Source organism: Dermochelys coriacea, chromosome 9 (assembly GCF_009764565.3).
Source record: "Dermochelys coriacea isolate rDerCor1 chromosome 9, rDerCor1.pri.v4, whole genome shotgun sequence".
Taxonomy (NCBI): domain Eukaryota; kingdom Metazoa; phylum Chordata; order Testudines; family Dermochelyidae; genus Dermochelys; species Dermochelys coriacea.
Genome location: NC_050076.1, coordinates 52,835,444 through 52,907,532, shown reverse-complemented (window position 1 = coordinate 52,907,532; position 72,089 = coordinate 52,835,444). Strand labels below are relative to the sequence as shown.

Below are 72,089 nucleotides of genomic sequence, written 5' to 3'. Positions count from 1 at the left end.
AGGCTTCAGTCCTTCCTCCTGGGGTCATATAGCATTTTTGTTGTCAGAAGGGGGTCACAGTGCAATGAAGTTTGAGAACCCCTGGTCTAGGCATTTATTCTACCCTCATCAGCATGGTATCTGAATGGGGTAGAGGTTTCTGAAGCGGAGAATTTTTTTTGTACCTGTGCTAGGGACATCTGGATAGCAGCGGAAGGTGACTCAGTCTTCCAGTCCCAACACATAAACATGCTGCTGAAAGAGCAACTTCAAAGTCTGTGTAAGGAAGGAAACAACATCAAAACTAGCATTGGAGATGTAGAGAAAGCCATGAGCAGCATGGAAGCCGAGCTCAGCAGGTAAAGGCAAACAGCCTGGGGTTTTAGATGAACATCCCATCCATTGATGACATGTCTGAGGATGCCAACAACTCAAACACTCTTGAGCAAGACCAGATCTGCACTTTCCCTGTTGAGCTAAGATAAGAGGAAAGATTTGGGAATATAGCTGTCTAAGTTAACCAGCCCATCATTGCCCCCTGCTTTTCATTTCTTTGTATTCATTTGCAGAGTATTTCTTAGTAACTCTCATTTCCCTAAGTAAATGTTTCACTAATCTGTACAACAAGAATTCCAGGCCATCAGCCCATCAATTCCAAGCAACACACCAGAGCACCCAGGGGTTGCATGTGTAGCATGCAGGAGATCAGCTCTGGTAGGGCACAGATTTCGGAGTTAAGCTTCTAAGTGATTACTGGAAATCACAGGAAAGGGAAAATGAAATGACACAATGGTTGGACTGCAGTTTCCCCCGCCCCTGACATTAGCCATCAGTATTGTGCTGTGCCATGGACAAGCCTCTGCCAGTGATTTACTTACCACGCTGCATCAGACTAGGGCTCCTTCTCATGCCCAGTACCAAGTGCTTCAGAGAAAGGAGGAATGAGCCATGGGCAGCAAGGGGAAAGTTTCTTCCTAACCCCTGTAATTTACAGGTTATTGACAAGTTGCCAAAATGACATATGGACTTAATTCACCTCTGTGGAGGCAGAACAATCCCATTGCCACCTTCCTGAACCAGTGGGATCAGCACTGGATACCTGCTGTGGCTCTAAGGATACTTTCCCCTTCACATTCCTAGGGTCCCCTGGCCTCAGCCCCTGCCCTCTGGCCTACAGGCAGAGCAGCCTGTCTGTAGACTCCCCAGCAGAACTGGTGACCTGAGTACACATGATGCTGCAACTTCACTCAGTGTCAGCACATAAAAAGACCCCAGAGGGTCCTGGGGCAAGAATAGGTTAGGAGCCCCCTTTCCAATTCCCAAATCAGAAATTTTACTTAACCCCAACATCATAGCCCCACAATGTCCCCCGGTCCCCCAACTCACCCCACATCCCAACATCCCACACAACTCTCCTGACTGCACCGATCTCTTCCCCCCATTGTCCCCCCACACTCCCTACTCACCCACAGACCCCCAACAACTCACTCGCAACCCTTCACCCAGCACCCCCAGGCTCCTCCTGGCCACTCACTGGCACCTGCCCCCTTCCCTCCCGCTCCAGCTCAGTGGTCTGCTCCAATATGGGCTGGGCTTCTCCCAATCCTGGCTCACCAAAGGCTCTATTTGCTGTCAGTGCCCACTTTGCACCTGCCCAGCACAGCCTGAATTTGAGTGATGAGTGGCATTGTGAGCTGGTGCATGGGCCTGCAGTGCCACTCAGGTTTAGCCTGGCCTCCCATGTCATGATGGAGAGGTGAGCAGGCCAATCTAAGTGGCGTTGCAACCCCTATGCACCTGGTCTGAATACCGCTGAAATTTGGACCAGCTACCCCGCCGTTCAACAGTGGTATGGTGGAGCCAAATTTGAGTGAGTGGCATTGCGACTCTGTGCACCAGGTGAAGTGCTGGAGTGCCACTCCATCTAGTTGGGCCCCATAATTTTGTGGGTCCTGTTGCAAACATATGCAGCTATGCCATGTGACATGGATTTTGCTACCAAAGGCTGCTGGCAGATCCTGGATTGTGTGTGGAAAGACTTTGAATGCACAAGCTAGCATACCTCAGCACTAGGGCATTTTCTTTCATAGAATCATAGAAGATTAGGGTTGGAAGAGATCTCAGGAGGTCATCTAGTCCAACCCCCTGCTCAAAGCAGGACCAACCTCAATTAAATCATCCCAGCCAGGGCTTTGTCAAGCTGGGCCTTAAAAACGTCTAAGGATGGAGATTCCACCATTTCCCTAGGTAACCCAGGGAATGCTTCCAATGCTTTATCACCCTTCTTTCATTTCATGCACAACACAAACATCTCCATCCATTACCTGTGCAATAGTCACAGGTTATACAGTTAGAGACCAGTTGCTAGAGGGAGATACATTCACACCAGCCATCTATTACACTTGTTCTCCTTCTGTGTACATACATGTTCATGACTTCAATTTAGGTTAGCAATACACCATCTTGACAGTCTATGATCGGGGGAGAATTTCACCAAAATTCCAGGAGTGGGCAAAGCTGTGTCAGAACATTCTCAATCCCAAATAGCATCACAAAAAAGAAAAGCTAGACAATTATTGTTTCCTAATGACCACGGTGAAAGTCTGGATGAGAGAGAGTGCAAAAAGTGGAAGGTATAATGGAGCAGACAGACCTATGAAAAGTTTTGTGTGGGGGCAACTGCCTGCCTTTCCCCATAGTACATGATAACCCTGCCATGACTGGTTGATTCCTTTTTTTCCCCTCTTGTTCATTGTGTATGCCCAATGCTGATTAACAGGAGTTCTCAAACTTTTTGCTGGCTCAACCCCATTTTAACGAACTATTTCCTCCGGGGACCCCAGACAGCAGAGGGGATGCCATTTTGTAGGCAAAATGGCATCCTCGATACATCATGACCTCTCATGCAGCATGTATGCAAGGTCATGCTGTATGAAGCAAAATGGGGTCCTCTACACACAACCCCATCTGCTGATGGCACCACATCCTTTGGGGGTCATGACCCACCGTTTGGGAACTGCTGCTTCATAGGCTTACATTTGAGGCTGAAAGTCAATGGCACTAGTTCTCCTAAATCACATGGGTACTTCTGAAAACCCCACCTTTAAAGTATGCTAAAAGAGTCAGAAGCACCAATGATAAACTGAGCTGAATAAATGTCAGCCAGGGATTCACAATTTAGCTCAGCCTTTGAGAATCTGTAGTAAACAGCTCCATTGCTACATTAGCAATTTTTGGATTATAATTTTATTGTCTTGAGTTTATTTCTCATCTCTGATGCATACAGGATAAAACAGGCAGAAACCATGAAAATGCTTTTAGAAGCAGAGATCCAAACAGCCAAGAAAACTCTGGAGGAAGAGCGTGTGTCAGCCTCACAAAAGGAACTTTACCTCAGGAAGCTGGTAGTGTTACATTGTACCTAATAATGGAATTATTCCACATTTCTTATTTCAATAAGATTAACAACAACAACTATTTTATTATTGTGTAGATTACTCTTTTAGGACACTATGCTATTATTAACATCAACAATAATAAATGTTACCTAATAGAAGAATGTGTCCCAATAATTATTGTTGCTGTCGTTTTTGAAATAAAGTCTCAGAGATTAATTTTATTAGAACATATGGATATGAGATGTCCTGGAAAATGAGAACGAAAGCAAGTAAAATAATCAGGTGGATTTCAGTGCAAAATTCCAATGCAGTGATTCTAAAGGAGAAGGAAAATGGATTTCTCTCAAAAAGTGTGTATTTTGCTATTAAAATCTCTATACAAAGTTTCTGATTCTCCTGTCCCAGACCAGAGAGGTGTGGTCCCCTCCTTACTTTCACATCAGAGTGATGATGTCTTTTTGTCCCATCCCACAAGTTGTATCTATATGTGTTAGTTTGGAAACTTAGAGGAATCCAACTGAAAGCAACAAACTAACTGGTTAGTTCAACATTGGCAAGCAACATAACAATAGGCCCAATAGTGTCTAGCACCAGATGCTTCAGAGGAAGGTGCAAGGAACTCCACCTTAGGCAGATGCAGCTCAGATCAATACCTGTATGGTACAATTAACAAAATACCACACTGTATAGAAGGGTTGACTCACCATTGGCATGCTCCCTTGTGGCATGGCATGGCAAAACAGCTCTTCTCTAGCACCCTCAGCAGACAGCTGCTCTGGTCCTGCGGTGGTCCCTGCTCTTCTCACAACTCAGCCATCCAGCCAAGTTATGCTTTAGTTCCACCAATTCTGGGGTAACAGAACCACAAATAAGAATCTAATGTCCCTACCAATGGTCTTCAGCCATGCAGCCCTTACACCTTTCTCTCAGGCTTTTAATCATCCACCGCCCCTTACATCAGGGACCTTATCCCACCTTCCCCTGTGCCAGGTAGAGGACCCAGACCCTCCCACAACACTTGGTTCCAGCCCATGGTATGAGCAGCCACGAGCTGCTCTAACAGACTCCTTACTGCAACCTCCCTGGACATCTTCCTAGCTTAGCCCATCAGCAGGTCTCTCCCGGAGACATCCTGGGTTCATCTTTCTTTCAGGGCCAGAACTCACAGGGCTGCTACCTGGATAATCCCAAAAGTACAACTTAACCTAACTTCTGCCCTCCTCGATCTTGACCTGTCATCCCTCATAAGTTTCCCTTGTTCTTTTCCTCCACTGAACACCTCCCAGGGCTCCCTCCCTGGAAATCTAGATTTTGCCCTTTTATCAGGGTTCACCACCAGAGCCCACTGCACTCCAGAGGCTACTCTGTGTCTCTCCTGGCCTCCTGCCAGAATTCTCTACTCCAGTGAGGATGCCAAGGATCAGCTAACTCTTCCCGAGCTTCCTCCTTGCCCCTCCTAGTCTCTCCCCTTTATAGTGCCAAGAGAGGAACTATAATGTTCTTCCAACCCTCCCTGCAACCCCCTTCTGCTCTGGGTTTCCTCTTTTTATAGCACCACCCAGCTTTTCCTTATCTGGGCTTCACCTTCAGCCTGGCCCTCCCACATGGTGCAAGCAGGTGGGTTAATTGGGCTCAGGCTCCTGTTAACCAATGTGGGGTTTATACACCCCATCACACCTACCCAGTCAACAGCATCACCATTGATATTTGGAATGTCAGCTTGCACAGCCACCATACCCAGTCCACAGAGCCAGCGGCAAGCCCTTTGCATTTCAACCAAGGAATCTTTGTTCTTCCCACAGGAAAAGGACAATGAAGATTTAAATTTGAGGATTCTCATGCTCTCAGAGGAGGTATGTAGGAAAAGCGGATCATGCCCCTTGGGACTGTTTCCTTTTCACTCTAGCACAAAAGATAAACAACTTGTCAGCATGTATGTATAAAACCATGAGATGTAACACAATCCAGTAACGCACCTAAGAGGTTTGAAAGAAATCATGCACAGCAATATGCTGAGCTGTGTTTGCAAATGAAATGGGTTACCAGTCCTCTCTGCCTTGTACCATTCATTCTATAGCACCTTCCATTCCCCAGATATAGGCAACTAACCCCACCCCACAACACTCCCCAAGGGTGTGCAGGCTGATTAGCTTTATTGTATTAGCTTGTCTTGCCACAAATGTGGCTGCTGATCACACAGTTATTAAGTCCTTTTTGAGATCCAGCCATAGTATTCAGGACAGAGTCTGATCTCACTTACTTTGGATTTGCACAGTGTAACTTCACTGAAGTCAGTGGAGATATCCCAGTATAAAGCTAGGGATCTGTCTAGCTATTTATATGGCCTGCATCACCATGGTATCTGAGACCCTTACAAGCATTAATGGATTTTATCTTCACCACACCATCTTACTAATGCACAGAGATTCTGTAACTTCCCCAAGGTGACACAGCACATCTGCAGCCTAGGTGGGAATCAAACCTAGTTTTCTTGACTCCCATTCCAACTCCCTAGGTACCAAACTACCTGGCCTTGCCCTTCTGTGAATATTCTTCCCTGGTGTCAATGGGATCTGAGGTAGACGCTTGTTATACTTTTATTTAATCAAGTCAGGGATTGGTAAAAAGGAGGATTAGAACGGTGTTCCTGATGCCCTTCATAATTCGGAATACCCAGTTTGCTGCTCTTCTTTCAGTCCCCATGGTTGATTCCATCATGGCTTACACCTTAGGTCATCCCTGATACCTCCGAGTGGGTTTAAAACACCATCAGATCAGAACAGGTGCATTTTACATCTACATTGCACAAGTGTCAAGGATGGCATGAGGTGCAAGGCAGGGGGGAATCAGGCACCATATTAGATCAGATCCTGCTGTCCTGAATCATTCCTTTCTGTGTTGACATCAAAGTGAATTTGACCTCAAGGGAAGCTTGGTCTGATGAATCCTGGCTTAGTCTTTGCAAGAGCTTGCATATGTTAAGCTTGCTGGGAATTATTGCTGTCCTTCAGCCTCTGCCCTACAGGACATGGTCCTCCAGAACAGGGTGTGCTATTGTTCACTATGACGTGGCTATATCCTGAGTATTACCAAAGCCTGCTCTCTTCACTAGGATGGATTTTGATAGAAAACATGCTAATAGCTTTTGGCTACCCAACCTCTCCTCCTAAGGGAAGAAGGATGGACTTTTGATTAAGGCAGAGACCTGACAACCTGGGGTCAATTCCCCAGCTCTTTTATAGACTCCCAATGTGACTTTGAAACAGTCACCTGATCTTTCTTGCCCTCAAGACCCTAGTTATTCAATGGGGTAATAATCCTTCCGCTCTTCCACTCTTTGTCTTGTTGCTTTAGATCATAAGGGACTTAGACTTAGCTTTGCAACACCTAATTTTTAGGCACTCTATCACCTAGTGGACTCCACAGCCCTGAGTTAGGTGCCCAGGCTCCCTGTATAATGCCTGGGGGGAGCTGGGCACCTGAGAATGGGATACACCAAGGCTCACACGCTGAGTGGAGAGCCCCCTAAGATAGCCATTATGAAGTGCCAAGGGGAGGGTTGGAGCCTAAGCCACACCTTTTCAAAGAACTTAGATGCTTAAGCCCAGTTTGAAGGGAGGTGCTTATCTCTGCATGGGGTTCACAGTATGAACCCTGTCCTGCAGTGAGGTGCCTAAAACCTTCCCAATGAAAAACTGAGACCGTTTCCCCCTTTATTCCCTTTAGCCCAGGGGTTAGTGCACTCATCCAGGATTTGGGAGACACATGTGCGCTTGATGTAAGGGTTTGAACCCGAGGTCTTAGGAGAGTGACCAAACCAATGGGCCATGAGGTATTCGGGGTGGGGAGGGGGACTTTAAAAAAATCTCTTAATTGAAGCTGTTTTACTCTTTAGAAATAATTAAATATTCATTGGGACTGGGACTTGTGTCTGCCATATCTGAGGGGAGTGCCCTAACCACTGGGTAGTACCGTCATTCTTAGGCTATGTGGTCACTAGAAACAGTTGTGGTGCTTCAGTGTAGATACTCGCTCACAGTTGTGGTGCTTCAGTGTAGATGCTCGCTACATTAAAGGGAGGATTCTCCCGTCACTTTAGTTAATCCACCTCCCTGAGCGGAGGCAGCTGGGTCAAGTTAAGGGGTTAGGTCAGCTGAACTACATCGCTTATGGGTGTGGATTTTTCATGCTCCTGAGCAACGGAGCTGGATTGACTTAATTTTTTAGTGTAAACCTGGCCTCAGTTTTTCTCTTGCCCAATGAATATTTACATGTCTTTTACATTCATTTGTTTATTGCAATTAATTATTGTATCCTTTTAATTAAAAGGGAAAAATTTTCAAAAGCTACTTTTTTAAAAGCCACTTAGGCACTTGAAAGTCCGTTCAAATAAGTCAGTAAAGTGCCTAAGTCACTTTTTAAAAAGAGATGTTGGCTTCTAAGTCACTTAGGTGCTTTTGAAACATTTACCCCCAAGCATATGTCCATAGTATGTGCATCTGCAGAGACATGTGTTTTGCATTCCACCTCAGCTACCTGGAATGGATCAGAACAGTGGAAGTAATTTGGCTTCACCTTCAGACAGTACCTACAAATAGCAATGGAGACCACAGGGCATTACCACATATTGTAGATCATGCATATTGACAATTACATACCAGTCTGAGTGTCAGGTGCAGGTCATTTACACTGCAAGCAAAGCGTCCATGGATCTCTGCTTTCCCTTCTGACAGCTGAGAAATTGGAGAAAAATTCCATGCTGGGATGGTCTGAATTACTCCAGTGTCTCACCTGGCCTGGCACTCGCAGAGATAATGAACCTGATTTGCTTCTCATCAGCACCTGTTGCCGTTCTGGTGAAATCAGTGAAATTACTCCTGATTCAGACCAGTGTAAGTGGGAGGAGAATCATGGCCAAATTCTGATCTCACATCCCTTATACACCAGTGACTTCCCTGGAGTTACACTTAGATAAGGATCAGGCCCATAACAAATACGTTTGTTGGAAGAGTAATGACTTTCCTTGCATGCAAGATATTTGGCCCTACAGGAAATAAAATACAATGGCACCATCTGATTTCAGAACTCATCATTGACCGTATCGAGAAGAGCCAGCCAGCGCAGCCACATGCAGCTTTGGGCTGATGTCCACAAACTAGGGGTGAGTAGAGCTGCATCAAGCAAAGAGGAATGCTTGAAACACAGAAAGATTCATGTAAAGGAATTGAGGGCCTGACCCACAACCCACTGAAATCAGTAGGAATCTTTCTGTTGACCTCAGTGTGGTTTGGGGTCAGGTACTTAGGGATGCCTATAAATGTCATTTTTGTCAAACCAAATGAGTTAGGTGCCCAATTCCCCCTGAAATCCAGAGGGAATTGAGAACCTCATTCCCCTAGGACCTCTATAAATCTTAGCCTGTGCCCCAGCTCCTCAATTGCCATAAAAATTGTCACAGCTTCATTGATTTCAACTGAGCTTTGATGCCACACAAGTTCAGGATCTGACCCTATATGTCTTTGTTAGATGTAAATCAAGGAAGCGTGTGAAACCACTCACTATAATCAGTCAAACTTTTTTTTTTTTACCCTTGTTCGGTTACTCAAGAATATTGCAATTGATGCCAGAGTTGAAGAGAGGCATTAGCCATGTGAATATTCTTTTGGAGACAATTGGATAGTTTTTCTGAACCAGCCTGAATATGAACTTTGTGGGAAAAGCATAAAGATATCTAACGCTGTGTCTAGGTCAGCTAGCATTCAGGTAGCAACACTGTACTCATACCAGTGCCACAAATTCAAGAGAGGGCTTAAGACTTCCCTTCCTTGGCTAGCAGAAACAACAGTGGTGCATGGAAGTATATGTTTTGGGGGGTCAGGGGAGGGACTGTTGGCCAAGAAGTTGTATTATCAGAACATATTTATGGAATGTTTGTCTCCTATTAGAAAAAGATACAGAAATGCAAACTGACTTCTGGTGTCGAAGATGAGATTTTCAGAAAGGTACAGTAAACCCATTTATCTAGGCATTATTTATTTAGGCTAGGGAGGGATGTTAGTGCATAGACAGCTCAATATCACTAGCTGAATATGATTTAGGGTATATATGCAGGTAGATCAGGGTCTTAGCTGGGCCTTCAATACAAGCTACTACTGCTGGTACGCAATATGAAGGATATTTTTGGAAAGTGGGTAAAGCTGAAGGAGACCTAGAGAAAATAATCAACAGCATTTGTCATAAATATAAAGGGAAGGGTAAACACCTTTAAAATCCCTCCTGGCCAGAGGAAAAACCCTTTCACCTGTAAAGGGTTAAGAAGCTAGGATAACCTCACTGGCACCTGACCACAATGACCAATGAGGAGACAAGATACTTTCAAAGCTGGAGGGAGGGAGAAACAAAGGGTCTGTCTGTCTGTGTGATGCTTTTGCCAGGGACAGCACAGGAATGGAGTCTTAGAATTTAATAAGTAATCTAGCTAGAGATGCGTTCGATTCTGATTTCTTTAAATGGCTGAGGAAATAGGCTGTGCTGAATGGAATGAATATTCCCTGTTTTTGTGTCTTTTTGTAACTTAAGGTTTTACCCAGAGGGATTCTCTATGTTTTGAATCAAATTACCCTGTCAGGTATTTACCATCCTGATTTTACAGAGGTGATTCTTTTTATTTTTTCTTATATTAAAATTCTTCTTGTAAGAAATTGAATGCTTTTTCATTGTTCTTAAGAGCCAAAGGTTTGGGTCTGTGGTCACCTATGCAAATTGGTGAGGATTTTTTATCAAGCCTTCCCCAGGCAGGGGGGTGCAAGGTTTTGGTGAGGATTTTGGGGGGAAAGATGTTTCCAAACAACGCTTTCTCAAAAATAAACCTGGTGAAACGTTTGGTGGTGGCAGTGGAAGTCCGAGGGCAAAGGATAAAATAGTTTGTACCTTGAGGAAGTTTTAACCTAAGCTGTTAACCTAAGCTCCTAAACTTAGGAGGTTTTTATGCAGGTCTCCACATCTGTACCCTAGAGTTCAGAGTGGGGAAGGAACCTTGACAGCATTGTTTGTCATTTAGCATAAAAACTCAGTGCAACTTTGGGCTGCAAACTCAGAGGCATCACTTCAGAGAACTGGAGGGTCCCTTTCTAAATGGTACGAAGGGGCCATATCTCACAGTACAACCAGAAAGCTTTTGATTAACCGAAAGGAATTCAGAGACTAGCAAAAACAACTATTTATGGGCTCGAGGGAATGGACTGTTTACATATTCATAGCTAGACTCAACGAGGACTGGGGGGGAAGGTATAATAATAATGTATCGGAAGGATGTGACACCACAGAAGAAGAGGAATGTTTGGGTGCTCTGAAAAGCATAACTGGGGAGATGGGAATGAAATCAAGCATTAGAAACATGAATATAAAAACATTTAATCAAAAGTTTGCACAGAGATTTTTTCACATTTGAGTCCCTACAGCACCAGCTGTTGGCTAGTTGATATGTTGATTTTTCCTTGAAGGTTGGGAGAATAGAAATTTCCACCAGAGGAGTTCTGCCCAGTTTGAATCACCTCTGTTGTGGAGGGAACAAAATGGGCTTAAATAATTTCTCGTTCTGTATAGATATTTTCATTACTGAGAAGTGATTTAATAATTCCCAAGTAATATTTATTGCTTTTCAATCACAAGTAACAAGTCATTACTTTACTATTCACCTGTAATTGAAAATCACTGATTCATTTTGCAAAAAAAGTAATTTTAAGCAACAATGGGTGAGTAAGTAGCAATTATTGCACTTGTTATTAGCATTTAATAATGCCCAAGTATTTTGAATTTCTTTGTGTGTGTGAATATGCAGAAGGCTACAGTCTTCAGGGCTATCAAATTAGCACCTTTCACAAACAATAAATTCACCCATATTTCTTTCTATATGAGGTTAGGCACAACCCTCCCGTCTATATAATTTAGAACTTTAGGGCCTGTTCCAAAGCCCACTGAAGTCAGCGCAATACCCATTCAGTGGGCTTTGGAGCAGACACTTACGTAGTAAAAATCAGGGGCGGCTCTACCAATTCTGCCGCCCCAAGCAGTCACTGAATTACTGCCACCCTCAGAACAATGGGGGAGCTGCTGCCATATTGCCGCCACGGGACATGCACTGCCACCCCATTACGAATATTGCCCCAAACACCTGCTTGGAAAGCTGGTGCCTGGAGCCAGCCCTGGTAAAAATAAACTCTGGAGCCCCAATCCTGCAATGAACTGCATGCAGGCAAAGCTCATTGGACAGTAGTAACCTTGGACAAGAACACTTGCTGCCACACGGGCAACATAAAGGGAAAATTGGTTCTCACCAGCGTTCCTGGGTAAAGAACCTTGAATTCTTGCTGTCACACTGGGTGCTGTTTCCTATCTGTAGCACTGTTCAGTGGTAACCCGAGACAAAGGACATTGGAGTAATGTAGCCTATGAGCCACATGAAATTATACCTCAACTTGAATTTTTTTTAGATGAAACACCAAGCCCGAGAATTGGAGGAATCCATAAAAGAATATGAGGCAGTAATCCAGGTAAAGCTTCTACATGCTAAATTGGCTAAAGGTAGCATGTCCTACATAATTCAACCTGTAATACAGAAGAAGGATCTTGTAACTAAGGCACTGGATTAGCACTCCAGAAACCTGGGTTTGTTTTTTGGCTCTGTCATTGTGTCCCTTGAGTTTCTGTCTGTACGGTGAGGGTGCAGTGCTTCCTTTGTCTACTGTCCTCCTGTCTATTGATATTGTTAAGTTCAGTGGGGTAAGGGTTGTCTCTTGTTGTGTGTCTGAACCATACTTAGCAAGATTAGGCTGCCATATCAACTGGGGCCTTTAATCATATTAAAGACATAATCATAGCTCTCCCCAACACTTGTCTTTGGGTTAAAATTTTTGAGCCTTGCTGTCCATCCAAAGAGACTTTGGAAAGTGGGGATAGGGTCTCTTCAGCAGCTTCTGCAGTTCTAGGACAGTAACTGAATGCACCTTTTCCCACTGTAAACAACTGTTTCGATTTTGGGAGGTGTGGTGGGAAGAGTGGGAGTGACAGAATAGCACCATAATGGCTGAACCTATAAACTTTACAGTAGCCATTGTCACAGGGTGCATCACTCAACACTGGACTGGCGCCTCCTCCTGGTACTCTGGGGATTAGCTCGAGGCCAATGCTCCCCTATCCACAGTTCACACAGTTTCACGCCATCTCTGCTGTCCACCTGCAGTCCTTCTCACAGCCTCAGGAACCCCAGCAGCCTCTTCAGGACTCGGCTGTCCAGCCGGGTCACTGTCCATGTTCCCCCCTTCTGGGGGTGGGATTTAGCTCCTCATTAGTCTTAGGCAGTCTTCTCATTCACTGCCTCAGTGCCACTCGCCAAGTAGCTGATAGGGGAACCCGGGCCCACACTCTTCTCCAGGTTCCAGCCCAGGGGCCCTCAGGTCTTTCTCTGGCCTCACTGCTCTATCCCTGGGCTACTTCCTACTACTGGTTCCCCTTATCTTCCTGGGTCTATCAGCTCCCAGAGCCTCCACCCTCTTCCCAGGGAGTGACTACAGCCTGCATTCCCCACTTGTTCTTCCTTTTCTCCTGGGAGCATCTGCCTTTTCCCAGCAGCTTCTGTTTTCAACTCCTGGGCTTTGTAGGCCTCACCTATTCCTGCCCAGGTGAGCCTCCTTAATCAGCTGCCTAATTTGTTAATTGGCCCACCTGGCCTTGTCATAAATATAAAGCGAAGAGTAACCACCTTTCTGTATACAGAACTATAAAATCCCTTCTGGCCAGAGGCAAAACCCTTTCACCTGTAAAGGGTTAAGAAACTAAGATAACCTCGCTGGCACCTGACCAAAATGACCAATGAGGAGACAAGTTACTTTCAAAGCTGGAGGGTGGGGGGGAACAAAGGGTCTGTCTGTCTGTGTGATGCTTTTGCTGGGAACAGATCAGGAATGCCCTTCAGAACTCCTGTAAAAAGTTAGTACGCAATCTAGCTAGAAATGTGTTTTGCCTAGAGGGATTCTCTATGTTTTGAATCTGATTACCCTGTAAGGTATTTACCATCCTGATTTTACAGAGGTGATTCTTTTACTTTTTCTTTCATTAAAATTCTTCTTTTAAGAACCTGATTGCTTTTTTCATTGTTCTTAAGATCCAAGGTTTTGGGTCTGTGTTCACCTATGCAAATTGGTGAGGATTTTTATGAAGCCTTCTCCAGGAAAGGAGGTGTAGGGCTTGGGGGGATATTTTGAGGGGAAGACGTCTCCAAGAGGGCTCTTTCCCTGTTCTTGGTTTAACACGCTTGGTGGTGGCAGCATAGGGTTCAAGGACAAGGCAAAGTTTGTACCTTGAGGAAGTTTTTAACCTAAGCTGGTAAGAATAAGCTTAGGGGGGTCTTTCATGCAGGTCCCCACATCTGTGCCCTAGAGTTCAGAGTGGGAAAGGAACCTTGACAGGCCTGCATAAAACCCTGCAGGGTGAGTGTGGGGTAGACACCCCATCACAGTTATGTGCACAGTCGAGTCCTGAGTGTGTAGAACATTAGTGCCTGCAGTGGTGCACCTTATGTACAGTCCTTACCATTCGCAGTAGCAAGGAGAAGCAGCGCTCTCCACCCTAATGCCCATTCAGGTTTGTCCCACTGGCCCATCATGACGTAGGTGCCATGGAACCAAAACTGAGTGGGTGGCATTGCAACCTGATGCTTGGGGTCACAGCACCACTCAGGGAGGGGCAGCAGGGCCTCTCTGAGTGTCGGCAAAATCCCCGGGGACCAGGTCACAACATCACTCACTCAATTTTGGCCATGCCACCCTCCTATCATAATGAAGGGCCATGGTGCCAAACCTGAGTGGACAGTGGGGGAGCCAGTGCTGCTACTCTTCACTGCTGCTGTGGAGCTGACTCCTGCACCTGGATGATTCCCCCCAGTGATCTGCCCAGCCTTCCCGCTTCTAGCAGCCTGGGTCCCCTTTCTGGGATGGGGAGTGACACTGCACCTGCATGGGCAGGGCTGGAAGGTTGGGGATGAGCATGGCCCAGACTGGGTGGGCAAGGCACTAGAGCCAGCAGCAGCAGCAGGGATGGCTCCACAGGAACAGACAGAACATACCACAGGAAAAATTTCTCAGCGCACCAGTGGTTTAGGACATACTTTGGTACATTTTGGCAAATAGGTGGTGAAATGACAATTATGGCCATTTTGAAGGTCTGTGTGAGTGCACCTGCACTCAGAAATAATACTATATTTGAAGCTACAATACTGAACCCAGGAGCAGCCTGCAGCCATGGGATGCTGATTTCGTTTCACAAAGAACTGCCTTGGCAGAGTTCTGGGTACCACACTGTCATATATTGAACAACTGCTACTTGTTGCCAAATCCAAATTGTAGTGATGTGGGTTCACTGAATTTAGTCTTTTGTCTGATTCATTTGCTTACCCTCACTTTGGCAGCCAATGCAACCAACTTGTTCTTGAAGCAGATCTGTAGGGAAAATACCCTCAGCATCTTATGGAACAAAATCAAACTGCTGAGATATAAAACACATGAAACAGAAACCCAAGCAAAGGTGATTTAATGGGTTTGCTATTTCTAAGGTTCTTCAGAATAAAGAGAAGTCTCTTCAGGATCAGCTCTCAGCTGCTGAGGAGAAGGCTCGGTAAGTCTCCTGGGTGCAAAGCAAAGCTTTTTATGGCCAATGTCTTAGTGATAAGCATTACCTGAGGAAAAGTAGTATTGTATGCAAAGTTGAGAGGAAGTCAGTGTAAGGAATTTAAATTATAAGTACTCAATACTGCAAAGGCTCAAGAAAGTGACTGGTTAAGAGCCTGGTCTGAGTCAAGCGTAACCTGGTAGTTCTTGCACAAGCGCCTACCAGAGCTCTTTCAGTTCACCACAGTCGTAATCTGAGTTATGCTTCCTGTACGGATACTGGGCCTCTCTCAAACAGACTTCTTAACTGCAGGGTGATTTCGTGATGTGCTCTAACGGGAGATAGGATAAGACTATCAAACGCCTATTCAGTTGTGTTCTATCCAGGATTGTTGCCCGGACTCTCACACTGGCAGGTGAGACTACAACTCCACTGCACTATTAAAGAGACCATATCACTTGGTGTACCAGAGACTTTTAGATATCAGCACAGGTAGCTCTGCAGTCCATCACGATAAATGGCTGGGGTTGTCAAAGAAACATAGGCTCATTTCCATCAGCCACATTTCTCAACTCAGCCTATTTCTTGATAATGTTAGGAGAACCTCCTCAGCTTCTACTTGAGTTCTCCTGAGCTCTTTCTCTCTTCTCCCCAAGCTACCCTCCTTGGTGACTTTTGCAGGCCTAGGACTGTACCATGGTAGCATGTATTTGTCTCCTCTTCCTCTTACATCACTTGTTATCTTTTTAGTTTGTTGACACTTGTAATCACATGGGGCCTAAGCTTCATTAACCCCATCCTCCTGGCTTTCTGTTTTGATGGCTGGATGGGGTGGGGTCGCAGAAGGCCTGCTTGGTACCTCTGCTTATTACACCTGCAGATAAATGTCCTGCAGCATGGACAAATCCCTCCACCAGTTATGGCTAACCCATTTGTACTGGTGTCTTGGAATGTACAAGGCCTAAATAGTCCCACTACATGTACAAATATTCTGTCTCATTAGAAAAAGACTGAGCTCAGACATTACTTTTCTAACCCATGTAAACACCGTGTGGCTCACTCTCCCTCTAGTGGTTAGACCATGTATAGAGGTTGATGAGTCCATGGCTGTGTTTGAGCTAAACAATCTGGGTTCCATAAAGACTCATGCTTTTAGATATTAGGTTCAATTCCCCCTGCTGCCAGACCATCCGGGGTGTCATGTCAGCATTACAAGAAATGTATCTACTTGATCCTGAAACCACTAAGATAAAGAAAAAGAGAGGCTGTGTGTGTATGTGGGAAGTACTATCCAATACTTTCTCCTCCAACTGCAGCAGGGTGTCACAAGAAGCACTGAGTCAGTATTTCCTAACTGTGTTTGGCTATAGTCGTAGCCAAATGGTTTATCTTGCCAAGGTGGAAATCCGGTTCGTTTTCCAAGATTGATGTAAAGATTTATCAGAAATGGCAGCCTGTGAGATAACTCACATATAAACAATAGCAAGAATTTTAAAAATGTCATGACCGAGGTCTTTATATTTCTTAGCTGAAAACTAATCATTGCCTTTCTTTGTGTAACATTGAAAAACTGTACTTAACATACAAGCATGGCTGATAAGCAATACACTGGCTGGCTTGTTATAATCGTCTAACCTCTTCCTCTTTGTTCTTTTAATTTTCTTTTGTTTTCCACTCACTTTTGCTTCTGTGCTGAAGTCTCTGTGGTAGATACATGGCACTTTCTTGTTCTCTTCTAGACCTTTGTCTTTCTATCCATCTTTTTTCCTATAACAGGGAGACACAGGAAAGATATAGCAACTTAGGACACAGGACTGGAAGGTATCTCCTGGGTCATTGAGTTCAACCTCCTATTGCAGGCAACCCCTAAATTTGCTCTGTCTCTTTGATTGTCTTGTGTGACTTTATACCCTATAAAAACATTAAAAATGTAATATAGAAAATCCGCAACTAAAGATAGGTTGGTCGTGAGCTGTGAAGGTGCAGTCTGAGCATTTGCTGAGAAATTCGGAGTCGGAGAAAGCTTTACAGATCTGCCAAGTCTCTGGACAGGCAATCTTACAGATGTAAAGATGGTAGCCGAGATGCTCTGTGTGAGGTTATTACTCAGCAAGATGTGGAAAAAAAACCTCCCTAATGAGAAGAGTCAGTGCAAGGAACGGCACCAAAACCTTATAAAAGGGCAGGAATCTAGACATGTATGTGAATCGCAGAAGTGAATGTGCAGATAGTTGCTGACTGGCAATGGGGAAAAACAGCAGCAGGAGGTATCATTGCCAAGGGTTTAAAGCAGAGGGGCTGAGAGAGAGAGGAGACTTGACATTCTCTTAGGCAAAGTAGGTCTATATGTACTATCAGGTGGGTGCACAACTGTTGAAAGACTGTATTCAAAGAATAGGTACCAATGGTTTGCAGTCAAACTGACAGGGCATACCTAGTGGAGTCTCACAGGGGTCAGTGCTGGGTCTGGTACTATTCAATATTTTCATTAATGACTTGGATAATGGAGTGAAGAGTATGCTTATAAAATGTGCAGACGACACCAAGCTGGGAGGGGTTGCAAATACGTTGGAGGACAGGATTAGAAGTCGAAGGACCTTGATTAATTGCAAAACAGGTCTGAATTCAACAAAATGAAACTTAAAGCAAATAAGTATAAAGTATTTCACTTAAAAAGGACAAATCAAGTGTACATCTACAAAATGGAGAGTAACTAGCTAGGTGGTAGTACTGCTGAAAGGGATCTGGGGGTGACAGAGGAGTATGTGTCCAACTCTGGGGACCACATTTTAGAAAAGATGTAGTCAAATTGGAACGAGTGAAGAGGAGAGCAACAGAAAGATCAAAGCTTTGAACTAAGAGGAAAGGTTAAAAAAAAACAAAAAACCTGGGCATGTTTAGTCTTGAGAAACAAAGACTGAGGGGGGACCTGATAACAGCAGTGATGAGCTGCTAAAATCTTAACAACCGGTTCCCTCCTCACCCCACGAGGGGGTCGTGGCCCACCTCCGTCCCCCGGGGACTCCTTCCCCATCCAACTCCCTGCGTTCCTTGAAGCCCCCCCCCCGGGAGATTTAGGTAGACATTATGAAAAACTTTCTAACTCTAAGGGTACTTAAGCTCTGGAACAGGCTTCCAAGGGAGGTTATGGAATCCCTGTCATTCCAGGTTTTTAAGGACAGGCTGAACAAACAACTATGGGGGATCATTTACTTTTATTTGGTCCTGTCACAGTGCAGGGGGCTGGACTTGATGATTTTCTCAAGGCCCCTTCCAGCCCTACATTTTTATGATTCTATTCCCAATACTGCCCTTTATTTGCAATATAATGAGGGCAGTTTACTTAATCTCTCTGGGGCTCAGTTCCCTATCTAAACAGTGGGGATTAAAACACATATCGCTAATGACCCACAAAATGCATATAAAGGGTTCACCAGTGTTAAAATCAGCACCCTGAATAGCTGTGGTGCATCACGGCAAAAGTAACCTCCATTAGTGAAAAAGACCAATATCCCACTACTGTGCTGTACAACAGCCTCAGTTTAAGGCATAAGGAATGGAAAGTAAATATGCCTTGTGACTGTGCTAGGGGACAGAACACCTTTCGTTACAACTGGAATCAAGCCATTAGGACTGAAATATACATTCTTATACCAGGAGACTTGACAGAAAACATCACAGCCTTTGTGGCAAAACACATGGCAGTGTTTACAAGAGGAAAGATATTAATAATAGATAAAATAACTGGAAAGAAAGAAGTATAATCTGTCATAAATGTCTTCTGGAAAGTAAGCGTGTCTCTCAGAGCAGACTACAAAGAGAACAGCATATCTATGGATGAAAATGACAGGGCTAAGGAACCTGCAAATGAGTGCCTGGGTACCCTACCCAACAGTAACACACTCAGGGTGCAAGTTTCAAACATATTCAGCAATGGCTATACTCTGCGGTCAGGGGCAAAACTCCCATTAACTTCAATGGGAACAATGTTAGATCAAGGCTGGGAGCTTTTGGAAATCCCACCCTGCATCGTGATAGGAGAAAACCAGTGAGATATCTGCGCTTGTGCTAGGATCCCAAGGAACCAGATGCCAGCATTATAAGGGAATGTCGTCATATGCCAACTAGATATGGACACCTAGAAGAGATGGCAGGTACCACATTTTTCTCCATTCTGGATGCATTGGGTGTTTATTTATTTATTTATCTATTATTTATTGTTGGTGAATTTCCTCTGCTAAGCAGAACACAGGAACATTCACTCCTATTTTATGAATTAGCTTCACACAATATATTCCCTACAACCCTGCATGAACTCTTGGGTGATATTGGAAATGTCTGATAATCCAGAGAGGATACTCTCATCTGTGAGAAGAGGAAGATGATATATTTGTCATGGACTGACCACTGCCTCCCTCAGTTTGATGTTTGTGCGCATGTCTCCCACTGGGATACGAGACCCATTTTACTGGCCCATCCTCAGACGCTGATGAATACAGATAGCTTTCAGAGGCTCAGAAAAGGATTACTGTACACAGGATACTATGTGGTTAAATTCCTGAGCTGAAACTGATCAGTTACAACATGAAGAGTGTTTGAAATCTTCTTCCATGGCTGTGCTAGACATAAAGGAGAGGCTCTTTGCTTCTTCTGTAACATCCATGACTTCCCAGGCTGTGACCTGCTCAAGCTGGCAAAGCTTCACTCCATTGTGTAGCCAATATGAGTGCTCACTTCTGTGAACTCATTTTTATTTTTTTGGTTGAGGTAATTCAGACTTGAATGAAGCTCTCAGCATCTGTGGGTTCAGAGCAGTTCTAGAGGCAGCGAATGCAGGGTCTTCTCTGCTAGTATTTTGGGCAGCGAGATTCTGCAATGGGGAACTTCAGGTTTCCACATACAAGCCAGAGCCCTGTTGCTGTAGCTGACCAGGTCATGGGCAGTCAGGTCTAGTGATGGCAGTGAGAGTGTGACTTACCAGTTAGAGCTGGATCCAGGGTGGGGCAGAGTCTAGGAAATGAGCTGAGGATTAGTACCGGAGGGACCCAGAAGCCAAATGCCAGAGCTGGAAGGTAAACCAGAGTCATAAGCCAGAGGCAGAACCAGAGATTGAAGCTAGAAGTCTGAAGATGGAGGGGAGCAAGGACTGGAACAAGGGCAAGCACAGCTGCCGGCATGCTGTGCATAGAACAGCCGCTGATCTGCTGTGGTGGCCAGGCTTGTAGGCAGGGCTGCTAAACCAGAAGACGATCAGGCGCTGTGGCCACTCCGTCAGTCCCAAGGCCTTGCAGCTGGGCTCATTGGTTGCCTAGAAGCAAAATTAGTCAGGGAGCAGGCCAGCAGCTGGTCCTAGCTAGTCTGGTCCCTGTCAGCACTCCTTTCAGGGTCATCTCCCAGAAGACCTCAGGCTGGGTTTCTCAGGGTAGGCCCAGTGGAAGGCATACAGGAGGTCTGGGACCTGGGCATGTTCCACAAGTTTCCACTAATGCTCCTCTGAGCTGAATCCCTCCCAGCCAATCAGATATCAGAGTCTTCCCCAGACTCAGCAATAGTCCAGAATGTGCTGGACCAGGTACTCCTCTTGGTCCTGCATGGTTAAAATGTTCCTGAAATTATATGAGCTCAAAATAGAAAGAGGACTTTATCATCTCTAGCCTGTGATAACAGATTAATCTGCCTTCTTGGGGCCCTGAAGAATTTATCTGTGAACTCACTTGTATGACAAACTATGGACGTAGCTGTGATCATGGCAGTGTATTAGATAGAATTCAATCTGCTGTGACCACAAAGGATTTGGCTTTACTTGTCACAGGACCAGTGGACTCTGTCTCATCCAAAATCCACTGAAATCAGCAAGAGTCTTTCCACTGTCTGCAGTGGGCTATGGATGTAGTTGACTTTGGCTATAGAGGTCTCTAGTCCTTCTGATTGATTGAGTCCATAACAACGCTGAAATTCTACAAACACACAATCCATGAGTGTGAGTGAGCAAAATGAAAGGGATAACACCTTTTTCAGGCATGATATTCTGCAAACTTTGCAAATAATTTCACCTACAGCTTGAGACCAAACATTCGAATTTCTAGTCAGATAGGGAAGAGTTTCCTTAGAATCATATATTATCAGGGTTGGAAAGGAACTCAGGAGATCATCTAGTCCAACACCCTGCTCAAAGCAGGACCAATCCCCAACTAAATCATCCCATCTAGGGCTTTGTCAAGCCTGGCCTTAAAAACCTCTAAGGAAGGAGATTCCATCACCTCCCAAGGTAACCCATTCCAGTGCTTCACCACCCTCCCAGTGAAAAAGTTTTTCCTAATATCCAACCTAAACCTCCCCCACTGCAACTCCTTGTTCTGTCATCTGGTACCACTGAGAACAGTCTAGATCCATCCTCTTTGGAACCCCCTTTCAGGTAGTTGAAAGCAGCTATCAAATCCCCCCTCATTCTTCTCTTCTGCAGACTAAAGAATCCCAGTTCCCTCAGCCTCTCCTCATAAGTCATGTGCTCCAGCCCCCTAATCATTTTTGTTGCCCTCCGCTGGACTCTTTCCAATTTTTCCACCTCCTTCTTGTGGTATGGGGCCCAAAACTGGACACAGTACTCCAGATGAAGCCTCACCAATGCCAAATAGAGGGGAATGATCACGTCCCTCCATCTGCTGGCAATGCTTCTACTTATACAGCCCAAAATATTGTTAGCCTTCTTGGCAACAAAGGCACACTGTTGTATGTAAGAAAGGGAATGTAAGAAATTTCAGAAAGATAATGTAAGAATGTAAGAAAGGGATGGGAAAATGTATGAAAGAATGTAAGAAAGGGATGGGAAAAAGGGCATAGAAAGAGATTCCATCTGCAGGCTTTGCTATAAGAAAAGGAGTACTTGTGGCACCTTAGAGACTAACAAGTTTATTTGAGCATAAGCTTTCGTGAGCTACAGCTCACTTCATCGGATGCATTTGGTGGAAAATACAGTGTGGAGATTTATATACACACACAGAGAACATGAAACAATGGGTTTTATCATACACACTATAAGGAGAGTGATCACTTAAGATGAGCCATCACCAGCAGCGGGGGGGGGGGGGGGAGGAAAACCTTTAATGGTGACAAGCAAGGTAGGCCATTTCCAGCAGTTAATAAGAACATCTGAGGAACAGTGGGGGGATGGGGTGGGGAGGAGAAATAACATGGGGAAATAGTTTTACTTTGTGTAATGACTCATCCATTCCCAGTCTCTATTCAAGCCTAAGTTAATTGTATCCAGTTTGCAAATTAATTCCAATTCCGCAGTCTTTCGTTGGAGTCAGTTTTTGAAGTTTTTTTGTTGAAAGATAGCCACCCTCAGGTCTGTAATCAAGTGACCGGAGAGATTGAAGTGTTCTCCAACTGGTTTTTGAATGTTATAATTCTTGACGTCTGATTTGTGTCCATTTATTCTTTTACGTAGAGACTGTCCAGTTTGACCAATGTACATGGCAGAGGGGCATTGCTGGCACATGATGGCATATATCACATTGGTAGATGCGCAGGTGAACGAGCCTCTGATAGTGTGGCTGATGTGATTAGGCTCTATGATGGTATCCCCTGAATAGATATGTGGACAGAGTTGGCAACGGGCTTTGTTGCAAGGATAGGTTCCTGGGTTAGTGGTTCTGTTGTGTGGTGTGTGGTTGCTGGTGAGTATTTGCTTCAGGTTGGGGGGCTGTCTGTAAGTAAGGACTGGCCTGTCTCCCAAGATCTGTGAGAGTGATGGGTCGTCCTTCAGGATTGGTTGTAGATCCTTGCTGATGCGTTGGAGAGGTTTTAGTTGGGGGCTGAAGGTGATGGCTAGTGGCGTTCTGTTATTTTCTTTTTTGGGCCTGTCCTGTAGTAGGTGTTAGTTGTTCTAAGTCAGCCATAAAAATGTTGGCATACTGTGGGGCCATGCGGGTACCCATTGCAGTGCCGCTGATTTGATTTGTTCTTGTGCTTTTTCAGGGAGTTTCTTGAGCAAATGCTGTAGTTTCTTTTGGTAACTCTCAGTGGGATCAGAGGGTAAGAACAAATCCACACAGACACAACCCTAGAACCCCGAACTGGGGTAGTCTATCTGCTACCCAAGATCCATAAACCTGGAAATCCTGGACGTCCCATCATCTCAGGCATTGGCACCCTGACAGCAGGATTGTCTGGCTATGTAGACTCCCTCCTCAGGCCCTACGTTACCAGCACTCCCAGCTATCTTCGAGACACCACTCACTTCCTTAGGAAACTACAGTCCATTGGTGATCTTCCTAAAAACACCATCCTAGCCACTATGGATGTAGAAGCCCTCTACACCAACATTCCACACAAGGATGGACTACAAGCCGTCAGCAACAGTATTCCCGATAATGTCACGGCTAACCTGGTGGCTGAACTTTGTGACTTTGTCCTCACCCATAACTATTTCACATTTGGGGACAATCTATACCTTCAAATCAGCGGCACTGCAATGGGTACCCGCATGGCCCCACAGTATGCCAACATTTTTATGGATGACTTAGAACAACGCTTCCTCAGCTCTCGTCCCCTAATGCCCCTACTCTACTTGCGCTACATTAATGACATCTTCATCATCTGGACCCATGGAAAAGAAGCCCTTGAGGAATTCCACCATGATTTCAACAATTTCCATCCCACCATCAACCTCAGCCTGGACCAGTCCACACAAGAGATCCACTTCCTGGACACTACGGTGCTAATACGCGATGGTCACATAAACACCACCCTATATCGGAAACCTACTGACCGCTATTCCTACCTACATGCCTCTAGCTTTCATCTAGATCATACCACACGATCCATTGTCTACAGCCAAGTTCTACGATATAACTGCATTTGCTCCAACCCCTCAGACAGAGACAAACACCTACAAGATCTCTATCATGCATTCTTACAACTACAATACCCACCTGCTGAAGTGAAGAAACAGATTGACAGAGCCAGAAGAGTACCCAGAAGTCACCTACTACAGGACAGGCCCAACAAAGAAAATAACAGAACACCACTAGCCATCACCTTCAGCCCCCAACTAAAACCTCTCCAACTCATCATCAAGGATCTACAACCTATCCTGAAGGATGACCCATCACTCTCACAGATCTTGGGAGACAGGCCAGTCCTTGCTTACAGACAGCCCCCCAACCTGAAGCAAATACTCACCAGCAACCACACACCACACAACAGAACCACTAACCCAGGAACCTATCCTTGCAACAAAGCCCGTTGCCAACTCTGTCCACATATCTATTCAGGGGATACCATCATAGGGCCTAATCACATCAGCTACACTATCAGAGGCTCGTTCACCTGCGCATCTACCAATGTGATATATGCCATCATGTGCCAGCAATGCCCCTCTGCCATGAACATTGGTCAAACTGGACAGTCTCTACGTAAAAGAATAAATGGACACAAATCAGATGTCAAGAATTATAACATTCAAAAACCAGTTGGAGAACACTTCAATCTCTCTGGTCACTTGATTACAGACCTGAGGGTGGCTATCCTTCAACAAAAAAACTTCAAAAACTGACTCCAACCAGAGACTGCGGAATTGGAATTAATTTGCAAACTGGATACAATTAACTTAGGCTTGAATAGAGACTGGGAATGGATGAGTCATTACACAAAGTAAAACTATTTCCCCATGTTATTTCTCCCCCCCACCCCACCTCCCACTGTTCCTCAGATGTTCTTGTTAACTGCTGGAAATGGCCTACCTTGCTTGTTACCGTGAAAGGTTTTCCTCCTTTCCCCCCCCCCCCCGCTGCTGGTGATGGCTCATCTTAAGTGATCACTCTCCTTACAGTGTGTATGATAAAACCCATTGTTTCATGTTCTCTGTATGTGTATATAAATCTCCACACTGTATTTTCCACCAAATGCATCCGATGAAGTGAGCTGTAGCTCATGAAAGCTTATGCTCAAATAAACTTGTTAGTCTCTAAGGTGCCACAAGTACTCCTTTTCTTTTTGTGAATACAGACTAACATGGCTGTTACTCTGAAGCCAGGCTTTGCTATGGCACTGCATTGCATGGCTGGCTTGGTACCCATGCTGATAGAAGGGTTTTAACATCTGGTCCCTTCTTATGGTCCTTTCTTCCATTTTCCAGTGCTCATAAAGTGGTTGAAATGCATCGTCTTTAGAAAAGAATATGATGCTCTTCAGATCCATATGTTCACAGAGAACAAATCGGACAACTGAATGTTATGATAATTATTGAAATCTTCAAACAAATCAAGTTCCTTTTATTTTTACAGAACTCTCCCAAGGATACCCAGTAACATCCTGAACATCAACCCAAAGAGCCTGATGTTTGAAATTGTCAAAGCTGAGTTGGTAAGTACTTTTATCTTAACCTGTAGAAGAGGAACTGTAAATGAATCTACCCTTTCTTTAGTTTCTTGTTTTTACTTTAGGAATGGACGCATTATTGTATTACTGCAGGTGCCACAAGTACTCCTTTTCTTTTTGCGAATACAGACTAATACGGCTGCTACTCGGAAACCTGCATTACTAATGTATCCCGTACGTCAGTGGTTTTCAACCTTTTTTGATTTGCTGACCCCTAAAAAATTTCAAATGGAGGTGTGGACCCCTTTGGAAATCTTAAACATAGTCTGCAGACCACATATTGAAAACTACTGCTGTAGATGCATGCGGAGACCTGATTTAAAATACTTTTTAAACAGTTTACATTACATTACTCCCTACTTACTCCCACTGTAACCTAGAGGACATACCATGGAGGTGACAGATTCATGTTTATATGGCTTATTCATGTTTATATATCAGGATGCTCCTTCCATGTTCATATTGGAGCTAGACATGCCTGTTTTAGGGCCAGCTGTAAGTAAAACAGGTCAAAATTCCAAATTTCAAGTCTGTAGGAAATTTTGACATTTCAAAATTTGCTTTCATTCCAAATTGGAATGAAAACATATAGTTTCTAAATGTCCCATGAATCAGAAATTTTTAAAAAATTCATTATTGGAAAATTTTAATCTCAAAATTCTAAAATGTTATTTTGAATTTTATTTGTTCTATGTTCTTTCATAACATTTCACTTCCACCACAGAAAGCCATAATATGACATGATTTAGTAGTTGAAAGATATTATTTTTATTTTGTAAGTCATTAAGGGCAGCTGTTACTTAGTACTGATTGAAATATTTTATCTTCTTTTTTATTTTTATTCCCTTTTGTGTTGTATGAAACAAATTGACACTATATTACACACTACCATCTCTACTGACATGTTGTGAAATAATGTAAAAATAGTAAAATATGAAATAAAAGTTTGGAATTCCATGAAATGAAAATTTTCTGAAATGAACTTTTATTCTTCATTTTGCAATATATTTTTTCCACAGGAACGATCATCAAAGTTGACACATTTTTCAGAATGTTTAGATTTTGACAAAAATAGTATTATTGGTCATAAAAGAAATCCCAAACAACTCTAGCTATGAGTCTCAACTCTAAAGGCCTTCATGAGGACAGATAACGAGTTCTTTTCAGCCATGCCTGTTACTGTGAGTGGCTTTCATAGCACACTTACCTCTCAGGAGACTGGATCATAAGGCTATATATCTGTATCTGAGTAAATAGCTGAATGTGCAGTCACACGGAAAGATGACTTTGTGTTTAGGGCACTGAACTGGGACTTGGAACTTCTGGGATCAGGTCCTTGTTCTTTATGATAGGCTGAGTTTTTACCAGGTCCCATGTGGACATTTTCAGAGTCTCTCTTCCCCTTCCAAAGTCCTTTCCCACTTGGGAACATCACTTCAGTCTGTCTGGAGTCACAAGCTGGGGGTTCTTCCAATTAAAGGTGGTGTTCAGTCTCTAGGTTTTCCTTTAAAAGAATGAATGGAGATGTGTCTTGTATATGGTGGTTAGATATGGCTAAACTCTGACTCAGAGTTTATCTTCAACCCTTACCAGCAGTGATCAGCTTGTAACTGGTCTGGTGAGTCCTTATGGGTGGCGGAGGTTTACAAGCTATCTTCTTCCTGGTGACTCAGTTGCAAGAGTTGGCTAATCCTGGGGTGCAGTAGTTTTCCTCCTGGTTTCTTCCCCTTCCTGTTACAACTTCTCCATTTTAAGCTTGCTTCCTCCAGTGGAGCAGGCTCTTCAGGTGTACTTATTTAATACCTGATGAGCCTAGAGAAGTGCTTAGTCTTCTCCTGATTAGGATGGAGATGTACCTCATCAGTTTGCTACAGACGTGTGTGACATTGCATCCCTGAGTCTCTCTGGGCTTCAGTTCCCCATCTGTAAAATGGGTATGATAACATCATTCCTTATCTGTTAAACTGTAAGCTCTTTGGTGCAGAGACTATGTCTTACTATATATGTATACAGCTTCTAGCACAATGTGGCCATGATCTTAGGTTTTATGGTCTGCTATAATAGTGATGAAAAAGACTCAGGGATAGAACATTAAAACATTAAAAATGGCTATACTGATTCAAACCAATGGTCCATCTAGCCCATTATGCTATGTCTGGCAATGGCCAGTGCCAGATGCTTTAGAGGGAATGAACAGAACAGGACAATTTCGAGTGATCCAGTCTCTGTTATCCAGTCCCACCATGTGGCAGTCAGAGGCTTAGGGACACCCAGAGCATGGAGTGGGATCCTTGACCATCTTGCCTGATAGTCATTGGTAGACCTAACCTCCATGAATTTACATAATTCCTTTTTAAATTTCTTATGCAACATCCCCTGGCAACGATTGTGTGTTGAGTGAAGAAGTACATTCTTTTGTTGGTTTTAAACCTGCTGCCTATTAATTTAATTGGGTGACCCCTAGTTCTTGTGTTACATGAAGGGGTACATAGCACTTCTCTGTTCACTTTCTCCATGTCAGCCATGGTTTTATAGAGCTCTATCATATCCCCCCTTTGTTGTCTCTTTTCTGAACTGAACAGTTGGAGTCTTGTTAATCTCCCCTCATATGGAATCTGTTCTATACCCTTAATAGTTTTTGTTGCCCTTTTCTGTACCATTTCCAATTCTAATATATCTTATTTCAGATAGGGTGACTGGAACTGCACATGGTATTCAAGGTGTGGGAATACATTGATGTAGATAGTGGCATTACGATATTTTCTGTTTTAATATCTATCTTTTTCCTGATGTTTCCTAACATTCTGTTAGATTTTTGACTTCTGCTGCACATTGAGTGGGTTTTTTCAGAGAACTATCCACAATGACTTACAGTGTTTACCTAAGGGGCATCACAGAGCCCATTGGCCAGACAAGTGAAAAAGACAAATTTATTCTTTTTTGAGCAACATACAAAAGTAATCAAAGGGCATCACTTGTGAAAACATAAGTAGAATACTTTTGGTTTTAAGAATATTACAAAGAATCTATCATTGTTAGCCTGAGTGTCCCTTTAAACAATCTCTTGCTTGCTTATTTGCAATTTAAAGTGTTTTAAGTCTCTTAAAATTCTCTTTATCTTCAGGAAGACAAAATGCGAGGAAAAGAAAAGAACCAAAGGAAGCACATTTTTGGTGGTAGGTTAGTGAAGCTCCTGTTTACATTTATGAAACAGCTGCCTTTTTAAAAGATTTTTATGACCATACAAGAATATGCACATTTAAAAAAAAAAGAATAGAATGAAGCAAGGGCCAGCTTTTGAAAGGTATTTAGATATCTAAGGATGCAGGTAAGTGCCTAGTGGGTGCCTGGGTGTTTCTGAAAATCCCATCAAACATCCATTGGTATCTTTAGGCACCTAAATACCTTTGAAAATCTGGGCCCAAGTCTATACAAAAGGACTTTGCTTAATATGAGTAAATTTTAATGGATAGGGCCCCTTAAAGGGGAAAATCTTGGCCTAAGAGTTTCAAAGCTATCTAAAGGGATTTAGATATTGGATTCCTATTAAGTTTAATGTGTGCATCCAGATCCCTTCCACAGCTTTGAAAATTTCAGCTTTAAATCTTCCATTAAGTTCAAACAATGGGACATTGCACTGTAAGCGCATTAGGGGCAAGGACTGTCTTTTCATTCTGGGTTTTACAGAACCTAGCACAATGGGATCCTGGTGCATGACTGGGGCCCCTAGGTGCTTCATAATATAGACACTAAATAAAATAATAGTCTTAGGGAAAATTAGGATGTAAACCATTTTTTAAAAGGGAAAAGTATCATTTTAACCATAAGGTAACCTTACCAATCGGTGTGAAATGAACAGGGATAAAGAGGATGAATGAGAGAGAAATGAAAGAGAAGAGTATGAGACACACAAGGGAAAACAGTGAGGGAGGAGAAAGAGGCAGTGAGATGGGGAGGAATTGCTGAATTGCAAGCCTGAGCATGGGCAGCGGGTACCATAGGCTAGGGGAGGCTGTGCCTCCCCAACAGCCAGGCATGGCCTCGCCCACACTCCACCCCCAGGTCCTCCTCCTGCTTCCTGCCTGCTCTGTGTACCTGCCCTCCTGGCACTCTGGAGCTTGGGGGGGGTGATTAGCCTGGGGCAGGGGCCGGGGCCTGCAGTGGGTAGGGGATTTGGGCGCCGGTGGGGGGGATTTATGGAAGGGGTGGAGCCTTGGACGGAAGGAGTGGTGTTGGGGACTAGCCTCCCCCAGCCTGCAGTTCACATGCCACCTATGAGCCTGAGAGACGTGGACTTACAATAAGAAGTGGTGTTGAGGGCACGGGAATTTCTTGCGAAATCTGAAGACTCAGACAGCAGATTGCTGCTACCGCTGCTAGAGCGTTTGATCCTGCCCCAGTGAAATCAATGGGAGAATGATTTTTTTCCCACGGTGATCATAGATGCTGTCTTATTTCCATTCTGAGCCTGGGGGAGGATGTGGACCATTCCAGTAGGAAGAGCTGTGAGGGCAGTTTTTCCAGGTCCATTTATACAGGTTTGGCCTCACTGAGTCTGAGCAGGCAGAGTTTAACAGAAGGGTAGGGCTGAACAAACTGTTCATAGTGAATAATTCTTTCAACAGTTTGCCTTTGTCTCTTTGCCATTTGCCCATAAGCAGCTTCTGTGATCTTAAATCTATTCATGATTCAGAAGTATATGCTTCTGACAGGATGAGCGTAACCCTGAAAATCAGGTTTCTGGTGCAAATATCCACAGTGAGTTCAAAATTCAATTAGCGGACAGTCAAGCTCCCACTAAAATTAGTGACAGTCTCCCGCAGACTTCAGTGGGAGTTGGGTAAAATCATTAAGACAAATAACCCTGCTATTGTTGTTAAAAATTTTCATGAACATTCCTGCCAACATATTTGTTTGTGTCACATTCAGTGTGTCAGTGTGTTTGCATTAGGGTGACCAGACAGCAAGTATGAAAAATCGGGATGGGGTGAGGCAGGTAATAGGTGCCTATAGAAGAACATGCCCCAAATATCGGGACTAAAATAGGGACATCTGGTCACCCTAGTTTACATAATATGTAGTGTGTTTGTGTAACATGCAGTGTGTTTGTGAAACATGCAGTGTGTCAGTGTATTTGTGTAATGTGCCCTGTGTTTGTGTCTCTTTATCCTGCAGGCTGAGCCCCAAGTGGATTCTGGTTCTTTTGTGGCAGCTCACTGGTGTGCTGCTGGCCATCCTTCTGGCTGCCACCCTAGTCACTCTCTTTGTCCTCTATACCTGCTTCTCAGATCACACAGTGACAGAGGCCTATCACCAACCACCGTGGCAGTTTCTGGACTATTACCTCTGGCCTTATATGAAGCTGCACAGTTCTAGCATGTTACCCAAGTAATCCCCGGGCTTTGCAGAAGCTATTGACTAGTGCAAGTGTATTCACAGCAAAGCCTTGTCACTCTACAATCTCCAGGCATTTGAAATGACTATCTCCCTCAGATGCTTTGTGATCTGCAATGCCCAGAGCTCTAATTTTACACTGTCCATTCCGCAGTAGTGAAGTGCACAAGAAATTCAAATGTCAAACTCCTGGGGCTCTGGGGGTCACCTATACATTCAGACGTTTAGTGAATTGCTGGAGTAGGAAGAACCTGTCATATTAGGCCAACACTGTGCTAGATAAAAGCTATAATGGAATGTTTAATAAGAGATATCATCTGTTCCTATACATGCCCCCATATTATTCTACAAATGTATGCTGTAAGCTCGGCAGACAGTACTGATGTTCATTGAGAAAAGACAGACATTAGCCATGTTCCTCTCTGGTGTAACTCCACTGATTTCAGGGGCTGCGTTCAGACCATCATATTTTTTTTCCAAATGAACTGGAAATTGTGGGCCCAATCCTCAGGTCTGGCCAAGCTAGGACCAAACCAGTTTTTTAAGCAGATTCCCATGTTGCCATTTTTACTGTGCTCTGGGGTGCTCTGAGGTGTTTCTGGGCTCGTATATACTCACTTGCAGTGTAAATGTAGTCAGTATAAATTAAACCCTCTTGGCATAATCCACATGCCATTATTTATCCATTAAGAGCAGAATATCTAGATAACATATCATGGCAAGTGTTTGCACTGCTCTGTTCTGGCAGCATGAACAATGCTACATCCTCCATGAGCCATTTGAAACAGGAACCACCTATTTCAGAAAGCAAACACAACAGGAGCTAGGCCACAATATTAGGTTTCCAGGGGCATTGCAACCTAGGGTGCAACATAGCTATGGAGGAGTGGGGCTAGCGGAATGTATTTGTATTTCAATGGTAGTAACTTTCTGGCTTTACTTGGTTGCTACTGTATATCCGAATCCCTGTGTGCAATGTGTAACCTCTTCCAATGGTCAGAAAGGAATGAAGAAAAGACGGGGTGAGCCCCAGGAAAGGATGCTGTGCACAGCTTCACTGTAGAGCTACCTGTGAGATTCACCCAGCACAAATATTTGCACCAGAAATTGCTTCTGTAATGCCTGAACTAGAGAGCAGACAACACCAGCTGCCCGGCATGGCCTCATTGCAGCAGCCAGTTGACACTCAGCAGCCAGAGACAAAACAGCAGCACACTCCCACCTCACATTGTGGCCAAACTCAGAGAGGATGGAGAAAGGGAATGAAGAGGGCACAGTTTCAATGAACAGGGCAGGAGCTGATCAGCTCCCAGTCAGCATTTAAATACCCTGGGTTAGCTTCCTCAGTAGCTATAGAAGTGATTCTTACAGAGGTGCACATGGGCACAGGGTACCCAGAACCCTGATGGGAGTTACAAGGTGAGTCTCACTCACAGGAGCCACGCTATATCTGAGGGGTTATGTGTCACTAGGCCAGGCTGGCAGACTACAGGCTTTTGTCAGAGAACATGCAGGAACTTGTTAGCCATTGGAAGTTGATATGGCCTGTCTGAGTGCCCTTGTAAGGGCGGTTAGTCATTACAATATCCTCTGACAGGAGAGTCAGGAGAAAACTTCCTGGCTTAGTCCAAGCCCCACATCCTGGGTGCTGTAGTTCACACCCCTCCAATGGCAGTCTCCTCTGGGGTATAAGGTGTCCTATGGCAACATGAGGAAGTTCTGTTCTATCATCACCAGACACCTCCACACAGCTGTAGTGGTCCAGGACCCAGGAGCATGTCATGTGTCTCGTCTTTTGAAGAGGTCTAGCTTCGTAAGGGACCTTTGCGACCAGGCATTTGTGTAGTGGCTGAATACCAGTTAGGGATAGTATCATTGTCTGGGCCTTTGCCCAGAGGCATATGTAGGAGACAGTGCTACTCCTGGTTCAAATCCTTCCTTGAATGCAATTCATAGCATTGCACACCATACCTCACAAATGTACCTCTCCTCCCCAGAGAAAGTAGCAGCTCTTTTTCCAGTACATTGTATAAATCACAAGTGACAATGCATCTCTGAGTCCCATTTCAGGTCCAAGGAGGAAAGGTTAGATGTGCTGAAGAAATTACATCCACTCCTAATTTCCATGTGCCCACAGATAAACTGTGCTGCCCCAAATAGGTGAACCTAAGCTATAATTTTATGCCCACTTCAATCAGCAGCGCAAAGCATCTGTCCTAGTCGCTGGTGCAATTTTCCACTGGGCACATATGTTCCTCCATTTTCTTAGCAGTGCAACTGTGCACCTTCAAAGTAGCGGTGCCTGCATTTTTTCATTGGAAAGTACTCATAGTTGCACTGCAAATGCACATGTTTTTATGCGGCATCCTTCCTGGTGCTCATAATCCTACACATTTGCAAATGTAGCTCTTTATGTTTCCTCCTCTTATCTCAATGCAAACAGAGTGCAAATACCAGCACGGCCCGAAAGCAAGGTGTAAAATACTGCTCTCAAAATTCCACCTGGCATGAAGCTACTACATAGGCAGTCTGTATTCTTAGGCACTAGGTCATGGACTTCTCCGACCTTCCTGATAATTCTAGTGCCTGCTTTCAAAAGTATCCTAATTCAAAATAATTCAGCATTCATTTCCAGCAGACTGCAAGCTCTGTCTGGCTTTTTCTGATCAAAGAAGGTGAGTTTTGATTTATTTACAAATATGTCAAAAGTAAAATCAGAAAATGAATGGAAATTGTATCATAAGATTTGACATAAGTCACATGATTTGTTTTAGTTTCATAGATATATGACTATGCTATATATTAAATATTATATAATCTAGAGGTTTTCCATCAGACAGAAATTTACTGTAAGCCTGGGTTTAAATCTGAGATGCAGCTGGCTTTGAAGTGCATGTGTGGGCTCTAACTCTACTTTTAATACAATTTGTAATTTAATCGATAATTGACTATAGCAAATTCAGAAAAGAGATAACAGACCTATGCAGTACAGATGGTGCCATGTCTACTACGAATAACAGTGTCTCTGGGAATCCACTGCCAGAAGATTAAGAACAATCACTAACCTTACTGCATGCAGAGCCAAATGTAAAACCCACCCCTTCATCCAGACAGTCCCACAAGAGAGCTGAATTTTCATAGATTCATTCATAAAAACAAAACAAAAGCCTAAGCCCATTTCTTGTTGTCAGGGAAGGAGAGGAGATTCAGAGAGCCGATTATTTTAATGGGAGGTGCTCAGATACCATGGTGATGAGCCCTGGATAGATAGATGAGTATGCATGGTGATGGTATATATGGCAATAACAGATAGCTAGATAGGGATATTATTTACCTTTTCTTGCAGATTATATGTATTTATATTTATGATGTGTGCTAATCAGTTCAGATAAAAGGAATTTATAGTAACTGCTCCTTAGTCCAAACCTCAAACCAAATCTGAATTAAAAAAAATTGTGTAGATTAAAAGTTTAAGAAGATTTAAAAATATCCCACAATATTTTGAAATGGTCAAACAAGGGAGGGAACCCCCCCCCAGCATATATATGATAGCCAAGGCATTATGCATTGACCTACCCATTCAATTCTAGACTTATATGTTATAATTAAGCCTGTCAGGAACCTTTGGGGAATTCTGAGGCATTATTCCGAATATATTCGACCCTCCCACCTCTGTCTCATATTCTGTGGAGAGTCTGAATTATTTTTTAAAGCAAATACAATCAAACAGTTATGAAAACACAAATATACTAGAGGCATATCATGCTCAGATGAACCATGTGCACAGGAACTCAATGTGCATGGTTCTCTCCCACCCAACAGCAATTCCCCCCTTCCCAGGACTCATGGAGGGCTTTCCAGGGCTCTGGGGATCTGTGATTGGGGATCAGGCAGCAATGGGGCAGAAAGACTGGAGCTGTGAGATGCATGTCCCCACCACATCCAGCTGTATTAACTTTCATGCTGAGCTCTCTGCGTTGGGGAACCCCTTCACAATAGGGTTCTAGGGATAGATGCTGACTGGGGGAGTCACTGGCAGCACTGACAAAGACCTGGAGTGGAGTCACAGATGGCCCCCCAAAAGATGCAGGGACACAATGGCCCCTTGCCTCTGAGAGATCCCTGAGATCTGCATGGAACTCGGGGAGCCTTCAGGACATATGGGCCAGGTCCCTAGTCTCTTCCCCAAAGCAGAATTCAGTGGCAATTTCCTGAGAAGAGAGTCACAGAGCTTCCTGGCCCCAATGAAGAAAAGCCGAGATTCAGAGCAGGCTCTAAAGATAGCACCCCAGTACTACACAGCACACTCCGCATTTCCTCAGCAGCTATTCACCAGGAAGATTGCTCAGGACAGTTGGGGCCCTTCCACAGCCTTCTTTGGTAAGTAGGATGAGTCCTGTGGCTAGTAGGCATCTGGTCAACTCTCCAAGCCTGATGTGGGAGTGGAGGTGGTGCATGGCTGGGTGTGAGTCGGAGAGTGGGACAGAGAGAGAGAATGACTGGTTACATTAGAAAAGAGAACTATGCTCTTGAGCTGGTGTCACAGGGTGCCTTCACCATTACCCCGTGTACTCAGCTGCCTGGCCAGTTTGTGTGGCCTCATGGCCACAAACACCTCCCCCCACCCCGTGTTGTTATCTGTCACCAAAGTGTGTAGCGATTCCCTTCTTACACAGTAACAATGTAATGCAGGCTTGCAGCAAGGGGAGGCTTCCATGCCACCGTCACTCCTTTGCCCAAGCTCCCCCTCTGAGCTTCCTCTTCCTTCCACTTGTATCCTCCCAGTTACCCCATTAGCACCACACAGGTGCTTACAATCCCCCCCCCACAGAAGTTCATAATTGCCTCCCGCTGGGCCTGCAGCTTCTTAAGGCTGCAGCAATGTCCATGACCAGGGTGCTGCTGAAAGGGCCCTGTCCCAGCTGGGGACAGAATCTGAGGAGAAAACAGGAAGAAAGGAGAAGCAGCAAATGCAGGGGAGGAGGTAGAGTAGACACTTCAGGGTGTGAGAGAGATGGACCCAAAGGGCTGGCAGGATGAAGAAGGAAAAGAGGAGTCACATCCTGAAGGCAATGTAAGAAGGGAGACTCAGTAATGGTGCCTGAGATCGGAAAGGAAAATCTGGAAAAGGGGAGTGGAGCCAGATGAAGAAGATAAAATAAAAGCACAAAAGATGAAGCAACTGGTATTTTTTAACTATACCGGCTGAGTTAAAGCAGTGCCCCCTCTTACCCAGGACCAGTGAAGTCACCAAAAGAACCCCAACGTGGTATTGCACCTTTGGCTATAAGGAGTCGGTGCTCCAAATAGAGACTGAGGTTGTAGTTCCTCACAGTTCCTCAAACTTCTTCCCTCTTCTTACCAGCATCACCTCTGTCATACCTGGCCAGAGTCTGAGCGAAATGTTTTCACTCAGGTTCCAGGGTCTCCTCAAACACTGCCTTTGTCTGATGAGAAAAGTTATCGTCAGCCTGTTAATGGCAGAGCTTCCCATATAGCATCTCATGATCCATGATACCTCCTAGACGTTGCAGAAGTATAATTGTCACAACTGTTGGTAAGATGACAAATGTTAGATATAATGAGTGGGCCAACTGACTTGCCCCTCCACTTATGGAAGTTGTCTACATAAAATTGTATTATTTACTGGCAATTAGATTGTACCTTTCTTTAACACGTATTTCACAGACTGAGTTGAGGGAATTATCACACAATGTTACCAGTGCTGTAACAGCTTGGCATTCTTGCTACATTTCTCACAGCCTCATCCACTTTTACATATTGTGTTTGAAATACTGAAATGACCAAGAGAAAAGAAATATCTTGTCAAGGAGGGCCAGCAAGTCGACATGTTGTCTGATGCACAAGAAAAAGCAACCATTTGACAGGGTAATCTATTTAATGGCTGGGATGTATTTTTAATGTTTGGTTCTGCAGCATGTCGGCTTATTCTGTTTCCACAATTTGCCTTCTGGAGTATTCTGAAATTTATTTTGCTGGGGTACTCAGAAAGAATTGAGACATCAGATTTTTAGGCCATGAAATGGGAAATATGGATTCAGAAATGAGAATATTTTGATATTCCTATTTTTAATCAATGCAAATGCTTGGTCTTCTGCTTCAAGCTAACATTACCAAGAAAATGGAGCCAAGACTTTAAAATTTTAATAGCTGCAGAGACAGTGCTCCAACACCCCAACTTCATTGGAAGAACAAAATCTCCATCTTCATATGTGTGAGCAATTCAGTTTAGTTGGGAACTAAAATTCTAAAAGACTAAAGGTGAAATCCTGGCCCCATTGAAGTTGATGAAAAAACTCTTTTTGACTTCTGTGGAGGCAGAACTTCACCCTAAGTTTATGCATTTTACAAGAACTAGAAATGTTACGGAAGGGGTATGTGTGAGAGAGACACAGAGAGGTTGTATTTGAGGGTCAACATACCTACCTCTATTTATTATTTCTCATGTCCTTTCCACCCTTTGGTTCATTGTTCTCCAGGTCTCACTGGCAAATTGTATTTACATGACAAGTACAGGCTGCTGGAGGTACAGCGCTCTACAGTGCACTACGGTCTGTTTGAAAAGTTGAAGCTGGTTGATTGCTGAGTCAGCTGTACACACTCCCCCTCACCTTCCCTGAAGCCCCAAACACATCAGGCATTGGAAGGCTGGGCACCATCTTTCACAATGGAATTGGAAGGTCCAGCTCCTCCAGCATCAGCCGTTTGGGATGAATATTTAGCTAAGTGGGAATGAAGACTTGGAAAGGAAAGAAAAAAAAATAAAAGGAAAGTTTGTATGTGACTCTGAGATTCTAAACCACATGTACACACACACACACACACACATGCACCAACATAAACACAGGGTGCATGCACATACATATAAACATATTTGACTCCTTCTCCTTCTGCCTTCACATTGAGGCTGCAAACAAGACCTGCCCTTTTTTCCTCCAGAACCTATAGGGAACTGTATCCTTCCTATCTCTTGCTACAGTGTAATCATTGCCAAACCCTCTAGCTTCCCCTGAACAATTTCTCCAGTGTCGTTTCAGCAGTCAGTGGCTTACTGAAAACTGAATAGGTGGGAACAACGTAGAGCAAAGTGAATTTAACATCCAAATAAACAATCCAGGGGCGGCTGAATTTCCACCAACATGCCAGAGCATCCAGGGACCTCACAGTAGAGTTTTGATGTAGCTTAAGAACATAAGAATGGCCTGGGAGAGACCAATGGTTGATGTAGCCTGGTAGCCTGTCTTCCAACAGTATGTGGTGTCAGATTCTTCAAAGGGGATTAACAGGGCAATTATTGAGTCCACTCCCAACTTCTGCCAGTCAGAGGTTTATGGACACCCAGAGTATGGGGTTACATCCTTCACAATTTTGGCAATTAGTCACTGAGGGACCTATCCTGCATGAATTTATATAATTCTTTTTTTAATGCAGTTATACTTTTAGCCTTCACAATGTCCTCTGGCAATGAGTTCCACAGGCTGACTGTGTGTTGTGCAAAAAAAGTGCTTCCTTCTGTTTGTTTTAAACCTGCTGCCTATTAATTTAATTGGGTGACCCTGGATTCTTGTATTATGTGAGGGGTAAATAACACTTCCTTATTCACTTTCTCTACACCGTTCATGATTTTATAGACCTCTATCATATCCACCCTTAGTAATCTCATTTCTAAAATGAACAATCCCTATTTTTTTAATCTCTCATTTGACAGCTTTTCCATACCCCCAATCAGTTTTGTTGCCCTTCTCTGTACTTTTCCCAATTCTAAAATATCATTTTTAGATGGGGCAAACAGAATTGCATGCTGTATTTCAGGTGTGGGCATATCATAGATTTATATAGCAGCATTATGATATTTTCTGTTTTATTATCTATCCCTTTCTAATTGGATCCTAACACTGTGTTAGCCTTTATGACTGCTGCTGCATATTGATTGGATGTTTTCAGAGAACTATCCACAATGACTCCTAGCTCTCTTTCTTGAGTAGTAACAGCTAATTTAGACCCCATCATTTTGTATATATAGTTGGGATTATGTTTTCCAGTGTGTATTACTTTGCATTTATCAACACTGAATTTCATCTGCCATTTTGTTGCCCAGTCAGCCAGTTCTGTGAGAGCCCTTTGTAACTCTTTGCAGTCAGCTTAGGACTTAACTATCTTGAATAATTTTGTATCATCTGCACACTTTCCCACCTCACTGTTTACCCCCTTTTCCAGATCACTTATGAATATGTTGAACAGCACCGGTCTCAGTGCTGATTCTTCAGGGTGACCCTGCTATTTATGTCTCTCCACTGTGAAAACTGGCCATTTCTTCCTACCCTTTGTTCCTATCCCAAGCCTGCCTAGTTTGCTTCAGAGCCTTTGGTGAGGGATCTTTTCAAAGGTTTTCTGAAAGTCCAAGTATGCAGTATCAACTGGATCCCCCATGACCATATGTTTGTTTATCTCCTGAAAGAATTCTAATAGGTTGGTGAGGCATGATTTCCCTTGGCAAAAAGCCATGTTGACTCTTCCCCAACATATCTTGTTCATCTGTGTCTGATAATTGGTGTGCAGTACATGGTGCTTTGTCTATATTCTGATCCGATTAGTTAATAAGACAAGTTACCAGATAAAGAAATATGGGTGTATCTCCTATCTTTAATAGAAGTACAATTTACTCAGTTAACTCACAGGCTTTACGAATACTATAGATGGTTACTGCAGATTTCCCCTTCAGACACCTCAAATCCACAACTGTCAAACAATCACCCTCATGCCCTACACTGTAATGGGAGCCCAGGTGTGTATCACTTTCTGTCTTGCATCCTTATCCTGAACATAAAACAAGTGTCCTCCTTAAGCACTGAGGCTGCTGTTCAAAATCTCAGGCTGGCTAATGAGCATTGGCAGATTTGTCTATAATAAATATGCACTGGTAACATGCAATCAATTGGCACACCCAGAGTGAACGCACCTGAAACACAGTGCAGTCCAGATATAGGGCCAAATTCTGCCTCCCTCATGAAGCAACTTCTGATCTACTCACATTCTGTGGGGTTGTGCAGCAATGCTGAATTTGGCCTGTGCATTTATTTTTCACTTCATGCAGCCAAAATAAAATGGAGTGCAAATGGATAATAACCCTAGATTCCACAGGAACTGCACAGCCAAGTAGACTGGTAATATTAGAAGAAACCAAGTGCCCCATAGTGAAAATATATATACAAAAATACACTACCCACTTCCTTTGGGATCTCATATGATCTGAAAGGTGTGAGTGACTGTTGACTCTTCTGCTCCCTTTTATGGAGTTCCCAAGACAAACCAGGAAGTTGTTCTGTTATTGGCATCTTTAATTGGGTCTTCATCAAACACCCACCATATCTTAGCTCAGTAGGGTACCTTGCTTGTGCCACTCAATTAGATTCCTGTCAGTTTCTCCTTCCTGTTATGATGTAAGTCCCTTTTCGTTGCCACTGAGTTCCATTAAGTTCAGTGGAGAACTCTTCTGGTTTGAGGACTGCAAACTTCAGGATTCCAACTCACAGATAATTGACAAGCCTTTTTCATAAGGCTTTTTTGGGGGAGGGATAGCTCAGTGGTTTGAGCATTGGCCTGCTAAACCCAGGGTTGTGAGTTTAACCCTTGAGGGGGCCATTTAGGGATCTGGGGCAAAAATTGGGGATTGGTCCTGCTTTGAGCAGGAAGTAGGACTAGATGATCTTCTGAGGTCCCTTCCAACCCTGATATTCTATGATAAACTGCCTGAGTCAAAGAGGTTGATGCCAATTCAGGTATGTGATTTGGTTTAACTCTTAATTCACCAGTTACATAATACACTGGCAACCACATACAAAATAATCAAAGGTCATAATAATTTTTGAAATCCTTTCCTGTCACACTTTTTCCTGGGATAAACAATGAACCACTAACATTGACTTTGTTTGTTATTTAAGACTCAGATGTCCAAGGAAAAGCAAGGATGTTGAAGGAGATCCAAATAGTGCTCTGTTTCTTTTTTGTCTTTGTCTTTGCCATTTTGTATGAAATCACCCTGCAGTCTGGCTGCGTCTTACCATGCATGCCTATTTCTAAGCAATTCCTGACGCAAGAGGATGTTATGAGCCAGAGGAGAAGCATCATCTTTGTGGAGACCACAGATCGCCTTGAGCCTCCTCCGTTGGTTTCATGTTCTGTGGAATCTGCTGCCAGGATCTACCATGACAGACCTGTTGTTTTCTTCATGAAAGGGCTGAACAATAGCACATGGCTGGATTCAAATTCCACTTACGTAGCCTTCTCACTTTTATCTGCTATGAAGAATGTCTTCATTTTTCCTTTCCAGATGGAAACTTTGTTCCAGGAGACTCCTCTGCTGCCATGGTATCATAAGGTGAGAGGAAATGTTTTTGAACAAGATTTAAAGTAGAGGTGGTAGAAAATTAAAAGAACATTTTTGCACATTGTTTTGAAGTTCTAAAGCTGTTCTTGTTTTGTTGCATTCAATATGGATCCCTGTTTCATGAAGATTTGCCATGCATTAGTCAAAATATTTATAGAAATTGTTATGGACATTTTCCATTTCTTGATGACAGGAGTTATTGCAAATGGAACATGTCAGTAATGATTTTGATAACCATATTTTATCAAAATGGTTAATCAACATCTTTTTTTAAAAGGCAATTTTTTTATAAAGAAGTTGTATTTGAAAAATTTTAGTCAGCATAAATTTAAAGTAAGCATTTACTGTTTGGGAAAAATGATTTCAGTGCTTGTTAAAGGTGTCAGACACAGCAATGAAAATGTCGGGGGACAAGCTCTAGAAGTGAGAGGGTCATTCAGAGGTCAATTTGGGGGCGGGAAAGGCAGTGATGGTCTTCCAAGCTCCACCCACACCTCTCAGAACTGTTGTTCAGGGAGTTCACACCCTTTTGGGTTTTTGTTCTGAGTCCTTTGAGTCCTGTCTGAAAACTCAGGCAGGCATCACTGCATTAGTTTGCACTTGCTTCATGTTTTCATGGGTCTGTTGGCAACCATTACAGTCAAGGACTTCTTTATTTTATTTTTAAATGAAAGTGGAGAGTCTGGAGAATAATCAGGCAGTTGGCTGCTATACTGCTACACCAGTCCTCTGTGCACCAGCATAACCAAGGCCTGAATTTCTCTCTTACTTTTTATCCTCTTTAGAGATTGCCAGGAAAGGTGAGTTCCAAAGCCCACTGAAGTCAATGACAATCTTTCAATTGATTCCCATGGGCTTGGTATCAGACAGTGAGTGTGTAAATTGAGATGGGACAAGGTTGTTTTTGTGGAAATTACAGTTCATGATTCATATTCTCATTATTTCGTAATTCTTGCATGTTTCCTTGGAGTTTACTGCACCTTGGAAACACTTGTAGAATCAGGTTGAACAAAACCTACATCTGCTTTTGCCTTTTTCCAGCAAAGTTTCATAGCTGAAAAAGAAAATCAGCCATTACTTTTAAAGGGATTAAAGTAAGGATAGACACTGAAAGTTTTATAGAATATATAGCTAATGGGATCAGGTGTTTCGAAGTGGAGTCCATTGCATCTTTATGATCCCTTTCCAACTCTGCAGGTAAACGCAACCCAAGAAAAGCACTGGGTTCATATCAGCTCTGATGCCAGCAGACTTGCACTCATCTGGAAATACGGTGGGATCTACATGGACACAGATGTCATTTCCATCAGGCCTATTCCAGTGACAAACTTCCTGGCAGCCCAGGCTTCCCAGTTCTCCAGCAATGGGATTTTTGGCTTTCCTCACCATCACTGGTTCATTTGGGATTGCATGAAAGATTTTGTTCAAAACTACAATGGACGCATTTGGGGAAACCAAGGTCCCCTCTTAATGACGAGGAGGCTGCAAGCCTTGTGCAACCTGACCAATTTTCATAATGTGGAGGATCAGAGCTGTCAGAACATTTCCTTCTTACATCCTCAGCATTTCTACCCCATCCCGTACCCAGCATGGAGGCAGTACTACAGGGTCTGGGATACAAGCCCTGACTTCAATGGCTCCTATGCTTTGCACCTGTGGAACTTCATGAACAAGGAACACAAGACTGTGGTTGCAGGAAGTAACACATTAGTGGAAAATCTGTACAAAACATACTGCCCCACCACTTATAAGGCACTTATTCAAGGCACAGGAGGCAGTGGTCATATGCAACGAAATAAGACTGAATGACTGGATCTAGCAGAACGAGGTGTCCTTTCCAGCCCTGATAGTCCTGTGACTAAAATAAACTGCACAATGTGACTCAGCCATTTTCTGTCTGCAGACCACTTTGTAGGAGAGAACCTCTAAGAAACCACCTCTTCTACCAAGTTTTCCCAGGACCTAATGAAATGTGTAGGAAGGTGGGGGTGTAAATATCATGTCATCACCCATTATAAGTATGTTTTGTCCTTTAGGATAAAATTTTCCAAAGTATCTAAGTGATCTAGGAGCTTGAATCCCATTTTCAAAAATCACGTTGGCTTTGGGAGCCAAAGATCAACTGAAAACCCAAGGGTCAGATTTTCAAAGGTATTTGGTGCCTACAGATGCAAATAAGTGCTTTTGAAAATCCCATTAGGCATCTATCTGCATCTTTAGGGGCCTAAATGCCTTTAAAAATCTGGCTCCTTAGATTCTTTGGGAATTTTTTCCCTGTCATTTGCTGTGTGCTTGTACAGTACTTTTTGTAAAGAGGCCCCAAGCTGTCTCAGCCCTCTCAGTGCTACTGTAATATCAATGTTCAGTTATATTAATCAATCACAGCCCAAACTTCCCCCACTCCAAGTGTTCATTAACATTGTTTATTTTTCCTCTCTTCTGCTTCAGCTATGTACCCTACCTTCTGGGCAGTGACATTTTAAATGCACACATATATAAAATATCTAACCCACTCCAATGGCACTGAATTTGTATTCCCCTCTAAAGCCTCCTTCAAGCTTCCTGGATGGAGTGAAGAGGAAAGGGGGTTGTGTTTATACACTGTTTCTTAATATATCTCTCTAAGTACTTATATGGCCCTATTCTTACAGCATTTGGGCTGCTCACTTAAATTATTGAATTTCGTCTCCCAACAACTTGTGAGGATGGGAAGTGCTATTCTTCCCATTGTACAGCTGGAAAACCAAGGCATGGAGATGAAGGTCAAGATCCACAAAGGAATCTAGGCATCTAAAGCCAAGTTTTAGGCACTATTGCAATCCACGAAACCCCCATTCAGCTACTGCCTAACGCTGTAGGTGCTGAACTCATGATTTAAGTTCCCTTGGCACCTATGTTTCTGCCTCTACTCACATGCGCTGCCTGCAGGGCCCAGTCTGGTAGGTGTGCTCTGAGCACTCCTAACTCAGCACAAAATGGGCAGGGGAAGGAGACCTCTCTTATAACCTTTAGCTCAGTGGTTAGGGAACTCACACCAGGTGAAGGGGACACCAGTTCAATTCCCCCCTATGCCTGGTAAGGGGAAGGGATTGCAACCTAGGATTCCCACCTCTTAGATGTGTGTCCAAACCTCTGAACTATGGATAAGGCTAAGATTTTGCACTCATATTTTTAGTAAAAGTCATTGACAGGTCACCAGCAATAAAGAAAAATTCACAGAAGCCCATGACCTATCCTTGACTTTTACTAAAAATATGCATGACAAAATGGGGAGCTTCAGGGGCCCCACACTACCCGAGGGGGCCCTGGCTCGGAGCTCCCAGAGCTCCCCTGCCACCCGCAGTGGCTACAAGCTGCGGGGCACCTGGGGAGCTCCCAAGGACCTCGCAGTTCCCAGCCTCTACAGGCGGCAAGGAATTCCCAGGCGCCATGGGCTCAAGTCACAGAGGTCTCTGGGACTCATGGATCCCATGACTTCCAAGACAAAATCATAGCCCTAACTATGGGGTATTCTGATATGAGAGTCTCTCCTCGTGAAGCTTGGTCAAGTTTGTATGAATAATTAAATATGCATTGGGGCAGAGAAAGCATGACCCTTGGTACATCCACAGGCAGTTAGCCTCTGCCAGGCTGTGTCTAGACTGCTATTTTTAATATGTTAGCTCAATCAGTGGTAACACATGTACATTTATGTAATGTAAGACACACGGCACAGGCAGTGTGGCCAAGCTGTTACAGCTGGGCTGGGATCCACATGGCAGTGATAGTGATCAGAGGAATCACTAGACCAGGTTCAATAAATAAGAGTTGTGATTGAAGTCAGGCCATGGTCAGAGACCAGAGATAGCACCAGGCTGCAGTCAGAAGGCAAGGGTCAGGGTCAGGCTGAGATCAGAGGATGGAGAGCAGGCAACAAGATGAGGTCTGGAGTCAAAGCAGACCCAAAATCTACATGGCTGCCCAATCAGCTTCCTGGGGCAGCCTCCAGGGTTAAATAGGGCTCCTGGTCAATCAAAGGGCCACAGGGTATTGTCACTCTGGGTCACTTGAGCAGTACTTCCTGCAGCTCCGACTCTCCACCTTGCTCCCTGGCTTAGTCCTGGGGGAATTCTGTGCCCAAAAATTAAAAATTCTGCAACAAAAAAATTAAAAGTTTGCACACAATATTTTAAAATTCCGCAAAATTCTGCATATTTTATTTGTCAAAATAACACAGTATAATCATACCAGTTTCAATTATTTTTCATTATTTATTTCAAAATACCTGTCAGTAAGTATGTCTGTAACAATACAGGCAACAAAAAAGATTCAGGAATATTTTTTTGACAAATAGATTCCTTACTAGGCATATTAATACAGAACTCTGAGTAATAATTCATTTAAACTACAATACAGAACTGTATTCCCCGCACTCCTCAGAAGCAGTGAAAAGGCTTGGGGGAGTCAGGGGTAATGGAGGAGCTGAGGGAGAGTGACGTAAATTGCTGGGAAGGAGTCAGGGTGTGAACTTGGAAAGTTGTTGGGTACGGGTGGGAAAAGTATGGAACAGGGTTTTTGGGAGGGAAAGCAGGGGTGAGGAGGGATTGTTACATAACTTCCCCTGTGCAGACCCTGGCTGACCTCTTGCCTCTCCCATTCAGTCAGGCACATCTGCCCATGTCCCACTGTGTTCCTGCACCCCTGTGTGTCCTTGTAGCCCCGTCCACATGTGTCCCTCCAGCCCTACTCAGACATCTACTCCTGCATTCCCATATGGCCCTGCACCCCCTCTCCCTATGTAGCTCTCTCCCCCATCCCCATGTGTCTCTGTGCTCCCACCCAGCCACTCCCCTGTCCCTATGTGTCCCTGTACCCCTCCCCCTGTCCCCATGTGTCTCTAGGCCCCCACCCAGCCACCCCCTGTCCCTATGTAGCGCTGCACCCCAACCCCCATTACCATGTGGCTCTGCACCTCTCTCCCACCTGTTGCTCTGTGCCTCCACTCCCATTCAGTCCCTGCCCCAGTCTGTCCTCTCCCACTAGCCCTCATGAGCCACTGTCTGACCCCTGACCACCACCCCATGCTGTCTGTCTCCCCATAGCCCCTGTCTCCTGACGTGATAGGTGCTGTGAAGAAGGTAGACTTTCTCTTCCTTAGCAGGCCAGGAGCTGCTGCTTTGGTTTATCAACACAGCGACCTCTTGTGGGCAAAAAGCAGAACTACAGAAGTTGTTTTCTGCCGGAAGCTACTGCTGTTCTTGTGCCATAGCACCATCTGGTGGGAAAAAGGCAGAACTGCAACAACATTTTGACAGAAGCTTTTTTTTGGAGCAAAAAAATAAAAAATATGCGGGACTCATTAGTTATGCAGGTACGCAGTAGCACAGAATTCCCCAAGGAGTACTGGCTGTGGCTTTGCATGGGCTCCTGGTGATGATGTGGGACTATCAGCTGTTCCAGGATCTGCAGGCCTCGGGGTCTCATCCCTAAAGAATTACACCTGTTCTGGAAATTACACCTCCAGCTGCAGTGTAACTACACCCAGAGAAGAATGACAAGATTGTTCACTATACTGTCCCATCACGCCCTGTTATTCACCATGATGCTTCCCTCCACTCTGTGGTACAAACAAACCCTCCCCCGTCTTTCCTGTGGTATGAGTTGCAAGCCAAAACAGCAGAAGGTCTTCCCACCATTTAGTCTCCTGGCCTTTTATTAGGGGATTACATTTACTTAGAAAGAAATGTAAGCTGGATTCTTTCCCAGTGTTAATTCAAATCCTTTCAAACCCGGACTTCTAAGAAGTCTAAAAGGCAAATCCCTTCCTGCTCTGCTTGAAAGGCTGTTTAGAAATCCAAACACAGGGGATGCACAGGGGATGCCAATTTAATAATCCATTATCAAATGTTTTCCATTTGTGATATGGTATCTTTTGTAAACAAAGCGGCTAACAAGCAGAGTGCAATCTGTAGCCTTTTCTCCTCTTCATCAATTACAGTAGAATTAACTAGGGAGAGTATGTACACTAGGGTTGCCAACTTTCTAATTGCACAAAACTGAACACACTTGCCCCGCCCCTGCCCCTTCTCCGAGGCCCCGCCCCCACTCACTCCATCCCCCCTCCCTCTGTCACTCACTCTCTCCACCCTCATTCACTCGCTCATTTTCATCAAGCTGGCTCATGAGTTTGCAATGCGGGAGAGGGTGAGGGCTCCAGCTAGGGGTGAGGCCATTGTGACACTCTGTACCTTGGGGGAACACCCTGTACCTCCATGTTCATCCTTATAATATGATTGTGTGGTAACCAATGCAAAATTTGTCATGTGGGGGGTCTTCAGAAGGTTTATGATGCACTGAGCATTGTTGTTATAGTAATTTTATAGGTTGTAATTTCATGTATATAGTTCTGAGGCTGAAAGTTTGTCCTCATAGTTTAAAACAAGCCCAGGCAAAACTTCAGGAACAGAGGGGCAGTTCACACCTCATCAGGACATGTATGGGACAAACCCAGCCCAATCTCACGGGAACACAGGTTACAGGAACTGGCCTAGGCAGCAACAAAGGATCTGTTGGACTCTAGAGTGAGTCACCCCCCTTCCCTTGGTCAGTCAGAAACTACGATAAGGTAATTCTCACCTGACTCTGAAGGGGAGGGCAAAGCCAAAAGGGAAGAAAGGATATGATAAAAGAGAGAGACGTTTGCCAAGCTCTCTCTCTTCCACCTCTATGTACAGACACCACCACCAAGCAACTGAAGCTCTGATCAAAGGGGAGAGCCTGGCTGAAGCGCAACCAGCCAGCCTGTGGTGAGAAGTATCTAAGTTTGTAAGGGCACCAAAAATGTTAAGATCAGCTTAGAATGCATTTAGCTTTTATTTCATTTGACCAAATCTGACTTCTCGTGCTTTGACTTATAATCACTTGAAATCTATCTTTTGTAGTTAATAAATCCGTTTGTTTATTCTACCTGAAGCAGTGCATTTGGTATGAAGTGTGTCAGAGACTCCCCTTGGAATAACAAGGCTGGAACATATCAATTTCTTTGTTAAATTGATGAACTCATATAAGCTTGCAGTGTCCAACAGGCATAACTGGAGGAGGTTCCTAGAGTTGTGTCTGGGACCAGAGATATTGGCTAGTCTCATTTGCTTGCAGGTCGCTGGGAGCAGCTTACATTCCAGAGGCTGGGTGTGAACATGCCAGAGGCTGGGTGTGAACATGCCAGAGGCTGGGTGTGAACAGCCCAGGAGTGGGGGTTCTCACAACAGATCAGGGTAAGGTTGGCTCCCAGAGTCAAGGATTGGAGTGACCTAGCAAATCACCAGTCCAGATAACACCAGTTAAACATCACACTGGGTTATTCAGCACTCCCAAGCTGACCCCTTATATGTCCCTGGATTGAGTAGGCTTCCAAGCTGTCACCCTCATAAGGCCTTGGATTCAGTAGACTGGGTTAAACAGCACCTCCAAGCTGTCACCCTCATGTGCCTTGGGCACCGCACAAGAATAGAATATGCCTGAGTAGGCTAGGTTGAGCAGCACTTTCAATCTGCCACCCTCATATGTCCCAGGTTCAGCCCATCCCTATCCCCACTTTCACATTACAATTGTTCTGGTAGTAACCCACTTGATGAGCAACCACCACAGGATTTTTGGGTGCTGCAGGGATCTTTAGCTTAGGTATGATGAGCATTGCTGCAGAGTGAATGGGGAAGCCAAAGAACACCCACAAGGGGGAAGGGGGGAAGAGAGAGAGAGAGACAACCAGCTTAACCATGAAAGTTATTTATTGCCAGGAAATAACCATAGGGGAGGCAAACAAATAAAACAGTTATAATATTAAATCTAACTTAAATTTGATTATAAAAGTCAAGTTTAGAAAACTATAACTGATCACACAAGTCAGGGTCAAAAGGCTGTACCGGAGCGGGGGGGGGGAGGACTGGGTTCTCACCACTCTGTGAAGCTTGAATTGATCGGGGTTCCCAGGTGGTAGTGGTAGCTGAGGATCCGGAGTGCTGGAGACAGGCAGAGCCCCCAGCTTGATCAGTCAGGAGACGATGAAGTCCCAGTGGAACTGCCACAGATTTTGGATCCAGGCATCAGAACACTTACTTGAGCATGAGTAAGGTTTTTTGTAGGGAAAGAATAATGGTTCAAGGACATTAGATTTGTTTATGGCTAAACTGATGACTCAAGGGAGCATACCAAAGTTGTTTTGCTCAGGCTAGACAATAGGAACTGATCATTCCTACCTATGGGCAGTGTTCCTTGGAGGGAGCTCACAAGGCAATTCGGGAGCTTCACTAATTTGGATATCAATAAAGGATTTATTACTAGAATTGGTCTGATATCTACTGAGCTGGTTTCAGAGTAGCAGTCGTGTTAGTCTGTATCCGCAAAAAGAACAGGAGTACTTGTTTCAGAGTAGCAGCCGTGTTAGTCTGTATCCGCAAAAAGAACAGGAGTACTTGTGGCACCTTAGAGTCTAACAAATTTATTTGAGCATAAGCTTTCACGAGCTACAGCTCACTTCATCGGATGTATTCAGTGGAAAATACAGTGGGGAGATTTATATACACAGAGAACATGAAACAATGGATGTTACCATACACACTGTAAGGACAGTGATCAGGTAAGGTGAGCTATTACCAGCAGGAGAGCTGGAGAGAAAAACCTTTTGTAGTGATAATCAAGGTGGGCCATTTCCAGCAGTTCACAAGAACATCTGAGGAACAACGGGGGGTGGGGAATAAACATGGGGAAATAGTTTTACTTTGTGTAATGACCCATCCAGTCCCAGTCTTTATTCAAGCCTAAGTTAATTGTATCCAGTTTGCAAATTAATTCCAATTCAGCAGTCTCTCGTTGGAGTCTGTTTTTGAAGTTTTTTTGTTGAAGAATTGCCACTTTTAGGTCTGTAATTGAGTGACCAAAGAGATTGAAGTGTTCTCCGACTGGTTTTTGAATGTACTTGTGGCACCTTAGAGACTAACAAATTTATTAGAGCATAAGCTTTTGCGGGCTATAGTCCACTTCATTGGATGCATAGAATGGAACATATATATATATACAGATAAGTTGGAAGTTACCATACAAACTGTGAGAGGCTAATTAGTTAAGATGAGCTATTATCAGCAGGAGAAAAAAACTTTTGTAGTGATAATCAAGATGGCCCATTTAGACAGTTGACAAGAAGGTGTTAGGATACTTAACTTAAGGAAATAGATTCAATATGTCTAATGACCCATTTCATAGTAGCAGCCGTGTTAGTCTGTATTCGCAAAAAGAAAAGGAGTACTTGTGGCACCTTAGAAACTAACAAATTTATTAGAGTATAAGCTTTCGTGAGCTACAGCTCACTTCATCGGATGCATTTGGTGGAAAAAACAGAGGGGAGATTTATATACACACACAGAGAACATGAAACAATAGGTTTATCATACACACTGTAAGGAGAAAAGAAAAGGAGTACTTGTGGCACCTTAGAGAGTAACAAATTTAAAAAAATATCCACTCTATATGGCTAAATTCAGTGCCTTGCAAAAGGACAGGTTTCAGAGTAGCAGCCGTGTTAGTCTGTTTTCGCAAAAAGAAAAGGAGTACTTGTGGCACCTTAGAGAGACTAACAAATTTGTTAGTCTCTAAGGTGCCACAAGTACTCCTTTTCTATTTGCAAATACAGACTAACAGGGCTGCTACTCTGAAACTGTAAGGAGAGTGATCACTTAAGATAAGCCATCACCAGCAGCAGGGGGGGGGAAAGGAGGAAAACCTTTCATGGTGACAAGCAGGGTAGGCTAATTCCAGCAGTTAACAAGAATATCTGAGGAACAGTGGGGGGTGGGGTGGGGGGGAGAAATAACATGGGGAAATAGTTTTACTTTGTGTAATGACTCATCCATTCCCAGTCTCTGTTCAAGCCTAAATTAATTGTATCCAGTTTGCAAATTAATTCCAATTCAGCAGTCTCTCATTGGAGTCTGTTTTTGAAGCTTTTTTGTTGAAGGATAGCCACTCTTAGGTCTGTAATTGAGTGACCAGAGAGATTGAAGTGTTCTCCAACTGGTTTTTGAATGTTATAATTCTTGACGTCTGATTTGTGTCCATTAATTCTTTTACGTAGAGACTGTCCAGTTTGGCCAATGTACATGGCAGAGGGGCATTGCTGGCACATGATGGCATATATCACATTGGTAGATGCGCAGGTGAATGAGCCTCTGATAGTGTGGCTGATGTGATTAGGCCCTATGATGGTGTCCCCTGAATAGATATGTGGACAGAGTTGGCAACGGGCTTTGTTGCAAGGATAGGTTCCTGGGTTAGTGGTTCTGTTGTGTGGTGTGTGGTTGCTGGTGAGTATTTGCTTCAGATTGGGGGGGCTGTCTGTAAGCAAGGACTGGCCTGTCTCCCAAGATCTGTGAGAGTAATGGGTCGTCCTTCAGGATAGGTTGTAGATTCTTGATGATGCGTTGGAGAGGTTTTAGTTGGGGGCTGAAGGTGATGGCTAGTGGCGTTCTGTTATTTTCTTTGTTGGTCCTGTCCTGTAGTAGGTGACTTCTGGGTATTCTTCTGGTTCTGTCAATCTGTTTCTTCACCTCAGCAGGTGGGTATTGTAGTTGTAGGAATGCATGATAGAGATCTTGTAGGTGTTTGTCTCTGTCTGAGGGGTTGGAGCAAATGCGGTTATATCATATCCTTGCAACAAAATCCGTTGCCAACTCTGTCCACATATCTATTCAGGGGATACCATCATAGGGCCTAATCACATCAGTCGCACTATCAGAGGCTCGTTCACCTGCACATCTACCAATGTGATATATGCCATCATGTGCCAGCAATGCCCCTCTGCCATGTACATTGGCCAAACTGGACAGTCTCTACATAAAAGAATGAATGGACACAAATCAGACGTCAAGAACTATAACATTCAAAAACCAGTTGGAGAACACTTCAATCTCTCTGGTCACTCAATTACAGACCTAAGAGTGGCTATCCTTCAACAAAAAAACTTTCAAAAACAGACTCCAACGAGAGACTGCTGAATTGGAAGTAATTTGCAAACTGGATACAATTAACCTAGGCTTGAATAGAGACTGGGAATGGATGAGTCATTGCACAAAGTAAAACTATTTCCCCATGTTATTTCTCCCCCCCACCCCACCCCCCACTGTTCCTCAGATATTCTTGCATCCGATGAAGTGAGCTGTAGCTCACGAAAGCTTATGCTCTAATAAATTTGTTAGTCTCTAAGGTGTCACAAGTACTCCTTTTCTTTTCAGATATTCTTGTTAACTGCTGGAATTAGCCTACCTTGCTTGTCACCATGAAAGGTTTTCCTCCTTTCCCCCCCCCTCCCCGCTGCTGGTGATCGCTTATCTTAAGTGATCACTCTCCTTACAGTGTGTATGATAAACCCATTTTTTCATGTTCTCTGTGTGTGTATATAAATCTCCCCTCTGTTTTTTCCACCAAATGCATCCGATGAAGTGAGCTGTAGCTCACGAAAGCTTATGCTCTAATAAATTTGTTAGTCTCTAAGGTGCCACAAGTACTCCTTTTCTTTCTAATGACCCAGCCACTCCCAGTCTCTATTCAAACTCAAGTTAATGGTATCTAGTTTGCATATTAATTCAAGTTCAGCAGTTTCTCACTGGAGTCTGGTTTTGAAGCTTTTCTGTTGCAAAATTTCCACCCTTAAATCTTTTACTGAGTGGCCAGAGAGGTTGAAGTGTTCCCCCTACTGGGTTTTGAATGTTATGATTCCTGACATCAGATTTGTGTCCATATATTCTTTTGCATAGAGACTGTCTGATTTGGCCAATGTACATGGCAGAGGGGCATTGCTGGCACATGATGGCATATATCACATTGGTAGATGTGCAGGTGAACAAGCCCCTGATGGCGTGGCTAATGTGATTAGGTTCTATGATATCCCCTACAACATGCCCTCCTTAGACAACTTGTTACTATTGCACATGACACACCTAGTAAAATGCTGTTGCTTTACACAACCCTCTGTTGTCAGTCCTCTTGGTGTTAAGAGTTGATCTGAAAATATGATATGTAATATTTTATAAACAGCATTTTTTCTAAATATCTTCTCTTACTCCTGGGGGAATTCTGCGCCACTGTGCATGCATGGAATTTATGTCCTTTGTAGATTTCTTTGCTTCCCCACAGCAAAAGGAAGTCACAAGAGTGGTCATGCAACCCTCCCCAACAGTATGTTTTGGGTGTCCAGGGCAGCCGGCAGAGAGATAAATCACTTTGGGGCAGGAAGCGGAACTCGGGAAGTCCCGGCTGCTGGCTCCTACCCTGTGCTAGGCTCAGCTGCTAGTCTTGGCTGGGCTGGGGAGGATGGGACTTCCTCTTCCTCTACACAGCATCTGGGGCTGGGTCAGACCCACCCCCAGATTTCTCCCCCAACTGCAGGAAGTTCTGCAAACTGCCCCACTCCCCCCACTGCTTCCTGCACCCATCGCTCCTCAGCTGCAGGGGGAAGGATCCCTGTACAGGGAGCTGCTCCCTCATCCGCCCAACCCCTGTGCATCCAGACCCCCTCATAACCATACCCTCCTGCCAAGCTTCACCCCTCCTGCACTCAGAACCCCTCTGATGAGCCCCATTCCCCCTGCACCTGGACCACCACAATAAGCACCCCGATCCCCATCCCACAAAGCCTACCCAATTGCACCTGGATCCCCACCCTACTGAGCCCCACTCCCACAGCATTTGGACCCCCACTGAGTCCCCGACACCCAGACCCCCTCCGCTGAGTCTCAATGACCTTCACCTGGACCACCCTCCAGAGTCCCATTACTATTGCACCAGAACCCCCAACAAGCCCCTGTACATCCAGATCCCCTCTGCACCCAGATCCCCCTCTGAGCTGCCTGCACCCAATCACCCCACACAGAAACCTCTCAACCCACACCTGGATCCCCCCACACTAAGCCCCACCACTCTTGGATCCTGCCTTGCTGAGCCTACCTGGTGCACCTGGCATGGAGGGGCAAGGCCATGGAGTATTTCTGGGGCAGGCCCCGTCTTCGCACTGTGTCAGGGTTGGGTTCAGCCTCACCACTGAGTCCGTGTCCGGGGGTGGGAGTTGCACAATGATCTCCCACCTCTGTGCAGCCAGTGGCGTGTGCTCCCCAATGCCAGGCTGGAGCGTCCCCATTTATTTGACAAATACAAATTGCAGAATTTTGCAGAGTTTTAAAATATTGTGTGCAAAATTTTAATTTTTTGGTGCATAATTTTTAATTTTTTGGCACAGAATTCCCCCAGAAGTATTCTCCGTAGGAATGTACAACTGCAGGTATCCCATCCCATTCTGGATGACTGTAAACACTGAGAACAGAATTTTAGAATCTTGCAGCTGATGTCCTGATTTTAATGGTTAAATAATTGCTACATTTTACAGTTTGTAGATTTTAACCCACATTAGAATTTCCAGCTACAAAGGCTAATGAAACTTTATAGAGATGTGACAGATTTTTAAGATATCTTTTAAGTCTGGTTATCTAACTGCTCTAATATGTATGTCTGTATTTTAGAACAAGCAAAAAAATGACCAAACACTGGGTCAGAGAATAAGTTATATTTAAGTCGGAGCTATGTAACACAGAAAAGTGGTTTTGGCCTGGTTGGCTAGGAGTTGGTTAGAAGTAATTATAATAAAATATAGATGGATTTTTCCCCTTTGTAGTGGTCTGCTAAATGATATTATACTGTGCAGCCACTCAGTGGTGCTGTGTGTAAGAATACCTGATTTTAAATGTACCTCAGCCAGATCAAGCAGGGTCTTAATGGACCTTATGATGAACAGAGTTGGGGTGCAGAAGCAAGCTCAGTGACCAGCCCATAGGTGGTAGAGGAGGATGACACCCTTTAAGCTCCCCACAAGGGATAGTAATACAATAGAATAAAGAGAAGGAATTAGCACCCTCAAATGAGTAAACCTTGCGGAAGGCTGTCCAGACTCCCTGCAGGACAGACATCTGTATTTATAGTGAGTGTGTTACTTTTACATGGGAGGGGTGAACAGGCTGGTTGGCAACTGGTGACAAATGAAAAAGGGAAAGGGAGATCAAGTTATAAGGGGGAGTGTGATAAATGAAGGGTCCTTTTATGGACACCCAGCAAGCCAGTTAGCTATAAAATCCCTCTTGGTAGCTGTTCTCTACTTGCTTAACCTGCTGAGAATTAAAAAAGCCCACAGATAAAAAGGAGTGGGCACCTGGCCAAAAGAGCCAAGGGGAAAGCTAGAACTTTTTAAAATTGAAACAAGACTCCCCTTTGTCTGTCTGTTGTTCTCCAGAGAGAGGAGTTGCAGAGCAGGAATAGGGCTAAACTATGCTGTAGAAAGCTTTAAGACAGGTATGAAAAATCAGATCATACCTAGAGACTACTTATTTGAAACCCCAAATATGTAAGTAAATCAGAGAATGTCTAGGACAAGGGTGGACAAACTTTTTGGCCCAAGGGCCACATCTGGGTATGGAAATTGTATGGCAGGCCATGAAATGCTCATGAAATTGGGGGTTGGAGGACAGGAGGGCTCCGGCTGGGGGTGCAAGCTCTGGGGTGGGGCTGTGGATGAGGGGTTGGGGGTGCAGGAAGGTGCTCCTGGCTGGGACTGAGGGGTTTGGAGGCGAGAGGGGGATCAGGGCTGGGGCAGGAGGTTGGGGTACGGGAGGGGTTCAGGGGGGCAGGCTCTGGGCAGCGCTTACCTCAAGCAGCTCTCAGAAACAGCGGCATGTCCCCCCTCCAGCTCCTATTTGGAGATGCGGCCAGGTGTCTCTGTGCGCTGCCCTATCCGTAGGCCCCACGCCTGCAGCTCCCATTGGCTGTGGTTCCCAGCGTAGGAGCCAGAAGGGGGACATGGAGTGTGGCAAGACCCCGACCCTGCTCCCCAGCTGGAGCACCAGAGCAGGGCAAGCCCCAGACCCCACTTCCTGGCAGGAGCTCGAGGGCTGGATTAAAACATCTGAAGGGCCGGATGTGGCCCCCGGGCCATAGTTTGCCCACCACTGGCTTAGGAAGACACGATTAGGGTTATTTCTTTTATTTCTTATTGGCTTGTGGACTCCTCTATGCTAACTCCCAAACTCTTTGGTTTTGCTTGTAACCATTAAGTCGAACTCAAGAAGGTTATTCTTGATGTTTAATTTTTGTAAGTGGGTTTTTAAATCTAGCAAAGTCTAAATTCCATTTGTATTTTCTTTCTTTTTGTTTTTAATAAAATTTACCCTTTTTAAGCACAGGATTGGAGGGGGGGGGTTGTTTCGGGTTTTTTTGGCATCCTAAGAGGTTTGTGCGTATGTTGTTTAATTAGCTGGTGGCAATAGCTGATTTCCTTTGTTTTTCTTTCTCAGCTCCTCCCCGGGGGGGCGGGGTGTGTGAAAGAGCTTGAGGGTATCCTACAGGAAAGAATTCCTAAGTGCACCTTTCTGGGTTCTCAAAAGGGGGGTTTTGCACTTGGGTGGTGGCAGCATCTACCCATCCAAGGACAGAGAGAAGCTGTAACCTTGGGAGTTTAATACAAGACTGGAATGGCCAGTATTAATTTTTAGAATCCTTGCGGGCCCCCACTTTCTGCACTTGAAGTGCCAGAGTGGGGAATCAACCTTGACAGGGAGGAAAATTGATAAGGAGTAATTAAAATTAAAAAATAATCTCGAAAATTCTTTGGATCCAAAGAATGAAAATGGATATTTCATGTTGAATAATACTTTTGATTTCAGTGAGGAGAGAGATGTACCAATGGCACAAACAGACTTTCAATTAAAAATCTGTATTCTAAAAATTTCTGATTGATAAAAATTCCAATATTTGGCTTTATTTTTTCTTCATACAATTATATCTACCAAATAACAGTTTAAATCTCTTTGATCATGGCTAATATGATTGAATTGAATTCCATAAATGCCACCGGTCCTAACCGTAATTTAAAAAGGAAAAAAAGGATTTTCAAGCTATTAAAAGTGAGGCCCCAGATATGTTTTCTACAAAAAACAAAAACAAAACCTCACACCTTAAATAGGAACATAAATCCTTTAAAGGTAACTGGTTTCACATGTCTTATATTTTTCCAGGAACATCAAATAAAAGAGGAATAGCAATCATTACTGCCAGTCATATCTTTCAAATTAAAGAATAAATATATGGATAATGTAGGCAGATGTCTACTAGTTAAGGGCACCGTTGGTGATAGACTGCTAATTTTAGGATTTATGCTCCTAATCAAGGTCAAATGCCTTTTTTTCAGAAAATTATCTCTGATTAGAAGATCTTAGAGAAGGAGCTGTTATTATTGAAAGTGATAATTGTGTTCTAGATACAGACAACAGTATAGTAAAGTAGAAAATTCAGTCAATTTGTAATCTTTAATGACTAAATATGATTTGTGTGACTCCTGAAGGTGTCTTAGTCCAAAGGAAAGAGACTACTCCTTTTCAATACCCGAGAGAATATATGCAAGAATTTATTATTCTAATCTCTAGATCTTTGCTTAATACAGGAACATCAGATTAGCAAGGCTGCATCTCCTGTTCAACTCATGGCACCATTTCTTATTAGAAACTGGAAGAAGACACCTAAAAAAAAATGGAGATTAAACACCCCAGTAGTAGATGATCAGAAAAGAGTTCAAGAGATCAGGTATAAGCAATTTAAGAAAAACAATGCTGACCAGATTTTAAAAAGCACTCTGTGGTAGGCCTTCCAAGCAGTGATTAGGGGCAGCTTAATTAACAAAGAATCCTATCTTAAAGTTAGAGAGAGGAAATGCAAACATTACTCAATGAGGTTGAAAAACAAGATATAGCAGAAAAATCAATCACAGAACATTTAAAAAAAAAATTAGAGGCCACAAGCAAGTTAGATTTACTACACACAGACAAAGCTGAACAGGTGATCAGATACACAAAACAATTGTGTTATGAAAAGGGGAACAAAAGTGATAAATTACTAGCTAACAGACTAAAAACACTTAAGTAAAATTATACTTTCAGTCTGGAAAACTCCAAATCAACTGGCAACTCGTTCAAAAATATGACAAGTTGGCAAAAGCCTCAATAGGAGCTTTACTCCCTAGAGTCAGCTGACCATAAACTGATAAAGGAATATTTAGCTAAAGCTAACATATCAAAACTAGAACATGCAGACCTAGAATCCCTGGAGGAAGATATTAAACCAGAGGAAGTACTAGAGGTTATTAAGTCCCTTAAAATGGTAAATGGCCTGGCCTTGATGGATTTCCTCCAGAATTGTTAGAGTGTTTAGGGTATATCTAATGCAACAATTAACAAATGTCTTCAGTGAACTATCAAAAGAAAGATCTGTGGAGAGAAGCACAAACTGTAGTTATCCCAAAACCTGGTAAGGACTTATCCAAGTGTGTATCTTAGAGGGCCTCTCCTTATTAAATCAAATTGCACAAATATATCTTTCAGTCCTAGCAAACAGATTGAAAAAATTACCTAGATACATTATGAGAGACCAGACAGGGTTTGTACTAAACAGATAACTATTGGATAACGTTCACAGAGCTTTAGACCAGACCCTCTCAGAATCTACCAAAGAGCCTCATCTATTTTTATCACTTGATGCAGAAAAAGCTTTTGATAGAGTAAACAGTCAGTTCTTAAAATTAAAATTATTAAACTCTAGTTACATTTGAGTTAGGCCCTAAATTTTAAAATAGCATATGGACTGGAGTATAAGACAAATGCAACTATAAAAGTAAAAGGATATCTATCAGAAAAATTCCCCCTCCTTAGAGGTACATGCCGATTATCACCTCTTTTTTGCTGTGATAATAACCTGTTTGAAAGGATCATGTGGGCAAAAGGCAAGCGGGAGTAGCACACTACGTCAAAAATGGCATCACCTGTTTCCAAGTCACTGACCGCTTGGAAGAAAATGATCTTGAATGCTTGTGGATCGGTGTCCTAGGAGATAAGACACAAGATGAGGTACTAGTTGGTGTCTGCTACAGACCATCAAATCACACTAGGGAACAGGATGATGGTCTCCTTATGCACCTATCTACAATGTATAAGAGGAAAAAACCTGATGGGAGACTTTTCCAGCATATGTCACTCAAAATTGGTCTCATGCTCCCAGTTCTAAACCATCCCTGGACGTCCTAAATATAATAATAACAACAATTTCCTAACTCAGAAAGTGTTGCAGCCAAACATGGGGGAATTCTGTATTAGACTTTATCCTAACAGACAAAGAGGAATGGGTCACAGAACTAAAAGTTAATGGTAGCTTAGGTACAAATGATTATGACTCATATGTATAATGTGCAAGCAGAACAAAGTCCAGACCAGTCATATATATACTTGGTGCTTTAACAGGGCCAATTTCACATAGCTGAAAACAATTATGAGCCAAAATCAGCTGGGAGCAAGAAATGAACCAGAAAAATGTGAATAATAATTTTAAAACATTTTAAAACACCTTACTAAATATCCCAAAAGCCACAAATCAAGGGAGAAGGTTGTGCTGGTTTAAAAAAAAATAATCCTGATTTAGAGGAGAAGCAAAGGCAAGTATATTTTTTTTTTACAAAATAATATTATAAGAAAGGGGAAGTAGATAGTAATTAATATAAATCAGAAGTTATGAATTGTAAAGAATTGATAGGGGAAGCCAAGGGAGACACAGATAAATTTATGGCCAGCAGAGTTAAGAACAATAAGGTGTTTTTAAAATATATTAGGAACAAAAAGAATCCTGACAATGGTGTTGGTCCATTATTAAATGGAAATGTTAGAACTATCAGTTATAATGGAGAAAAGGGAGAGATGTTCAAAAAGTATATCTGTTCTGTATTGGGGGAAAACCAGTGATGCAATTTCATCATATGGTGAGAACACTCTCTATTCTGCTAGTATCTCTAGAGGAGTTACACAGAAACTACAAACATTAAACATTTAAAATCAGCAGGTGTGGATAACTGGATGACTAGCTGAGTTACTCACTGCCCTGTTAATGCTGATTTTTAGTAAGTCTTGTAGCACTGGAGAACTTCCAGAAGACTGGAAGAAAGCTAATGTTGTGCCAATGTTTAAAAAGGGTAAATGGGATGACCCGAGTAATTATATGCCTGTCAGTCAGACATCGTTCCCGGGCAAGATAATGGAGTGACTGATACGGGACTTGATTAATAATGAACTAAAGAGGGTAATGTAATGAATGCAAATCAACATGGGTTCATGGAAAATAGATCATGACAAATTAACTTGATTTTTTTATGAGATTACAAGTTTGGTTGCTTAAGGTAGTAGTGTTGACTTTTGTAAGGCATTAGATTTGATGCCATGTGACATTTTGATTAAAAAACTAAAATAATATAAAATTAATATGGCATATTAAATGGAGTACAGACTGGCTAAGCTATGTCTCAAAATGTAATTGTAAACAGGGAATCATCATCAAATGGGTGTGTTTACAGTGTTTACAGTGCAAGGAGCAGAAGGGATCTGATCTTTCTTGCCCCATTTTTGGCCCTCGCAGCTTTGTGCCCTTGGCAACTGCCCCACTCACCATGCCCTGGTTATGGCCCTGCTCTCAAGGAGGAGTAGAGAAGTTATTTTATATCTGTATCTGGCACTGGTGCGACTGCTGCTGGAATAGTGAGTCCAGTTCTGGTGCCCACAATTCAAGGAGGTTGATAAATTGGATGGGGGTCAAAGAAGAGTCACAAGAATGATTAAAGGATAGAAAACCTGCCTTATAGTGATAGACAGAGCTCCATTAGTCTATCTAGCTTAACAAAGAGAAGGTCACAGAGTGGCTTAATTACAGTGTAAACATCTACACGGGGAACAAATATTCAATAATGAGCTCTTCAATCTAGCAGACCAAGGTAGAACACAATCCAATGGAAGTTTAGGCTAGACAAAATCAGACTGGAAATAAGGAATAATTTAACAGTGAGAGTGTTAAATCATTGGAACAATTTACCAAGGGTCATGATGGATTCTCCATCACTGACAAATTTTAAAAATCAAGATTGGCTGTTTTTCTAAAAATTCTGTTCTACAAATTACTTTGAGGAAGTCCTATGGCCTCTGCTATGTAGGAGGTCAGACTAGATGGCCAGAATGCTCCCTTCTGGCCTTAGAATCTAATGGAGTCAATTGATCAGAAATAATTACAATACAAATGAAGGAACACAAATTAGACTTATATGCAGATGATGTCTTGGTATTTTTTTATTAATCCAGCTCACATGCTACTAGAATTGCAAGAGGAAATCTTAACATTTGGTGAGGTGTCAGGATTTAAAACAAGTCATAACTCCTGTATGTAGATGTGGGAAAAAGATCTAAAAGATAAATACAAATGAGTAACTACCTCAATCAGGTACCTGGGAATATGCATTTCTAAAAGATGGCAAGTGTTGTATAATATTAACTATACTTCCAATTAAGGATATAAAAACAGATTTGGATAATTGGCCAAAATTAGATTTCATTATCAGGCAAAATTGCAGCTGTTAAAATTAGTATCTTACCCCTAAAAAGAAAAGGAGTACTTGTGGCACCTTAGAGACTAAACAAATTCATTAGAGCATAAGCTTTCGTGAGCTACAGCTCACTTCATCGGGCTGCTACTCTGAAACCTATCTTACGCCTAATTAGTTTCCTTTTCTAGAAACTCTGGTTTTAGTTCCAGCCTTAGCTCAATGGCAATCCATGGCAAACCTAAATCATTTGGGGAAATAAGAAACCCAGGGTTAACTAATCTACCTTACAAAGGCCATGGCAAAAGGGAGGATTGGCTCTACCAAACATTAAGCTCTGTTATCACACTAGTCATAACAGAAACCTGATGTACTGGGTAACACCAAACCCTGATAAGCACTGCGTAGAGATAGAACAAGCAAAAAGAGCAGGTTAGATAAGTTATTTAGAAAGCTAAACACATACCCATTATCTTTAACACCCATAGAAAGTAATATAGAATTAAACTGCAATAAAAGCCTGGGAAGTTTTGACATTTGGGAACTTATAGGTATATCAGAATTTGGCCAACTCTTTAGAGCCAATACATTTAGATAATTTGATTAAATACAACTTCCAAGACATACCAGAATTCCAGTATATCAACACCTACAATTGAGAGTTTTCAAAGAGGCAAACCTAAGTAGGAAATTGATGGATTTTGGAAAACCACTCCGTACACCTATGAAACACAAAGGCTTATGCTCTACTATATAACTCATAGAGAACTGATTACTCATAGAATAATCTCTGTTAGTTAGAAGAAATAACCATGTTCATGAAAGGATGTAAAGCTGACGTAGGCACAGACAGCAAAACTGAGAAATGGAAGAACATATGGAGCAATGGTTCCCTCACATCAATAAACCAATTAATAAATGAAAATTAGAATAAAATTCTTTATCAATGGTACCTCATGACCTTTAAAATTAAATTAATTTATGGTACATGGACAGGCTAATGCTGAAGAGAATATAATGAAATGAGAGAGTTCCTCCACATACGGTGGATGAGCCCAAAAGTTAAGACATTTTGGATAGCCATTGAGATTGCATAAGGGAGATAGTGTCAGCTTGCAATTAACCTCTTGGTGTTTTTATTTAATTGTCCTGAAAATGCTGCAACTTGCAAAAGTCATAAAGATTTACTCACTCACCTCCTAGTTGCTCCTAGAAATACCATAGCAAGCTCATGGAAGAAGAGTGACTCCTCTAAACCTATTGACTTGTCTCAGGAAGTGCGGGAAATTCTGGTACTAGAAAAATTCACTCATGTTAATTCCTTAAGTCAGAGTTTACATGGGAGAAGGAAAAAAGATAACTATTTACAAATCCATTGGAACTTTTTGGAGTTTGCTGGAAGAGGGTCATCATCCACCATCAAGCCTGATAGTATTCAAGAAAAGTTCTCAAACTAAGGAAAGGAGAAAGTTCTTCAACAGTAGTCAAATTTAAATTTAAATTTAAGACTTTAAAAAAAAGGAAAATAGATGGGGGAAGGAGAAAAGCTTGCTATTGCATAGAGTTTAGATAGGACAACTAGAAAACAGATTATGCATCTAAATGTAAGAACAACAGAAATTTGAACATAAACATGAGATAATGAAAAAACTTGAACTGAATCTATCAACTGACAAGGCAGAAGATAAAGACAAAAAGCAGAGAAACATCAACCACAATATGTGAACAATATCACAAATTTGAAGACGGTGACTGGTAGCAGGTCTTATCAATACAACTTTAGCGATTTCCATAGCATAATTTATAATCATATAGGCACTAAATCTATATGATTTTATAACTTGTTTTATAAAAGTATGGATCTGTTTAGAGAAGTGACGGGTGGGGAGCTGAAATCCTGAGAGTGAGGCCTTCGGTGCACCATGGTGGGTCAATACAGGTGTAGTTGCTCTGGACTGTGACACTTTTTCGTAAATGAAATGTTTTAAAAGTGGCAAGAATCTAAAGTGCACGTTATGGGTTTAAAACATCAGAACCTGAATAAGAACACAAGAATATAAAAACAGCCATTCTGAGTCAGACCAATAGTCCATCTAGCCCAGTATCTTGTCTTCCAACAGTGGCAAATGCCAGCTGCCCCAGAGAGAATGAATAGAACAGGTAATCATCAAGTAATCCACCCCGTCTCCCACTCCCAGCTTCTGGCAAACAGAGGCTAAGGACACTTCTGAGCATGGTTTGGATCCTTGCTCATCCTGGCTAACAGCTATTGATGGACTATCCATTTTAAACTTATCTAGTTCTTTTTTGAACCCTGTTATTCCAGCAGCAGTCATACCAGTGCCAAATACAGAATGCAGCATGTGTTCGGCCTGTGGCATTAGCCAAGATCTGCCTTTCTGAAAAGTATGTAGAAGAAGAACAGAAGGAATCTCCCCTACCAGTTATGACAAATGGAGGATACGTGATTGAAATCTGTTTACAGTGCAACAACTTTCATATCTAGTTTGGAACCAGTGGGCTGGTTGATGGGCCAGGCCCTGGGGTTCAAACCATTTCTACATTTGGGAAGTAAAATACCAGGGCCTGATTCTCATCTCATTTAAATTTTATACTAGTGTATTTCAATGGAAGTGCTCCATATTTACATTAATGTCACTTGAAGAAGAATATGGCCCCAAATCAGTAAGGAACAGCCAACGGAGTTGTATCACCCTCACAGTGATAGTCTGAGTTAACTCTTTGTGCTAATGTAGGAAACAGGACTTTCCTTTCTTTAAAGGTCAGCTGAGTTGCCTTTTAAAAAAAACTGTTTAAGATCCCAAACCTTTACTAGAACATGCATAGAGTTAAAAGTTATAAATAAATGTTAACAAAATAGTTGGAAATTTAACTTACCTCTTTTACTTATCTGCCAAGATCTAAGCTCAGAATTCTGTTTCTCATAATAGTGTTACAACTGCACCATAAATACCTTGAAAAACGTTAGAGCCTTCCATCAGACTGGAACAATGCCATTGGCTTCAGTAGAGCTGTACTGACATGCAGCTGAGAGGAGAATTTGAGTACCAGTGTTTACTGGTCCATTAAACTTGTAGGGCCAGACTCTGCTCTCAGTTCCATCCATGCAGCCCCATTGAGTTGGACCTCAGTCATCGGTTAATGGAGAAGAATCTGACATATGAACCTTCTGGGGGAATAGCCAGCTATTCTTTATTCAAACTATGTCAGCAAAACACCACTTGCCTGACTCTCAGCCAGCCCAGCCTCTTGTGGATGCATGATGAGAGGCTGGGGCAATGCATGATTATCATGCCCAGTGCATGACACCAAGGAACATTGCTAAGATCAACACCCAGTTCATACAAAGCAGTGCCCTGAAGAGCTACTCAACAAGGGCTGGGATGGGCTCTGGTGGGGCGAAGGGGAGGAACCCTATGGCCCGGTTCAGAGAGGAACTTTAACAGAATATACTGGAGATGGCCATGAGCCACTGGCAGGTGGTCTCAGAATGAGGTGCATTACTGGAGCCCCACAGGGCCAGACTTTCAAGAGCTGATGGAGGTCTGGACTATCTTGCCCAAAGGATCTGAAACCCCAGAGCAGGAATCTAGTCACAATGGTGTCTTTGGAAGAGACAGGCCAAACTGTCATTGTGAAGTGACGGTTTCTGCAGCAGAGGATACACACATTTCTTATGCACACTTGGCAGCCTGCCCACCTTAAAGGAGGTTCTGACAATCTCCATCAGCAAAGCACCCAGTACTTCCCCACTAGCCAGGAAGAATATGAGTCCACAGCATTAACTATGGAACAGAGATCCGCAGCACTTCTAGAACCCCAGCAAGCAGAACCAATCTAATTTAAAAAAAAAAATCAAGCTGAGGAGACCTCACCTCCATCGCTTCAAGATCCTGCTCTCCTTCCACAGATGTCATCAGCTCGGCTGAATCCCAGGGATTTTTCACTGTAGTATGTAATTCAAATCACCTCCCAAGAGGAAATAGCCCAGATTCAGCAGCCTCGCCTAGTTTAAATAACCATTTTTTCATTCATCCCTAGAATCAAAACATCTTAAGATACTACAGATTTGTAGACCTGCTTGAAGTTTTTCAAATTCTGATATATTTTTTGTATAATAGTTTGAATTTTTTAAGACACCCCTCCCCCATTAAAAATGTTGATGACATTTTCATCAACATTTTTTCAATATTTTGAAAAAACAGCACATTTCTCAGAACTTCACATCGCTATGTGCATATGTAACCCACACACCTCCTGGGTTTTGTGTTCTGTCCATCTAGTAGCCCCAAGACCACTTAGAGAGCAAGATAAAATGAGTCTGCTTTATAGCCCTAGCTAACAGGGGGTTAACTTTTAGCTCATGTGGTAGAGGCTCATGATCTAAGCTTCAGAGGCCCCAAGTTCAATCCCACCCGCTGACAACCAGGGTCTGTTGGCGTTACATACACACATTTTCAAACAGCTCCACAGATTTCTTGGTTGCTTCACCAAGGGTCCTCTTGCTGCTCTATTCACCTATGGCCACTGTGCATCTGAATTTCACTTGAGTGTGATTTCCTAGGATGACGTCAGCAGCAATATCATTTGTCACATATTTTTATTTAAGGAAATGCATTCTTGTGAAAGTCCCTTTCAGAGTGATACATTTACAAGTACTGTGTTATAGCAAGAAGTATATGGGCCTGATTTCCTGCTACATTACCCCAACTTTTCACAGGGGTAAAGCCCTTGATTTCAGTGGAGTTACACTGATGTAACATTGCAGCAATGCAGTGGGGCAGGAGGCCCTGTGTCTCCTGAACTCAGGTAGTTTTTCAAAGTAGGCTACAATTTTCTGCCTCTTAACTGGATTAATAGTTCTATTTGCATTTGGGGACTAATTTAAATGTCTCCATTCCTATTGTGCTAGTCATGGCTCAATGGGCCAAGTCCCAATTTTCCGCTTTTTGAAAATAAACCCAGGAAGAAAATTTTCCCACATGCTCAGGGTCTAACTGATCATCATATCTGGGGTTGGGAAGGAATTTTTCCTTGGGTCAATTTGGCGAGATCCTGTTTTTTTTGTTTTTTTGTTTTACCTTCCTCTGCAGCGTGGGGCACAGTTCACTTGCAGGTTTAAGCTAGTGTAAATTGTGCATCCTTTGTAATTTGAAATTTTTAAGCATGATTTGAGGACTTCAGTAACTCAGACAGAGGTTAGGGGTCTGTTACAGGAATGTCCGGGCGAGGTTCTGTGGGCCTGCAAAGGGTAGGAGGTCAGACTAGATGATCATGATGGTCCCTTCTGTCCTTGAAGTCTATAAGGGGAAAATTAAGACAAAGGGGATTATTGGGGAGGCTAACAAAAGAGGGAGTGCAGAAATAAAGGAACATGAAGCGTAAAATTCCTGTCCTAACAACAACTGCATTCAAAGTGTTCAAAGCCATGAAGTTTAATGAGTAACTTTACAACACTTGGGGAAAAAAATCCCTGGCATATAAAAATGAACTGCAATCTAATAGATGGCAGAATGCCATAGCATAAGAAATGTAGGGCTGGAAGGGACCTTGCGAGGTCAACAAGCCCAGCCCCCTGCACTGAGGTAGGACCAAGTACTCTAGACTACCCCTGACAGTTAGGAAGTTCTTCCTATATCTAACCTAAATCTCCCTTGCTATAAGTTATGCCAATTACTTCTTGTCCTTCTTTCAGTGGCCATGGAGAACAACTGATCAGTCCTCTTTAGAACAGGCCTCAACATATTTAAAGACTGTTATCGGGTCCCCCAGTCCTCCGATTCTTCTTTTCTCAAGACTAAACATGGGCAGTTTTGTTTAACCTTTCCTCACATGTCACGTTTTCTAAACCTTTTATCATTTTTCTAACTTTCCTCTACACTCTCCAATTTGTCTGTATCTATCTTATAGTGTGGCACCCAGAACTGGACATAGTACTCCAACTGAGGCCTCACCAGTGCTGAGTAAAATGGAACAATTACTTCTCATATCTGCCATATGTCACTTCTGTTGATACACCCCAGAATACTATTAGCCTTTTTTGCAGCTGTGTCACTTTGTTGGATCATGTTCAATCTGTGATCCACTGTAACCCGTAGATCCCTTTCTGCAGAACCATTGCCTAGCCAGTTATTCCCCATTTTGTAGTGGTGCATTTGACTTTTCCTTCTTAAAAGTAATACTTTGCACTTGTCTCCGCTGAAATTCATCTTGCTGATTTCAGACCAATTCTCCAATTTGTCAAGATCATTTTGAATTTTAATCCTGACCTCCAAAGTGCTTGCAATCCCTCCTAGTTTGGTGTAATCCACAAGTTTTATGAGCATACTCTCCACTCCACTATTCAAGTCATTAGTGAAAATATTGACTAGAACAGGGGTCTCAGACTCAATTTACCTTAGGGCCAGTGCCAGTCCTCAAACCCTTCCAGTGGGCCAATAATGTCACCTCGCTCCCTTGGCCTCATGCCATCCTGGCTGACTCTGCCCGGCGACTAGTGATGCTGAGTTCCGTGGCTGATTCTGCGCAGCAACTAATGATGCTGCTGCCATGGCTTTCTCTGCCCAGCGACTAGTGATGGTATCTCTGTCCCTCTCCCCCAGCCAATGGGAGCTGCGGGGGGCGGCACCTGCAGCAGACGGACAAAGCAAGGTGGCTGCATGGGTCTCTTCTAGGGTGACCAGTTGTCCTGATTTTATAGGGACAGTCCCGATATTTGGAGCTTTTTCTTATATAGGTTCCTATTACCCCCACCCCGTCCCGATTTTTCACACTTGCTGTCTGGTCACCCTAGTCTCTCCTCTGGGAGGAGGGGCATATGAATGTCTCCTGTCTGCTGCCCCCCCCCCCACCCCCACCTCCTTCGGCCAGCAGCCATGAGGGCCAGATGAAATAACTTTTTTAAAAGTTTCCTCGGACTGCATTTGGGAGGTTCTTGGGTGCAGATGGCCTGCAGGCTGGGATTTTGAAACCCCTGGACTAGAACTAAACTCAGGACAGACCCCTTCAGAGCCCCATCCTCCAAGTTGAATGGTGAACTGTTGATAAACACTCTGAGTATGGTTTTCAACCAGTAATGTACCCTCTTTATAGCAATTTCCCTAGTCTCTGGGTACTCCTGGACCCCGCCTCTCCAGCCCACCTCATATACAAAACTGTACTGCACTACAAAAGGGGGGACATAGCACCAGCGTCTTTTTGGACAGACATCTAATTTAACACAGAGCCATGCAGGGGAGATAGGGCAGCTTCTAGCATTGTTAACTGTGTGGATTTCCCAGCAGAAATCTACCAGGTACAATGGAGACCAGAGAGGGGCTGATCCTGGCTCTGCCCTCTCCTGTGCCCAGCAAGGCCCCAAACAATCTGTAGAACTTCACCTCTATGGAACTACTGGGGAGGGTGACTCAGTTTCAGGGTTTATTGTACCTTTGACCCTTCCCTCTTCTGGTCTTCCTTCAGGGTACTCACTTAAGGTTAGGCTTCCTAGCAGTCTCCTCTCGTGGGCAGAGACCACGTCTCTCTCCCTCCAGACCAGGGTTTAGGCTTGCAGTCCGTCAGCACCTCACTGTGATTTGCCCAGCAGATCTGACCAGGGTCCAGCACCTGTGGTGAACCTTCCCCCAGGGGCTACAACAGTGTAACCCAGGTACCAACCAGACTTCACATATCAAAGCACCTTTAACCAACCAACCTATACACATTCTAAAGAGGGCCGGAGGCCACCCCTCAACTCCAACACAGGGTTCTGGTAGGTGTCAGTCTTTCAGACTCCTCAGTTGAGTTTGCTGTCCCGTTTACCAGTTCATGTCAGGTTTCAGGTCAAGAACCAGACCCCCTGGGGACAGTTCAGCTGTTTCTTTACACAGTTTTCACCTTTGGTCACTCACCTCCTGTAACAGGAATCACCAGTCACTGGCCCTCTCCTCAGAAGGAAACTTCAAAAGCTGGGGTTTTGTATAACTGGTGTTGGGGAATTTGCATTAGTCACCCCCTAGTGTTCCAGGTTCAGCAAGAAACCTGCCTCTGTGAACCAGGAACACACAAATACACATCACCTGTATTGAGACAAAAGGCTATGGATATTTCGCAGCCCACACTGTCTGGCTCATCTCACTACAATGGCCTTTTGATGTTTTCCTGTTTTAAACCTAAACTACAATATGATGCCCAAAGATGCTGCATGTGGCTGCAATATCAGTCATCGATGGATGTACGCAGGAAATAAGGTGTCACTACTCCCCCTTGTGTGCCATCCTGACCTACAGACTCTAGATCTGTTCCCCTCAGGGAGTGGAATTAGGGGAGCTTCAGGCTCTGCCCTGCTTCTCCAGCTCCCAGTAACAGCTCAGGCCAATGCTTTCCGGGGGCAGCGTTACTGGTGCTGGAAGGCCAGTCTGAATCCTCAACTGGTATAAATCAGCATCGCTCCACTGAAATCAATGTGACAGATTCCCAGCTGGTGTAAATCCATGGAGTTCCATTACAGTCAATGTAGCTAAGTTGATTAACACCAGCATTCTTCTCTGGGACTCAGAGTGCCAAGTTTATTCCAAATTAGGCAACAGCTGGAGAACCCTTCCTGGCACTATTATCAAAAAGAAAAGGAGTACTTGTGGCACCTTAGAGACTAACAAATTTATTTGAGCATAAGCTTTCGTGAGCTACAGCTCACTTCATCGGATGATGCTCAAATAAATTTGTTAGTCTCTAAGGTGCCACAAATACTCCTTTTCTTTTTGCGAATACAGACTAACACGGCTGCTACTCTGAAACCTGGCACTATTATGTTAGCTCCAGGTTTCTCTCAGGCAAATGCTGTTCAGACTAATTGTGAAACAGCTAACGGATTGTTAAAAAGCCCAGGACTTACCTTTTTCAGTTCTGCATTGCTTGAAAATATACTTACAGCTTGCATCAGACTTTAGACTGAGTGAGACGTTGTCAAGGCTAAATCCCCACTCTGGCACTTTGAGTGCAGAAGGTAGAGGCCTGCAAGGATTCTAAACATTAAATACGTGCCGCTCCAGGCTTGTATTAAACTCCCACGGTTACAGCTTTTATCTGATCTTGGCTTGGTAATGCTGCCACCACCCAAATGCAAAAAAAATCCAAACCTTTGACACAGGAAGGCACACTTGGGAATTCATCCCTGTGGGGTACCCTCAAGCCCTTTCACCCCCCACCCTCCGCGGAAGAGCTGAGAAAGAAAACAAAGGAAATGAGCGGTTGCCACCAGCTAATCAACATGCACAAGCCTCTTAGGACACCAAAAATCCAATCCTGTTCTTAAAAGTAAATTTTATTAAAAACAAAAAGGGAAAAAATACATCCGGAACTTAGGCTTTGCTAGATTTTAAAAGAGCAATTCCAAAAATTAAGCACCCAAACTAGCTTTCTTGAGGGTTCAGCTTAAAGGTTACAAGCAAACAAAAGCATCAGGGGTTAGTACAGAGGAGATCCACAAGCCAAAATAAGAAATAAACCTGATTGCGTCTAACTAAACATTCCCTTTCTAAATTATTTCTTCTAGGTATGGAAGATATCTTTTCATACCTGGTTCAAACCTTACACAGCATTCCTGCTTATAGCATTGCTACTCCTGTCCCTGCAGCCCAGAGAACAACCGACAAAGAGAAAGTTTCTTTCCCCATTTTAAAAAGTTCTAGCCTTCCCATTGGCTCTTTTCATCAGGTGCCCACTTTTTTTTCTTTACCTGGGGGACTTTTTAACCCTTTACAGGTAAAGCAAGTAAAGAACAGCTACCAAGAGGGATTTTACAGCTAACTGGCTGACTGGGTGTTCATCAAAGGGAGCTCCCTCCCCCCGCTTCATTTATCACAGCGGGTTTGCAAGGCTTTTGAAAAGAGGCATGGAACATTATGCGATGCAGATAAAATTATGGGATGGAGAAAACTGCATCATGGGACTTTGAACCCATGTTCCCAGTCACCCCATGTGACTTGTTTCTCCACCCACCCCACCAAGGTATAGCAAACCCTTCCCAAAAAACCCTGCACTAGATGGTGGCAAGATGCACAGGGGGATCATGACCTACGGTGCACTGCTCTCTGCATTGATGCAAACGGTGCTAGTGAGGTGCAATGCCAACACGAGGAGGGTAGTGTGGACATGAGAAAGTGATTTAATTACTCCACCAGCTGTATGTCAATGTAATTTAGGTCGCTTTAATTATTGTAGTGTAGACTTGTCCTGCAACATGGATCTCTCAGTTCAGGGGCTGATCTGAAATGAAAAACCTGTTCCAGCTGAACAGAAACAACTTTTCTCAAAAAAAAATTGGGGGGAAATCAAAACAAACAAACCAAAATTTGTTGATATTCACTGGAACATTTTGAGTTGACCCCAAACAATT

At 43.4% G+C, this 72,089-nt stretch overlaps 1 protein-coding gene and 2 long non-coding RNA genes across 3 annotated transcripts in view; all 3 read left to right on the top strand.

The window, feature by feature from the left end:
- Positions 1 to 13,314: 13,314 nt before the first annotated feature.
- LOC122455840 lies at positions 13,315 to 33,656 on the top strand. The gene is made up of 5 exons (XR_006274334.1): positions 13,315 to 13,364; positions 14,986 to 15,047; positions 25,331 to 25,409; positions 28,549 to 28,600; positions 30,600 to 33,656. It is a non-coding gene; the product is annotated as an uncharacterized LOC122455840 (long non-coding RNA).
- Positions 33,657 to 35,062: 1,406 nt separating this feature from the next.
- On the top strand, positions 35,063 to 43,035 carry LOC119861718 (alpha-1,4-N-acetylglucosaminyltransferase-like). Its single transcript, XM_038417182.2, has 3 exons — positions 35,063 to 35,198; positions 40,781 to 41,217; positions 42,424 to 43,035. The coding sequence occupies exons 1-3, from the start codon at positions 35,063 to 35,065 to the stop codon at positions 43,033 to 43,035; spliced, it is 1,185 nt and encodes a 394-aa protein (XP_038273110.2).
- Positions 43,036 to 69,902: 26,867 nt separating this feature from the next.
- LOC122455957 overlaps positions 69,903 to 72,089 on the top strand; it is a 4,844-nt gene continuing 2,657 nt past the window's right edge. Inside the window, exon 1 of the long non-coding RNA XR_006274500.1 lies at positions 69,903 to 69,913. This is a non-coding gene — a long non-coding RNA (uncharacterized LOC122455957). The remainder of the gene's footprint in view (positions 69,914 to 72,089) is intronic.

Bases quoted from the DNA above. Each gene is read 5' to 3' on its own strand.
- LOC119861718 (XM_038417182.2), top strand. From the start codon at position 35,063: ATGAAGAAAAGCCGAGATTCAGAGCAGGCTCTAAAGATAGCACCCCAG. The intron at 35,199-40,780 runs GTAAGTAGGATG...TTGTTATTTAAG, and splicing joins CCCTTCCACAGCCTTCTTTG to ACTCAGATGTCCAAGGAAAA. The intron at 41,218-42,423 runs GTGAGAGGAAAT...CCAACTCTGCAG, and splicing joins TGCTGCCATGGTATCATAAG to GTAAACGCAACCCAAGAAAA.